Raw genomic sequence first — 72,089 nt, 5'->3', positions numbered from 1 at the left:
ACACAATGTCACACTCCCGAACTGCAACCCCCACTTCACCCCTCTTCCTCGCCCCTGGGCGGTGCGCAGCTGAAGGTAACAGTGGGTCACTGGTGTCGGTGGTGTGGAGCTGAGCCCTCACTGCCCATTAATCTGCTGCTAATTAGAATGCTCAATAGACTCCTAAAAGAGATGTTAGCTGCCTAATTATGCTATCAGCCAGCTAGCGCACTATTAAAGGGAATTGATAAGTGGATAGCGAGCCATGAAAACTTGGAGCTGAGAAAGAAGGGTTGTTGTTTTTAGTTGCTTCCTTTTCTCTGGCATTTGTACTCTGTACCTGCTGCTTTGAAACATGTGGCCAACTTACTTATATTTGTTTAAGTTAAATGCATGTCACCATGGTGTTTAGTGACACCAGAATTAATTTGTGATTTAAAATGGGTTAGCAGTCAAATTAGCAACTTAAATAGTAAGTTGAACTTAACTTATCACATTTAAATCATTTGGTTACAACCACAGTAATACAAACAAATAAACAAATCAGGGATCAAAATAAAAATGACAAAAAAGGGTTGCATGACCTCACTAGTTGCATAAATAATGAGTTCCATGAACACAGCAACCAAATGCATGCAAAAAAATGTGAATTGCACATTCATTTTGCCAGATGACACATGCAGACACAAAGTGTGTGTTAGCTAGTTACATCTTTTATTTATTCATTTATTTGTTATGGACTAGCCGGATGTTTTTGTCTGCAGAATGATTTTAGCACTTCAAGGTAAGCTATTTTTGTAAAAAAAATAAACTTAGATTTAAGGCCGTCATTTCCTGCCTCAAGTTGACCAACTTTTCAAGAAAAGGGAACATTTACTGCTGAATGAGAACACAGATCGGAGAATTATACTTATGAGATTTAGCAGGACTCTTGGTTAGCACCATCCCCACAAGAAAGGCTTTTACTTTTATTCCAAACAAAGGGAGAAAAAGGAGTTTAAAAAAAGACCAAAGCCAATCACAGTCAATTCACCATAAAAAGAAACGCTTGTTGATACTAAAGGTGTGGTCGGCGGGTTTAGGCCTGGCCACGGCCTTTAAACCAGTGTCGTCTGCCATGAAATGTTGTTTTGGTGTCAGTCACAGCCACTGTGACCCCCGCTGCCTCCACACAATACCTCCAGTCCCCCCCAGCCCAGCGTGCAGCTCTTTCACTGAGCCTCAACGTGCATTCCAACCATTCACTTCCCCTGGAGACTCTCTTTTCCCCTGTCTCTCCCTCTCAGCCCGTTACTCGCTCTCTGTCTCTGTTTCTCCTCCTCTGTTTCCATCTCTCGGAGCGATTCAGAATAGAGCAGCACAAAACTCAGCAGCAAAGATCAGTGCAAACCAGTATCATAGACCAAAGCACTTTAAATAGAACAGCGAAGGATGGACTGTAAGGAGGGCAAACACATGACACAGACCATGAAATTCTGGTGTGGTGAAACGCTGTCCTTTTATTCTCAATTCGCAATGTTGACTCATGAAAACTTGTCATGCAAAGGAATAATTTGAACTTTAAAACAAACATCCTCTGAGATTGACAAATAACACAATAAAACTAAAAGACTACAGGAACCACACAAGCACTGCAAAGTAAAATATTATCCAACGTCTTGAATAATGAGATAGATTAGATGGATGCAGAAGTTAAGCTATTGAATTTGTTTCCAGGGAGACATTTTAAAAATAATGATATCCAGATATAAAACCCAAAATAAATGTGAAAAAGAATAATGTACTAGGAGGAGTCCAGAAGTACAGATTCATTGGTACAAGTACATTAAAATAAAAACTGATTTGACATACATCTTGAAAAATCACTAGTCACGTTTTATTTTGAAAAATTATTATTCCAAATCCTTCACTATGTAATAACAGATATTTATTTTTGCTTGTGTGCAATTTAAAAACTAATGCAATCAATACAAACCCTGTTTGTAAAGACGACCATTAAAGCCATTTCCAATGTCCAACTGACAATCAATTTACATGTTTGAAGAATCAAGTGCTGACCTAAACTAAAGTACGTCCAGGGAAGAGCAGGTTACTATTGATTTACTCCCAGATGAGCATGATGTCTGGTATTTTTCCTCCATGGGGTTGTGGTATAATGTGGACTCAAATTGACTAAATGGCCATTTAGTCAGGAGGGACAGCGCTCTCTTTATTATGTTGATTGTGTATGAAGCTCAATACAACATAAATGAAGAAAAAGTAAACAAAGAGCTAACGACCTGCAGTGTAACAGAAACTAATTCTATGTTAATAGGTAACTGTTGTTTCCAACAAATTCATCGTCTAAATGTACAGGAAATAATTCTGCAGTTTAATGTTTGTAAGAATATTCCTATATGTAACCAAGTTTTGCTCCATACTCATGTCAGGAACAGAATTTTAAAGGCCGAAATCCGGTTTGCTGATGTAACATATCTACATCTGTATGATCAGAGTGGTGGAGTTTTTGGTTTGATTAAGTGTTTTATCACACGAATGCATTTGACGGTGGTGGTAAACAGGAAACAAAAACCTTAACCCACCACCTCTCGGTCCGTTCAGATACATACTTTTCTCACCCTCTTTCACAGCCTCTCTCTCTCTCTCTCTTACTCTCTCTTACTCTCCCTCTCTGTGTTTCTCTTTTTCTCGCTGTTGTTTTGGGATCGATAGAGTCACCTTGGTTAGCTATTTGTAGCCTCACGGTTGGTGGGGTTATATGTGTGTGGGAGAGAGTGCTCCTGTGCAAGGGATGGGGTGGATGTGTGTGTGTGTGTGTGTGTGAGTGTGTGTGTGTGTGTGTGTGTGTGTGTGTGTGTGTGTGTGTGTGTGTGTGTGTGTGTGTGTGTGTGTGTATGCATGTACAGGAGAAAAAGAGCACACAGGGTGTGAAGAAAGCCATGGGGATCAGCATTAGCTACAGAGCCCTTTTTGCTCCTCTTTAAACTTGATCAAAGGCAATAGTAGTTGAAGCCTATTAAGCACGTCCCTCTCAAATGTGCGGGATAAGAACGGCACATATTCAGAGGGGGCCCATATTTTATAAAACCACAGTCACTGAAACCTAAATGTAAACTTTTCTGAAAAACATTAATGCCTCATAGTGAAAAAAGTGAAGGGGAAAATAAAGAAGAAAGTTTTTTTTGACAGGGTAGAGGCCTGAATTCAAAGACACACCTTTGAAATCGTGAACGGCTTGATCCACACTAGCTAACTGGTTTATCAAAATTACCACAGCTATTTGCTGTGGTTGTCTGAGTTTATAAAATACTATTACAATTTCAGGGAAATGTTTTTGATGGCTTTTCAGTCACATTTTTTTTATATCGCCCACCAGATGCAGGCTGCTTTCTGCTTTGAGAGTTTATTTTTCCTGGTAACCAATTCATTTTGTTGAAACTTAATCACATTCCCCTGTATTTCTTTTTCTTCTTTTTCACCCTGCCTGAATTCATTGTGTCAAAAAATAAAAACTTACACAAGATAGGGTCTGAAAAACAGACAGTGAAAACAAACTTGGTTAATATTTTATGTATGAAATGTCAGAATGTCTCGTAGGATAGAGGATAAATTATTCTCAACAATAATCAATGTTTCACTGAAATATAAGTCAAAATTATTAGATTTTCAAACACATGCTGTATGATATTTTAGTACGTGAAATGTTTGGTGTTCACTTAATGCAATAAAAAGCATCTTGAACTTTAGTGTTCAGTTTGGTCAGGGGTCAAAGAGTGTGCAAAGATTGTTGAGTGGTTTGCGGATGAAATAGATACATGTATTATGATTTCAATGACAGATCATGAATGGGCGAGCGGATGTTATGTTGAGAGCTAAACACTGAGTGAAGAGGTGAGGGGAGTTCCTCCTCGTGCCACTTATAGCCGCTGTGTGTGTGTGTGTGTGTGTGTGTGTGTGTGTGTGTGTGGTGCCTGGTTTCTACCGTGCCCCGCTCAGTCCTCCAGAGGGATAAATTAGAATAAACATATATAATCAGATAATTGGGCATTCACCGCAGATCTCCGCACACCAGTACACACATGCACACACATTTGGTTTGCATGCCTCGGGCTGGGAAAGCCAATGAAAGCAGATTAGCAGATGTTTAAAGACAGTAGTAAGGGCTGGGGTTTGTGTGTTTATTTTTATGTACGAACTAATTTAAGGTTTGATTTTGATTTTGTTTTTTTTAAAGAGAGCATGATTTTTTTTTTTAGAAGAGACTGCTTGTAAAAAAATGAGTGTTTTATCTGGATGACATTTTTCTGGGGGGGGGGGGGGGGATGAGAAAAAGAACATACATTTGGCTGATGAAATTTCCCCGAAATTGTGAATGTCAGCTACTCATTCATTTTGATAGAAACTCAGAGGCCATCCTTTCATCAGCAGCAGCAAAGTAGTGCGTGATGGTGCCCTTCCTCATCCCACCCTGTCAAATTAATTAGTACCAATCATTAATTTGGCTCCAGAACTGGCTGTGACCTGCTTACCCAGCTCCACATTGGTATCAAATCAGCCGTGTATACCTGTCAGATACATTCTCATATCCTGTCCCATTCCTTATTCAGGAAATCTGTCAGCCTTCTTAGCCCCTTCTCCCCACAATGAAAACAATCAAGCAGGAAGGATTTGCCTCTGACAGTTATGACAAAGCAGAGGGGGGCTCGTTGGGTTTTCAAGGTGGAATGACTGCACCCCCTAAAGGTTTGTGGAGGAACTTCACAGCAGCTACCCTACACCCCCACCTCCACCTTTTAAGCTGCCAGACAGAGAGGAAGAGGGAGAAGACAGAGAAGGGTGTTCGTGCCACCAAACATCCCCCTCTCCTCTCTCTCCACCAGCCTGCTCTCGTCTGCCCGGGTGCTTATGATCCATTTTCCCCCAGATATGAGAAAGTTGCTCACTCAGAGGAAGAAAGCAGTCAATCAATGCTACTGAAATAGCCGCACTCCATTAGCAGGCGGTAACAGGAGCTGTGCCCTTGCTTAGGGGACTTTGGCTCGGGCGGCTCCAGTCCCCAAGTCTCCCTCTCTCTCTAATGTCTTTGACTTACTGACTCTCTATCTCCCTCTGTGTCTCCCAAACTCAAACAACATCCAGATAGTTTTACAGACATTACAGCATCTCTCTCATTTCCGCCTCTTTACTTCCTCTTACCTCAACACCCGCCGCGACACTGCACCCTGTGTCATTTTAAAAGCCTGTTTGCCCCCACATCCAAACATCCTTGTCTTTGTCTTGCTGAGCCAGCAAAGCAGTCGGTCAGTCAAGCCAGCACTCTGTCGGCCTTGCTGCCAGTCTCTCAAGACCTCTAATTGTATTAAAAGTACTCCCCTCCACAGGCCCTTACACCCCAATCTTTGTGTCTGCGAAAGCCGATACCTCAAAGCTCCTTTTGTTTTATAAGGGGAAAATCGTTTGGGAGTGGACCCCGGGATCTCCACCTGGCGTGCATGCCTCTCTCAACTGCAGATTATTACAAGGAACATCTGCTCGGGGGTCACCAGCAGTGTCAGTTGGCATGGAAAGATAGGCGGCATGGATCATCTTCACTTAAGCCCTGCATGCTACCCCGTTTGAAGTTTACTGGACGGATAGTTTCGGAAGCAAAGAAGAGAAAGTTTGAATAAAAAAATCATACAGGATGAAATGAATTATTAGGGCGTTAGGGTTGGATTAGGGTTAATCCTCTAATGTGGATTTGTAGCAAAAAGGGAAGAGCACACAACAACCAGTGGAATAAAAGAAAGAATTGGATATCATTGAAGCTGCATCACAGAGGAGAAGTCTTAAGGAGGCCTAAAAGTGTGAAAATCTATGTTACAAGGTGGGACATTTTTATTTGATTTGATTTTTATGCCACTGTTTTATCAAATCAACGCAATGAAACTGTATACATCTCAGGTAACACGTCTCATATTCAAGGCTGTCTTTCCTCAGGCACACACACCCAACCAAAACTGCTCGCCCATCTCCTTCCACCACCCAACCCCCACCTCGCCTCTCCTCTCCTCTCCTGTCCTCTCCTATCCTGTCCTAACCCAAACTCAGCTGGGCGGCACAGAGATCGTCGCTGTGTGTAACGCTGTGTCAGGTGCTATTAGAGGCTGTTAGGTGGCAGCCTCCATCACTCTCTGCCTCCCTCGCCGTGTCCACTCCAGGGGTGAGGCGGTGCAATTGCCTTACACACGCACGGCGCAGTGCAGTGACAGGAAGGCCTGATTGGCAGTGACACGATCATGTTGCAGAGGGATGGTGCAGGGAGAGAGAGAGAGGGGAGAGGGGACCCAGGTGGTGTCGGAACAGCTCCAGAGGGTGTTATTCTATCTATCCAGCAGGACCTCGAGAGCTGGTGGGAGATTTGGTGTATGTGTCTGTGGGTGTGTGTGTCCCAGGTGTTAGCATGGTCACTTCCCCAGGTGCTCTGTTGGGACGTATTACATATACTGTACAATGACAGAGATGGCCCTGGATGGACTGGTTGGGGAAAAGGTGATGTAAAACATGTGACAGAGAGAAGGATGCACTTGTCTGCTTGAGTGAAAATCCCCAGATGGTTGTAGATTATATAAGAATGTGTTAGAAAGAGAATTTCTGATTGAACATTTGAATAATATTGATCATTGTTGATCTTGAGAATTTGTTGTCAATAATTTTACATTAAGAGAAGTCATTAGCGGCGCTGGTGGCCTAGTGGTTGGTCCATGCACCCCATGTACGGGGGCTGTTGTACTCGAAGTGGGCGGCCCGGGTTCGAGTCCGACCTATGACTCTTTTCCCGCATATCATTCAAAGTGTTGTAAATAGTTTCACACCAAAACATGCCGTTGAAATACAAAGAAAGGGTTGTTTTAATTGGGGTTAAAAAAAAAGGGTCTTAACGTATTATACCCAATAAATACAATACAACTGTAGCTATTTAAGTATATTCTTTACATGTAGCTGCTCACTGCTGTTGAGAATGTTACAGTTGAATAAACAGCCATCTGCATGACAGAAACCAGCGCACCCTGCTTTGTGATGAAGAGAAATGAAAGGTCCCCCCCCCCCCCCCCCCTCTGTGGGGCTGCCCTTGTCTTGCCTGATCCAAAGTGTTGAAAAGTGACGGCAGCTCGCTAGCAACACGTCTCTGGTTTGTTTCAGCTGCTTTCTTATTACCTCCATCTGCTCGCCGTCTATACACCTTGAACTTCCTGCAGTACTGTTAAACAAAATGCAGCTATTGATTCGCTAGGTCATTTGATACCTCCATATCATGGTTCATAAATGACCTCCTGTGTGTTTGCATTCACCCTTTTGATTGTTTAATTGCCCAAAATGCTACTTTTTAATTAAAGGCTGTAAAAAAGTACAATAAAAGTGAATCACCTACGCCGTGAATATTTGTAGGCCGTGATTCAGTCTTCTGCAGTAAAGCGAGGGCCATATTCCACATTAACTACAGACAGGTTGAAATGCTCCCACTGGTGTCATTTCTTTGACGTTTATTCCTATTTGGGGAAAAATGTTCAGTGCGGGTAGTGTGGCACAGCTGACTCTATGCAGATACACACACCCAAATGTTATGTACACACTGGATATAAATGTCCTATTTAAAACTGTTCATGAACAAAACGTGTCTGTGTTTTCAAGGGGAAAGATTTATCTGGAGGTATTTGAAATTTGCAAAAAAGTGCAGGACATTCTGTACTTGAGCGAAAGTTTTCAGGCGACACATTTCATCCCACAATTAACCTGAAATACCAAGCAAATACTGCCCGTACTTGACCAGTATTTCTAACAGCTGCAGCACACATTGTGTATTGTACTCCATGTTTCTGGGGTCACCAACAAATAGGATCCATCACACAATAATACCTACACAAGTAATTGCCTTTCTTCAGGCTATAAGGCCCCGAGGTCCTCTTGTCCACTGAAAGCTTTGCTCATAAACTCCTGATTCTAAAATTTGATATTGTGGAGGCCCCGCTATTGTTGCTCTCACCAAAGCCGGGCTGATACAGTGTTAGCACTGGGGCTAAATCTCATGTTCTTCACATTGTATCTCATAACTCGGTTAGCCTTTCAAAAACACAAGATGTTTTCACAACGCTCAGAGGAAGATGACTCATGTATCAAGTCTGACATTGGGAGAGCTGAAATGATATCATAAATAGAAAAATGTGTGAACAATTTAAACACATGCACAGCACACACTAAACTGTACCTGCCACTATTAACCTCTGGTCCTTCATCTCAAATGATCAACAAAAATGAAGATGCTGCAGGCCATCAGCACCCACTTAAAAAAAAATGTCTCTACCACAAAGAAGGAACTCCAACAAACAATAAAGACAATTTAACAGTAATGTTGAGTGTAATTTTTAGAATCAGACAGTGTGGTTTGTCATTTCTTATTTGATTGAGTCTCAGTAAACAACATTACGACCTTTGCTTATGTTTCTTTGTTGCCTTTGGCTATGTGCCAATTGCAGCTGACAAATCAGGGCTTATTAAATAAATACATTTGCCCGGCCTATTGCATCGGACAGAGGAAGATCACATTTATTCTGGTATAAGTGCAACATGCACTTGCTGCAAACCGTCACACAATATCAGCTACTGACATACTACTTGTCACAGTGCATGCTTTTGTCCCATATTTGCACATACTGTATATCTTGCTTTCAGTTCAAACCATGTTTATACTAATTAAAGCGTGTTGACTGCAGAAATGAAACCTTATAATTAGGCTCATTTCTCCTTAATATATACAGCTCAATATCACCAAATGTCCTTACACCTAGCAGGCAGCAGTGGAGTGTGTTTACATGACTCGTCCTCTTTGAAAGGGACAGACCTTATTAGCGTTTGGTTAGTCCCTCGCCTTGAACATCCCAGCAAATGACAAGGGAGTTGATTTTTCTTACATCTTTAAGCCCAACATGAAAGAACCGTCTGTTAATTAGTATATAGTGATTAATGATTGTCAGTATCATTGCTGCTTCTGCTTTAATCAAATAAACACACACAGAAAAATATACTCTGTGTATATCCAGGGTGCAATTCCCACAAGAGGATGGTTTTGTAGAGTGCCATATTTCTACAGGACAGAATTGTGAAGCCCAACAAGGTTTTGCTAAATTACTGAGTACATGGTGCATATTTGCCCTTTATCTAAAACAGGGATGTGTTATAGTGAAGCCACTTGCTCTTCTGAGTTATATTTACATATGAAATGATGTCAAGGTATGCTTAGTTTGGTCAACTTTAAGTAATCTTACCCTACATTGCCAGGGAATTAAAATACACCAAATCAAATAAAAAGCTGATTAAAATTGGCGCTTATTACATTTCTGTGATTTTATTTGGTAGCACATTTCAAACTTGTATTTATATATACTTAAACATATTTCCAAATACTCTCAATAAAACACACAGAAGCAGATAAGAGGTAAACAGATATATGCCAGAAAGACAGATTGGCACAAACACACACGCAAACACACACAGTGCATGCGTGCAAAAATCATTGCTAATTATTTCAAGCGACACACTGATCAATCCTTCATAACATAACATCATTCCCCATGTAGGTTCTCAGCGGCAATCTGATTCTGGTAATGTTTTTAAGGCTCTCATGCCTAAAGCTTTCTATCGGCTTTATGGATTTTACCGCACTGGAAAAGAAGGGAACCAATTGTCTTTTAAAGGAGTGTATCATAGAGCCCATCTGATTACATTGACAAAATATACAATAAAACACTTGTTAAAATTAATCTAATAAGAAGCCATGCAATGTTACTCAATGATCTAAACTGGCCTCAGTGTTGTGTCTGCATAGTGTATATCATTTTCACTGTCAGGCTTCATTTCATTTGAGTCAGACTGAGTTTTGAATTCCAAAAAGAAAACTGAATCCATTCCTTCCTTTTACATTTTCATGAGATTTTCAAGACAAGAGAAGGTAGGGGTATTAACACCTCAGGAAAATGGGTACTTCCGCACATTTATGGACCCCAGGGCTTCCCACTGCCTGGATTTCTCGGAGGTGAAAGGTTCCAAATCCCTCTTTAGATGGGTTGATCTTCTCAGGCCCATTATGCCGCTCACTGTGACAAGACTGGAAGCCAAGAGGCAGTCCGGGCAGAACAAAGATAAAAAGAGGAATTAAAGAGGAAAAACCAAACTCTACTTCTAGCATTTGTATAACTTACCCTATCTTACACCTGAGTATTAGGACAATTCGGTTGGTATTCCCTTTTAATGCCTGGTTTCCCATCGTCCTTCAAAGAAAAAGAAAATGTCAGCAAATCATTCTGGGACTGCGGAAAATGTTGTAGAGCTGGAGAATTGACAATTCTTTATAAGCATAATCTATGTAGAGACTGATGTAGATATATTTTTATAAATCCTCCATAATGATATAGAAAAAAAATCACTGTATTTTGAATGAATTTATCCCACCCTTGAGATGATGCTATAATACATTGACACTGTTACATACATCCTTAATTTTGGGTTCCCATTTGGGGCTTGAAACTCAAATCTTAAAATTATAATGCCACTATTGTCGTTTTAATAAGAATCAGGATTATTGCTATATATGTTCAATTACTGCATCATAAAAGTAACTAGTTACTTGGGAAACTAACTTTCGCTTTACTTATTTGCATCAATCCTCACATCAATGTTCACATTATTTATTGTTGCTTTGTGAGAGGAAACATTTCCACATCCACCAAAGGAGATGCACCAGTGGAAAGACTGGTTGTTCCCTGGTTTCAAATCTTCCTCAACACCAGGGTAAGCTTTATGGTGTGGCTTTCTGTGATTGACAAGTAGCTACCTTAGCCACCTGTCAACCCGGATAGAGATGTAACAATGGAAATTAACCCTGCTGTCCAAATATGGTCACTTCTGGTCAAATGAAAATAAATAAATAAAGATGGTGACAGCCAAACGCTGAACTCAAGGCTAGTATATAATCTCTTGTTTACTGTTCTAACTGGATTAGGGCAGCGCTGTCCAGTTCACTTTTCTACTAGGACAAAGAGTGTATCTGATGACAGCAAGCCCACTGAGCTGAGGGCAACATGCAGGTCCCCACAGAGAAAGCAGAGATTGACTGCTGGGGAAACCTGGGACACAACTCATCCCCTCAAGCACTTGATCACAACACAAATGACAAATAATTGACTGGATGATGGATGATGAGATTAGATTTATGGGTTCAAACAAGGTCAAACATCTCACTCCCACCTGCTAAACCACAACACTGCTCCAAATGCTGGAATCAGAATTATGGTTATGTGCATGATAATTCTCCCATCATGGCCTTGGGAAGGTTGTTAAGGACTTGTGTGATATCCAATAGGTGTTGGGTTTAACAGCTGAGCCTAGTGGGTCAAAACACAAGGTCAGAGGAACACAGAGAGGGATCCATTTACTGCTTCTGAGGTTGGAGGAAAGGATGTGGTTAGATAGGTTGGTCTGTCATAGCTTTGTCCATTTTTTCTATTTTATGTTACAATAGAACAAAAAAAGGAAAGTGCTGATCTAATGACACAGAGATACTAACTAGATATGAATAGGAACTAAAATAAGCATCTCTGAAACTATCCTTACACTGAACCAATTCAGCTGTCTTTCATTTTTCTTTCTATTATAGTAAAATACGAAATATAAGAGATCAAGCCTTGACCTTAAAATTTACTTTTTATTCATAGTGTAGATGTTTATTTTCTCTTTGCAAAAAAAAAAAAAAAAACATTTCTTAAAGTGGACATTCAAGGTGAAGGGTTTTAGGACATATCCATTACCTTGCAAGTGCACTGATTTCTACTAAGCATGACTTAGAAAATACTTTGACAATTTAGAGTAGGAGATGTCTCAGGTTCATTTATTTATAAAGGAAAATTTCACTGCCGATATATAAAACCTTCACTCGTGTGCATTGTTTAGCATAAATGCCCCTTTACTGTTTGGATCAATCTGATGGTCATGAACTCTTCACTTGAGTCACAGAATGAAGGCCAACATATTTTATGGGCTATTTTTTTTTAAAGACAAAATTGAGCTCGCAGTGCTGTTTACTTTGCCGTTACCTCATGAAGAATAAATTACCCACTTTAGAGGTTCCCAAGTTCACTAGCGGTGTGAAAAAAAGCGGGAGAAGTTTACTATTTATAGAAGGAAAGTGGTTAACTTTTATATGCACTTTGGTAGTTTTTGCACACTTCGTCTCCTTCATCCTCCACAGCTCGAGGACAAGGGAGCTGTTAACTGCTGAGAGCCAATAAAAGTGTTATTGCTGCTATCTTTAACATGCTGTGAACGAGGCAAGCCTTAAACAAACTACAGACTGCAGCGGGAGAATGATTAGCTCTTGTATTTATAATGCTCACTGTGTAAAGCAGCCAACCGTATTTTTCCAAATGGTTGAATTTTATTTATAAGACATAACTTTCCTAAATCCTTGCCAATATATTCAACTGACTGTCAGACACAGGATGAGATATATATTGTTAATGTGTTTTCTTTTTCATAGAATAACTAAAGACTGGTTTTATCATCAACTGGAATGACATGATGAAACATTTTCCAGATCTCTTTCCAGAGTTTTACTATTTCTCGACACATATATAATAATGTTGTTGTTGCATTCTCCTGCAGTCCCAGGTGATTATAAGTCCTTCACCAAATAGTTCGAACTTTGGATCCTGATGAACTATTGGATGAATAATTTATATATCAACAAATTAGCCAATGATACATTTTTATATGATCCTGCACCAAAACAATCAGTTTTATAGCCTTATTTTCACTCCTAGAAATTGAGACCATGTTAATTTGTTTCATTAATAGTGACAAATAAATGTTTATTTACAAGGAAAGTATTCCAAAAAATGCCATATTCATTAAAAATGCTGCACTAGCAAAAGAAACGCAATGTTTTTTCTACATCAGTCAGTCCATATGGTAACCTCTATGTTATGTTTACGAGTAGCCAGAGAGTGAATACTTTACTGCAGACAGGTCATTACTTAAGTAGCCAACGCACAGACTTTGCTTTTTGAGAATAATTTATCTAAGACCAAAATAAATCAATGCATATTTAGAGAACATATGTTACTAGATTTGGACAAGCTGCAAAAGCCTGGCTCCATTAATAAATTGAGAATATGGGGCTTCATTACCGTATGGATTTTGAGAGCATATCCATGCAAATGACAAAGAAATGCAAATGCACAGCATCATCAAGCAGAGTGCTTAAAATAGATTGCCAAGAGGTAATCGCAGGGCACAGCACAAACATCTCCACTGGACTCTGCTGCTCTATCAATTCATAAAATCATAACGTCCAATATCTTCAACGTGGGCATACATTATGTCAGGGGATATCTATTTGATTTAGTTGTTGATCTCGAGCTGGAGAGGTAAAGAGTAGCCTCTTTCTCTGACAAATGGTATTTTAACTTCTAAGTGAAGATCTGAAATTGCTCTCCTTAATTGCCCTTTAAGACTGCAGCACCAATTATTAATCAATGGGTGTCAAGGGAGCGGAGCCCTCCCTGTATTTGAAGCAATAAATTGCTGAATTATATTCATATTTATTCTAAGTAGGTCTTCATTGTAATTGGCATGTTATTAGGCTGAGGGCTTTTAGTCTGTATCAAAGTAATTCAATTAAAAAAGTGAAATATAGATCTGTCTGGGATAAACAAACAAGCCAGCTGTAATATGGCAGAAATGCAGTGAACGCTCTGGTTAAGTAGATCATTATTTTTGCCCTTCCTTGAGGAAAATAGCTGCTTCAGGAGTACGAGGCCGGTCTCCATTGTAGCAGCCAGGGACTATGGAAGCACCTCATCAATCCACTTATCCCTGTTCCGTTGGTTGGATAATCTGAGTGTCTGACACTAATGGTGAGGTTGCCTCACGACTGGGAAAATATACAGAGGAGCCAGCTGAACCCCCTCCTCAGTTCTCTTCCTCTCTCGTCTTCAGACTCACTCTCTTTCCCTCCATCTCTCTCTCACACACACACACACACACACACACACACACACACACACACACACACACACACACACACACACACACACACACACACACACACACACAAACATGTATACTCCGTCTCTCCCTCTCTTTTCCAATGTTCAGTCAAGAGGGTAATCCTAAGCTCCTTTACTTATCTCAGGGAGGAATTTCTAGCATTAGTCATGATAAGACACAGGTCCTCACTGATAAAGTGGAGGAAAAGCTCTCCAAAGCTAACTAAGGAGGAGATACTTACGGAATGCACTTTCTGCAGGAAACCTGCTGGATTGAGTCTGACGGCTATTGTCTCTCTTGTTTAAAAGGACACCAGAACTCCTCCATTGCTTTTTTTTATGAAGCAAGTAATCAATCCAGTGGTGCAAATATATTTACTTGGGGATAAAGATGTAGAAAACATAGTATTTTGAAAAGTCATGACCTCAAAGAGAGGGTGCAGTCTGCAGCCATTTTTCTGCCCTGCTGTTAGACTGAGCTGTGTTAAGACAACGGACATATAAAACTCAGACAACCTCAAGCATTAGAGACAAGTTATGCTATGTTTTGCTATGTATAATTTGGAGGCTTTTGGGTCAAAGTGATTTACACCTTTGGAGAGAGTTGGCTCATGTGAGGGCGGAGCAGGGCTCTGGGAGCTTGTGTGGTGTAAAGATTTATCATTTCAGTGAACTTTTACAAGTGTCATGCCTTATCCAGAAACAACAGCACATGTATTTAACCTGTTCCTTGTCAAGCCCTGCCTGGAAAAAGTCCATTCTTCTTCAGGGAGTATGTGGACATTTGTTTATTTTCAACTTTAGCTAATTGACCAAATTATCTTTTGACTGTTTTCCAGTTGCAGCACTATAAGCACATGACTAAAATGAACACAGCACCTCACAGGACCAGCATCTGACGGATGGCGCGGGTTCATATGGAGGTGAGGGGCTATGGAGGAACTAAAACAGTGGCCCTACACGCTCCTCCTTCTGCACCCTGAATCCTGCCTTTAAGAAAGCAGCTCGGTCGCATTAATCTTTGGAAGCAAACTTACAAAGCAATTTGTTGAAGGTCAGCAGAGTATGTGATAAAAGTGTAGTCTTGTTAAGCATCCATCACAGGCTGATTCAGATTTTGAGCGAAGATGTAGTGACAAAAATACACAAAGGGTTCAGGGTAATGGGTTTAGGCAGGGATATTGGTTTGGGTAATACAGTTAATAGGTCCTTGGATCTGGGGGCTCTTTTAGGCAGATATGAGAAGCATCACCGGCTGTCATATTCTCCGATGAGAGAATGCATTAGAGCAAACTCTATTTAGTAAAAGACAATTCAATTAGGGACTATTCAGAGACCCCCGATTATTTCCCTACGGGCATCAGCTCAGTAGAGGCAATATTCAGATTTCATTGTGTTTTCAAAGTGGAGAAATGTCAGCGGCTGGCTCCTGCAGTGGTTGGGAGGGGAGGGGGCTGTATGGACATTTATATTTACCGGTCAAACAAATGAAGACAGAATTTTCTCAATACCGCCCTAATGTACAGGAGCGATATTTTATGGATCTAGCGGATGCATTTATCTTATGACACAGAGGTTTTTATGGCTTGGTTTTGTTTTTGTCTATGCAAAAGAAAGTCTAAAGTCCCCTTTAAAGCTCATGTGAGGAGTTTAGACCTGGTTCTGAAACAGGCTTAAATTAATACTGATGCTTCTATATATGACCAGCAAAAACAAGACCATCAGTGTAAAGACTGATTATATGATAGTCTTTGGAACACCTAAAACTGCTCTTGGGTAGGTGTCAGATGAAGTTATTTACAGCACACAGCAGAACCAGTATTTCTTTTTTAAAATAAAAAACTACTAAAACATGTCCTGGACAAATCAGATATAAGAGGTACTGTTTTATCCACGGGGAGCGCAAAAGTTGGCCCAAACTTAAAGTTCCTCACAGGAGCTTTAAGAATTACAAAAAATGGCAGCCAATGGACGCAATGTTTATCAGTTCAAATGAAACATAAGTCAGTTAAAGCTATTCTTGATGTAAATAAACTCAAACATATCAACCATGTGAGTATTTTCCAATCAATATCTCCAAAAAGTAGAAATGAACTGATGTATCTTGACGTATACAATTTACATTCAACACATTTACATCATATGACAGGTTCACTTTTCCCTCCAGATCCAGCACATATGCTCCACATATCATGTGGAACCTTATAGTAAGTGATATATCCTCCATCATCAGGCATGAAAGTATATTTCTATGTCATACACACACATGTTGCGCATATCGTGTACGTCAGGGAACTGGCTCTTGCACTTTAACATTCTACTATGTCAGTACATGAAGGCATATGTCTATTGTACACACATATGTTTGACATATCATCAGACGTCCAGACTACACCTGTCTCTACATGAAACCAGACACCCCTGCATGCATCCAGGGCCTGTGCGGAGCAGTGACAATACAACTGGGCCGCTGATAGTCATAAATTCAACCTCCTCAGGATATTACACAAGAAACTGAGATGCCAGCAAATCAATTCACAGTTTGGTAGCGGGCTCATAAAATGTCTTTACGAGCTCATCTAAATCCAATCAGCATGATTCCTATGTAAACAGAGACCTACAGTATTCCATGCAAAGGTACTTCCTGCAGATGACATTACAAAAGGATCTGTCAAATAAACAAGCAGGCAATTGTTTAGCACAAATGTTAACCTAATGGTTTCATTGTGTTTTTTTGTGCTGTTTTGACAGTTGCTAACTTTATTTTGACCAAATACTGACAGATCTTAGGGAGCACTGGAGAACTGATAACTTCTTGGGAAACGTCACAGTGTCTGTGCAATTAATGAACCGTTTGAAGAGTTCTTCCTTGAGCGAGGAAAGGGCAGACGGTTTTTACCAGTGGAAAGAAAGCAAGAGAGATGTCTCAGTAGATTAATTTGTCGTAGTCGCAACGGTGTTATTACCGGGAACAGCTCCAGGATTTCTATTCCACCATGAAGGTGCGTTGATAAAGTGCTCAGAGCCCAGGACATGAATCTAACCGTGCAACACAAGTTGGGCAGATTTTAAGTGTGTACATTAGATATCTCCTCTGCAGACATATTGAATGACGATAGACATGACATGATAATGGCAGGCTACTAAGATTTATTCTGAAATCCAGCCATATCACATGACTGCTTTGAGAACTGTAAACTTACTTCCTGACTCCAGCTGACATCCACGTTTAATCCAGCACTCAATCATGTCCTTCCTGCTGCTCTGTCTCATCTGCAAAAATGCATGAATGCAGTTTGACATCAGGTCAAATAACATGTATTATTATTTTTTTTATTATTACGCAAATGCAAGCTTAATCATTATCAGCAGACTTGTGACCGTCCATCTGCGAGGTGTATGATGTTAAAATATGCTTGCACTTCTATTCTTCAGCCCTCAATGACAGAAGGGACCTTGGTAGTGAAGAGCAAATGTCCGTACTCGCATGTAGAACAAAGGAGCTTGATATCAGCACATTGCCTAGGCCAGGATTTCCACCGCTGCGTGTCTCAGCGGGGTTAGCATTTCGCCTCCGACTGATTGGCTGGTCACTGCCCTTCTCACAGAAAGTGTGGACGTTAACTTGTCAGTGGAAAGAAAAAAAACAACTTTGACAATGTCCTTTCTTTTTTTTTCTTTTTTTTTTTTTTTTAACTGGCCACACATATCTTTGCTTGGCTGAGGCAAAGTTTGACTGAATCTTTTGTCTGGGGGAGTTGGGGAGAGAGAGTGAGAGAGAGAGAGAAAGGGAGAGAAGAAGGGGGGAAAGGGGACACAACAGCGACCATATGTTCAATGTGACCCTCATTATTCTCAATTAGGGCAGCCATCCATGGAATGGTCTTGCTGATAACAGCCCATAACACCTTCAGAGGAACGATGCACAATCTTCCAGTGGCACGATGGACGAGCGGGTCGGCTATCCCGCGCATGCACGTCTTCATATGTATGTGTGTTTGTAGGAGTGCATGGAAACCTGTCAAAGCATGCATAAATTCAGCCGTGCTTGTATATGAAATTGAGCATCCTTGTGCATGTTTTTGAGACTTTTGTTGTGTGTGTTGGTGCATGAGTAAGGGACCCGTGGCGAGGTGGGGCGGGGGGCTTGGCCAGCTTCTGGAAGGCTTACAGGGGGTGTTGCAGGGCCAAAGCCCAGGTCCCCAGGACGTCTGGATGAGATGAGTTGATGGAGAGTAATGGGGTCACATTGAGCATACGATGTAAAGGCTAACCTTATGCCTAACTGTTAATGACATTTTGAATCTGGCAGTGCAATCCCTCTTCCCCACTTAATGTATAACAAGAACAATATTTTGATTTGGGAGCGGGGAGGAGATAGAGATTCCATACTAGTGGAATCTCTTTGTTCTTCATCTGTAACACTCAGTCGTTCTCTGTGCTCATTATCAGTGCAATGCTGAGCTGAAGGTGACCCGCAGTAAGAAGTCATTGAGCGCTCCTTCTCTGGTTTCGGTTTGTAAATGAAAACAAGTTGATTAATTTGTCAAAGCAGCATAACTTATGTATTCATTCATAACCACAAGTGCATGTATTTGCAATAAATTGTCATAAAACTGCATCTTATAAATAATCTGAATGTCCTTTTCAGTTTACACTCAGGCTAAATGAACTTTTCTTGCTGAAGTAAATGAATGAGGCTTATACCAGTCATTTGTGACTATTTCCCTCCTGGCCTGCTTCCCAAGCTCTTACTGTAACCCTAGGAAGCAGTGACATCACCCTCATTCCTTCTCCCACTGAATTCAAAATGGCCCAGGTGATTAAGTTCCCTATAAAGAGACGGGAGTCGGAGCAAGGCCGCGGCATTGAGCTGGCTCATTGATTAAAACCAAAGAGAGCCCTGGGTAAACTGTGGAGGCGGTGGCAGCAGTACTCACACAAACTGGTTACCATCGTTTGTCTTTCATCATGTCCTCCTTTGACTGTTTTTGTCTCCATCAAATGCTTCTCTGAGGCAGATTTCTGACTGACAGAAGGTATCGTGACTCCCATTGTTTTGCAGTTTTTAGTAGAGGTGACATTAAATATATTCAGACCTCTTTATGAACTTAGAAAAGAACACTGAAATCATATCTTGACCACCTACATAGCCCCTGAAAATGATGAATGTCCTGTGATAAGTGGTGAGAGTCTGGATGGATGTAGTAAAATAAGCACAATGTCATGAAAAGAAAATACATGAATTCATTAATTTTCAGTTCACTCTCAGCTTTCCAACTTTGAAGTTAACTTTATTTGTCATGGTTTTGATTATTTAACTAATTTCCTTTACTTAGAACAAAAATCAACACAATGTTTCAGTTAATTAGTTAATGAGCTACACCAGTGTTACCCATGATTCCACCAAACCTGTTACCATAATCAAAAACCCAGTCATACTTTAGTAACCAACAAAACCTTGAATAAAGGTTTGTTAAATAAATATTTAAACCTTCTCATGCAATCAAGAGAAAAAAAACAGCATTCACTTGTATTGTGTTGTCATCTGAATCATAGTGTAAAAAGAAATTAAAAAGGGTATAAGCTTGTGTTGAAGCCTGTGTTGCACTTGGTTATATAGTTCAGAATGAAAACAAAAACACCACACACACACACACACACACACACACACACACACACACACACACACACACACACACACACACACACACACACACAACCATAATCAAGCCTCAACCTCCTTCTCCTGTGTACACCTAAAACAGAACAAGCCCATACAAGTTGGAAATTGATGAGTGCGCCACTACAAGTTCATGACTTTGACCTCCAGGGTATTTGATCCCTTGACACAGAGTTTATTTTTCTAAAGCTACAGCTTGATATTCCAGCACTTAATTTAAGAGTGCAGTTAAATCACAGAAGCCATAATATGTCAGGCGATCCCACGACTGGGGGTAAAAAGAGAGTGAAAATGGGGAGGGGGAGGGAAAACAGTAAGTAATGAAAAAGCTATGATTGCTTTTCTGTCCCTCCAAATGACAGTTAGCACCTCAATGACCTGCTCGGGGCAGGGCCATCTAGAAATGACACGCTAAGGCACAACGTCATCTAACAGGGTAGTTACAAAAATCAATACAAAACCCATTTCAAAGATGCTCGGCGTGCGTGTGTGTGAGCCGGTGTGTGTGACAGAGAGGCAGAGAGAAGGACCTGCTGTTATGTTCATTTATTGAGTAGGCCTGAGGGGCAGAAAACAAACTTTTCTGATATACACATTACCTCGCAAGCAAAGGAATTCTGAAGGCTAAGCAATAACTGCATTCCCAGTCTATTACTTAAGTCATGAAGAGTCCCTTCCACAGAAGGAGGTCCTTTCATTGCATGTCAAGTACGGCTTAATTCTAAACCCGTCGCCTGCAGCCCTCTTCATTGTCACACTTTTAACTAAACTAGGTATTGGCCTCTCGAAGAAGAATGACTCTTTGTCCGCTGGGGAATCGATAAGCAGTCTCTCTGACATTCACAGAGAACACATGTAAAACCAGGCGGCCCAGCCGTACGGCTATCTTGTCTTGTTGGGATACGGGCAAACATCATCATATATTATCCCCTTTGATTTGTTGTCAATACCCAATCACGGCAAAGAGGTGCAGATCTAGCGGAGCACAAAGACACTAAGGAGTGTAAAACAGACAAATGGGCAGGGGGGACATCAATCCGAAGGGCACGTCAGCCGGGCCCCTGATGAAATAGGGTGCCATGTCGACGGCTGAAATTTATAGACAGTAACATGTGAAAGTGCTCACTCCTCACAGCCCCGAGAGAGGTCAATAGCCCGATGCCTCTGTCCAAATGGGCTTCTCATTAAGCTGGATCATTCAACAAGGTTTCTCTATCCTTTTTTTGCACTACAGGAAAGGATACAAGGGTCCCTGAACATTTGTTATTTCACACAGAATTCCTTGACAAAAGTTTTACACGGGAAATAAGTCACTTTGTTATCATTTCTGCAATATATATACAGGACATAACAAAATGTACTTTAGACAATCAACAGACAATAGACTAAACACATGAAGGGAAATCTAGACAAAAATGTAAACATCAAACTCGGTCTGAGAGAATCGTCCGCATGTGTTTGCTGCCGTCTTGAATCTATGAGAAATTAACTCACATGGTAATTTTTGTATTTTCCATCTTTTTCTAAAATCAGGAGTAAGAAAAGTGTTGACAGGGAATTTATTTCCATGTGTTTGGTGTATGAAAATAACAGATGTAGAAAATAATCAAAACAAGACACTTAGTGCAAAGCAGTACTCCAACGACCGAGAAACTTAATTAAAAGATATTTAAAGATATGAATATCAAATACTGTTATATTTAATACGTAAAACTGCATTAGGTGTGCAATCATAGGTCGACAAAATATTACCCAGAGTGCATGCAAACGTTTGCTGACATGTAGAAACATACAGTATATGTTTGCAGGATGCTGTCAGATTACATCAGTGTTTTGACTAGGCTGTGTAAAAACCCAAACAAAAATCCATAGGACTCATTTGCTCTTCTTGAGAGACACTTGGTTCAGCTCTGAGTGGAAATCCTGCCCATCTACAGTTTGGAAGAGACTTACTCTGCAGTAGATGATTGAGAGTTGGGATTTTTTGGATCAGCGGGGTGCTGGTTTCAGCAAGTATATGTTTCCCCTGGAAACACAATCAAATAGAGCTTTTACTTAGTATCAGCTACATTTCCTGTGGAAAGTTGCGTTGCTTCAGGTACCAGTGTTTCAGCTGTACTGGCGCAATACTGTATTTGGTTCCACTAAATTACATCCAATATGAAAGGGCTCACCCCTCGCTGATGGAGCTCAAACAATCTGAGATAAAACACTGGTATAGTACATCGTCTACACACACACACACAAATATATATATATATATATGCACACAGAAAATAAATTTAATGTTGTCACTTCCTTCAAAGCCGTCAATGTCAGCAGGGACCACTGGCGATTCAAAGTAATCGGGAAGCAACATAACAAAAATAAATTTGGGCCTTGACACGCTGTTGGAAAAGAATAGCAATCAGCAAATTTAATGCATTTCTGATGTATATTTAAGGCTCTGACACCAGGCCACAGATGTACATGTGTTGGGTTTCTATTTTGCAAAAGATATGGTCGGTGATAACCTATTATGGGACATCGTCAGCTTCCGCACTGCCTTTGCCTCGGATAGGAAAAATTCCATCACTTGCTCTATCCCGGAGATGTAATATCGAAACAAATTATGGCTGGAATTGAAAAGTCACAAGCTTATTCCGTCTTGATCAAACCACTGCCAAGAGGCTAAGTGCAGAAGTGGAGATACCCCCAAAATGCCTTTTTATTGAATTATCATCATTGACATATACGGCACTCCAAGTTCACAGCTTGAGAAATAGACTCAAAAATATGTATATTCTGTATATAGATGTATGTTTTTTAGCTGTTATACAAGAAAAAGAAACCATACCGTATAAGTAAGAAGATTGTCTGAAAAATCATTTGAAATACATTTTTGGTATAGAACTGTTGTATTTGTGCACAACAAAGAGGATTCTAATTTGTACAAAATACCAAATTAGATTTATTTTCTTGCAGAGTCATTTCAGACCAAGTGCATGAAAGACAGAGTCTTAACAGACCAAATACATGGACTACAGAGAGAGATTCGGATCGATGCAACTGTACTTCCCATGTCTATCAGTCAGTGTTTAGGTGTCGGACCCAACAAGAAGACACGCCATTGATGTGACCCGGCTGCACGGGCTAATCTTATTCATTGAAACATCGTTTGTAAGATGTAATGGTCACATTTCACAAGTACACAACCTTTGATTGGATGGCAGGAGTTTGTTCCAGTGGCGGCGATAATAAAAGCAGTCTCATCTTGGTTTTATGGTGTAGCATATTGAACCATCTGCCTTGCTCTACGGTGGCCTGGAGGGCACTTATTCTTTTCAACAGTGATCAGGCCTGAAACACAAGAGAGGTCTGCTGAGACTTAGTTAAAGATTCCTATCATCATATCAAATCACACACCAGTGCTCTCATTATAATTGACACATCTCGAACAGAGAATAAAGGCTGCTCTACATAATGCATAATCAGAAAGTTTTTTGACATTTTTTTGCATATGGTAATGTATGATGAGAGCAGATGTTAGAGAGAATAGCCTTGGCGGGACATTAAAAGATCTCATAGAAGTTAGAAGATTATGGTCGGGTACAGTGATCTTTGACCTGGCTGGATCCCTCTAGATGGCTGAGCAGTAGCGAAAGGCTCGGTCCGGCAAAACGGAGAGGCTGATGCCCCTCCCATCCTCTCTGTCCTTGCCAAGACCTCGTTAACGACTTAGAAGACCCATCAATATTTAACAAGTCTATGATTGAAATTTCAAATTCATCTCCTCAATGGTAAATCACAAAGGAGAGGGAGACGGGAGCGGGGTGAGAGAGTCATTTTTATCAGAGCTATTTTAAATAAAGACTGTGATTTAGTGAGGCCACACCAAGTCAATTAGGGGCAGAATATGTGAGCTCTGTTTAAGTAGTTACTGAATCACCATATTGGATCTGACTGCCTAACAATCACTCTGATATGAAAACACATTTTTCCCCCCAGTGGGAAAAGAAGAGCGGCTGAGATACAGGAGTGATTTCCTCCTGTCATCTCTCTACAATTCTTGTCCTCATTCCCCTCCCTCCCTCCCTCTCCCCCTCCCTCCGTCTGTCTGCTCTCCTTCTCCTTCATTCCTGTCGTCTACTTTCCTTTTATGCATGTCTCAACCCCTGTGCCCTCTCCTGTTCATTCTACAGACTAGAGTCAGAGAGCAAGAGATAGCTTCACTATTTTATGAAGGTGTGAGGTTTCTCGGCCGTGCCGGCGTTTTCCATGTCGGACAAAGTCTGCTCACTTGTGAGGAGGTGCCGTGAGACTGAAGTCACGTGTTCAAAATAGAACATGCATAATACAAGTCTTAAATACAAATACCTGCTCTTAAAATGTAAACTATTTGTCTTCAGGTTTATGAGATGCTCTATAAATCTATATAAGGATTTAGATGATAAGAATCTTTACTTGTGAACTTACCATTTAAAAAAAAGGTAATTTCATGAAGTATCCACAATATAGTATTAGTTGCAAGAGGTAAAATAGAAGAAATGCTGTCTTAAATGCAAAATATCTGCTTTTGAAATTAGACAGTCGCTTAAAACTACGTGAGTTTAAGAGACTTTTTGTATTTTGATTTTTGGAAACCACATTTGGGAATAGGAACAAATTGGAAAACGACTAATGCCTTGCATTATGTAACCCAATTAAATTTAAATTTCCAAATGGCATTATAACTGAAGCACTCTTTTTTAAAAACACACACAAAGTAATTCCTGATGTAATTGAAAACCATCAAGTAGGATTGGACAGTGTCCCGGGCTAAAAGAAGAGGCATACTTAACAGTGTTGAAGTTAGGAATGCATCGATCCTTCGATCTGGATCAATGCTCCGATTGGTTGAACAACAATCTATCAAATCGTTGGAAAGTTCAAACATTGATGTACATTGTCAACTTTAAGATACCCTTATATATTTAAATTCCTATTGCCCTTATAAAAATCCCTATAAAAAATGGGATTGTCTAAAGTTTGTCGTACACCAAAAAAATAGGAATACAAAACAAGAAGTGTCATTCATTCTGTAAATATGATACCACAACCAACCCAGAATCCATCCATAAATCCATGAAGCCATGTATAACACTTAACATATATAGAGTTTGGGAATTTATATTTGAGAATTGGCACTAATCAAAAAAGGAAATATAAGGTAATTTTATCATTTCATGAGTAAAACATATAACATTCAAGTAATGTGCTGTTCTGTGGCTTAAGAAATTTTCTCTGCTTTTTTTTGTTATATACTGTATAATATACACGCCCACACGAACACACAGACTGTCTCTCTCTCACAGACACACACACACAATTTCATGATATATTACAAAACTATGGGTTCGGCCAAGAATGTCCTACACTAAAAGAAAAGGCGTACAATACAATGTGTGTCCTTAATTGTGTAATTGATGTCCTCTCTCTTTCTCATGTGGTTTCTTGAAGTTAAACAGAGCTGCAGTAAAACCAAAACCAAATCACTTCCTGATGCAGCGCACTCATCTCCCTCTGTGTATCAAAGACTAATTTTGTGGGAGTACCCCCCACCCCACCCCCCGACATCCCATCCCTCCCCAGCCATATGTGGCTTTTGGTTCACTGGAGGTCAGGACGATCATTCACCCCCAAGGCCTGAGGGTGCCCATATACTCTCCCCTTTATGACCACATAAAGAAAGCCAAGTGTTCAGGCGTGCCTGATTAGCTGCCCTAATATGCTATTTGTGACTAATTTCAGAGGCGCTCAGTCACAGGTGATGATCTTGGGCTGTAAATCTAACTAGGCCAATCTTTGACGGTGCATGCGTGTGTGTTTGTGTGTCCTCTCCCCCAGGATGCTCGAGCCGGTCCCGTGGTGAATATGCAAAGGCCATTTATGCGAAAAGGCAGAACATAAAAGTAATGGATGGTAGATGAAGCCAAGTCAACTGACAAGTCAACCAGTCTATATCAGAGAGGAGGGGTGTGTGTGTGTGTGTGGTGTGTGTGTGTGTGTGTGTGTGTGTGTGTGTGTGTGTGTGTGTGTGTGTGTGTGTGTGTGTGTGTGTGTGTGTGTGTGTGTGTGTGCGTGTGTGTGCGTGTGTGTGTGTAATTTGCAAACAAAAAATGCAATGGACTGGAGTTTTGTTTTTGCACAATCATTACTCTTTGCCTGGAGCACTGATACACTTTCACTGCTGACATTTTGAGGTGTTACATTTGCTCATTTTATGTGCTGTACTGATTGACTAGTCCACATGATGCAAATCAGAATAGTTAAAAATGGTTAATGAGTGTCTTCAGGCTGACTCCGAGCGGAACAAACTGTTTTACACATAGAGCAACAGATTTTTAACCTTGTGCTACACAAGTTATTGGATGTTCATTTTTCTTTAGAGTCATTTTGCAAGATATATTAGAAATACTTTTGACAGAATTGCACAATTTTGAACATACAATAATTCATACTTGTTAAAGCATACATGATTCATTCTTAATAAGTTAGGCAGTGAATTTTGGATTTTATTATGTAAGTTTTAATCCTAAGATTTTTCACAAAAAGGGGTACTTCAGGTTTCTGTAAACAGTTACAGACCTTCACTCTCTCTTTGTTCCTGGATCTACCTCTTACTTTCTCATAATGTGACATCAGTTCCTGTTTCTTATTAAGGCGATTTCTTTTCATCTCCCTGACAACTAAGTTTTTACAGGAAAGAGAAAGCAGACAGAAAGAAAGTGTGTGTTTTAGAAGGATAGACGGGGACAGTAGCAGACTGTATGCATGGATGCATGAGTGCATGTGTGTGTGTGTGTGTGTGTGTGTGTGTGTGTGTGTGTGTGTGTGTGTGTGTGTGTGTGCGTGTGTGTGCGTGTGTGTGCATGTGTGTGTGTGTGTGTGTGTGTGTGTGTGTGTGTGTGTGTCAGCGTGTGTGTGTCCCAGTGACCTCTGCGCTGGCTGAAATGTGTCCTCGTAGCTGACGGAGTCCTCCTCCAGCTCCTCAGTGTTTAACACTGTTCCCAAATGGGCAGCCTCAAACACCCTCATTGATTCACCCACACACACACTGCTACACACAAACAAACACACATGCACACACACACACACACACACACACACACACACAATGAAAACACTGCTCCAGCTCCAGAAAGCAGCCACGGGTGTGTGTGTGTGTGTGTGGGTGGGGGGGTACTGAGCTACACTCACCTCAAAGCCACACAAGTAAAAGGTTAACAGTTGTGCCAGATGTGGGGTCAGCAGCAGTAAGGAATCACATTATTTCTATATGAATGACAATGTACAGCCTGGAGACATTTGGACTCGTATTTATTCAGTAAAGCTGACAACAGAATGGCAGCCAAGACACTTGCTGGTGAATTGTTGATGTATGCAGCAACAGGGTTTTAACATTTGCATTTATGATAATATATTTAAAGATGGGTAAAATAATCACAAAACTGCATGGGATTGGTTTATTTTATTTGAGTATCACACATTTTCAGTTATTTTTCAACACCTTGAGAAATGATTGGGATATTTAAAGAGCCATTCAAACCCTAAGAGAATGTTCTTTTTTATGATTTTGTAATGAGCAGAATGGAACAACCACTTTTACAATTTGTGAAACTACAATAAAAAAAATGAATTTTATTCTCTTTCATAAATAATGAACAAACAAATTTCTACAGAAACATTTTTGTCAGATTCTTGCAAATATCTATCAACTGCCCACGCCCTCCCTTCCCTCACACCCCTGGGAAACGTTGCCCAAGCAGGTCATAAACAAACCAGTCTCACACAATTGAACAGCCGCGGTTAAAGAATAGTCCAAATAATAAGATGCAAGCCTCCAAGTCTGGTAAATCAGTGTAAAAAAACACTCTTCCCTGCAGCCAAAATACTTCACCCTCCTGTCGCTGTTTTTGAAATCATAAACAGCTCCTCGTTTCTCACCGATGATAATGAAATGCAAAACGGTGTGTACAAAAATATCAAAACCTGCCTCGGCTTTGCACTTTTAAAAAAAAGCAGACGCTCTCACGTTGCACAAATACAGATTCTGTCTGAGCCAAATTAGGGACATTAAAAATCACAGGCTGAGGACTCGCTAATTATTACAGCCGCTTACTAACAGAGACAGTTGAGCTAAGCGTCGAGCCGCTGGCTGACTCCCAATGACACTTTCTTTGGGTAACAAATATCTAAAGGTCAAAGAGTGTACTTCAGGGGAATAAGGAAAAGCTCAGCGGGGCTAAGTGGAGTGTGTCTGTGTGTGTGTGTGTGTGTATCTTTGAAGGAATCTAGCCTCTCATGTCCTCTAAGACTGTGCTGCCACCTGCAGATCTGGGTACGAACAAAGATGTGAAACTGCCTGAAAAGTAACAAGTCACAATCTGTAAAACTCCTAATCTGAAGCTAAAAAGTCATTAAGATGGCAATATGGCAGTTTCACAGACTGATGAAATAAATTCTGCAATCTCTGTCGGATATACAATTCATGTAAAATGATAAGTGCATGTAACATTGACAATGACAATGACACAAAGTAGAATTCAGATTATAAATGTCATAATAATTATACATTTTCTCAAAATCAGCCTGGTATTTAGATGCTTTATGATAAAAATGGAGAGAATGTTTTCTCATTTTCCTACCTGTTAGGATCATGCAGAGTGTCTTGGTGTCTTTTGTCCATTGTGGACCTGATCACTGCACTCTTATGCAGTGAATTATCCCGTCCCAAACACCTGCTTATTGTCTCCCAACCCATTTATTGCTACAAAGGACAGCAAGACGTATGACCCCTCAGCAATTAAAATATTAGATATCAAAGTGTGCATGCCAGGGACTGTTGGGGAAATGTGATAGTGAGCATGAGTAATGACGGTACACATCACTTGTCATAAATAGAAAGAAAATGAAGGGTGGGGGGTGACCTCAAATGCAAGGATTCTGTATAACAATATCCCGTTGCCTTACAATGAGCATAATATATTTATTTTCTCTATATATCTGTTAGGCACTGCCTTCCACAAAGAGCGGTGAACTTTGGACTGACCTTTGTACAGATGTGGTAAGGCTAGAAGGCACCCTGTAATTAAAGCACTCACCCTGGGAAAAAAGGTGTGATCTTCTGTCATATTTTGACAAGGCTCCGAGCGCTGGGCAAAGCAATATAGTTACATGCTTGGTAGCAGCTGGAAGAAGAATGACTGTATGTTTGATTGCCTGATAGCCTGACTGTATCTCCGAGCTATTGTTTCTGGTGATAGCGATCAAAGATGTGTGCATGTTGTGCCTGCTCTTTCACATTTTATTGAAATGTGTGAATACAACTGTAGCTTTGACACGGACATTTGAATACATTCTTTAAAGATGTGTTTTTCTTATGACAAAAGGGATTAAGAAAATGGTTTCATGACTAGATATATAATTACAAGATAATTTGATCCGCAGGATTGTAACCAAATCTGTCTTTACGCTGGTGAAATTTATTTTGACTTGACTTCTCTGCCTTGTAGAAACCTGAGACAGACACCATATATGCTCTGTCAGAATCATTAAGTCAACACGCCATCAGGTTCAACCCAGAGTCTCTCCTCACAATTTGAGAATGATACAGCCTGACGCGGCTTGAACTTTGCGTCTGCCAGGAGGGGCTATTCTCTGTCGGCTTCACCATTCTCCCATGGCTTTAAATATTGTAGGCATCTTGGGGATGTGCAGACGCATTTGTCATTCGTGTTTGACAGGCTTGATGAAGGGGTTGTCTGTCAGTGTTTCACAAATCCAAGCAGACCACAAGCCCACGGGTGGCACACAGACAGTCACGAGCAGTGGGGGGAGTTTCCCCCCCACCCCTCCTGGCTTACTGGGTAATTGTGATAATACTGGGATGGAAAATTATAGAGGGGTGAGTTAAGGAGATACTTGAGTTAAGTGCAAAGGCTTGACACAGTGAGGTGAGTGTGGGTGGTCTGAGGCTATATGGGGGTAAGTTCTTGCAGTTCATTCTTAAATACTGAGATAGTTGTAACACTTACATGTACGATGATTGAATCTAACAAGCCAAGTTTCTTTTTGCACAATAATCAAGATGGTACAATGTGTTTAAAGATTAGGATTGTTAGCATTATTGAGTAGCACTGTCACAATTATTTTTTTATAGTTCTTAAACATCAAGCCCTTTGGATTTTAGTTACTTTGCACTCACTCCTTAAAAAACCAAACATCCTCCAGCATCATACACTAAATCGTGAGCTGATCCATCAGCAGCATAACAGTCCTTAAAACTAACTTCAGCTGGAAAGACACAACAAACACTTTCTCACTCTCTCTTGCTTTCCCTCCCCCTCTCTGTCTCTGACATCAGGGTCAACCTAGCATATAATAGACAAACTTGGCAGTAATCTGGGGACTCTGAGAGAGGTCCGGGAGATTTATCAATCAACTGGCCACATTAAACGGATTTCCTAATGAAGTGAAGTCTTTACAGGGATTAATCCTCTACCACCTGCAAGGAGCCACCTGCTCGACCGCCATAATTGGCATGGATGGCACCGCCACCATCAGCAGAAAGAGGAGAGGCACAGAGAGAGAGAAGAGAGAGGGAGTGAGAGCGAGAGAAAAGGGGGGAGAGAGACGACAGAGATGAACAGAGGGGGGTAGAGGGAGAGAAAGAGACGGACAGAGAGGAAACAAGTTGGAGAGAGGACAAAGAAGCTAGACATCGGGGTGTCAAACTCATGCAAATGATGACACTCAGTGTGTTGCGACGACACAACGAGGGAGGGAAATAAATAAAATATTTTTTTTAAAAAGGAGACGAGACAGTGCCAGGTCTCTTATGACACGGCGATGAGCATCCAACCCTTAGTTTGTGCCAGTCTTGCAGCATTCCAAGACCTTGACAGCAGCTCCTCGCTACATCTTCCAGCTGTGTCAAATCTGCCTATGTGCTAATGAACGTGTCAGCACCCCAATCGTGTCATTGCTGTGTGTGTTTCAATTCACCTCTGAGCGCCGAAATTCTACCCCAGGTGTACCAGCTTACATATTACATTCAGCTGCGAGTATTTCTGCATGAATAATTACACAGTCCTGACCGTAAAGTTAGAATCCAGACCGGTGTCCTCATTATACTGCCAAAGCCATCTTTTTGATCGTGGTGCTGATTGCTTTGACTTGACCAGGCGGGCGCTGTTCATGCAATATGGAGATACATTTATCAAGTCTGTGCATAGACATAAGAATAACCAATCAGATTTTTTTTTGTCAGACACACTTGACTGATTGCAATAAGATCAGAAAGTTAGTTCATGAAAAACAAAATTGTTGAGTGTAGAGGTTCAGGTCCAATATTGAAAAATCAAAGACGAGACCTAACTACTGGTGTTAGGCTGATGGCAGGAGTATTTTTTTAGTGTAACCAAACAACCTGTGGGAACAGAGGCCTACAGTTATGAGAAAAAAAAGGCTGGAATTAAAAGGAATATTTGGATTGCACTGGTATTAATATTGGCCAATCAAGTAAACTCTCAAACATTTCACAAATCATCTCCAGGTAACTTGGGGTTGTGGATTTGCTAAAAATACACAATTCCAAATACGAACAAACAGAGCCTCCAATAAAGTACAGCGACATGTTTGAGATATCCCTTTGTGCTTCATTATAATTACATACTTTACAAACACTGAACTGCTTGAGTCATGCATTTTCAGTGAGGCGATAAAACCAACTCCAGTCCAGATATAACCAAATACCTCAAATTACCTCAACCCATGCAAATGCTTGCTTATCCTTATGGAATACACTGAAAGTGATGACTCCTAAAAAAGGTGTAACTCAGAAAGTTTTATGCTCTTGAAGTTGGAAGTACAGTGTTTCAGAGCAAGTGTTCAATAGTGGTTGAATACGTTCTTTTATTGAGGTGTGAACTATCTAGCAGAATCCCTTCTTACATCACAGCTTATTAAAGTTTATTTTATATCTGTATGTTTAGTGATATGTATAAAACAGACTATTGTTCACATACAACTCAATGAATAGATGGGTACAGTAGTATTTATGAAAAAAAGTTGTGGTTGGGTTTGGGCTGAAGACAAACAAATTTACAAAACTAAAAAAAATAATAAACTTGGGGGGAATTTAAAAGAAGTGACTTTACTTGACCTCTGCAACCAACATGACGCTGATGAGTCTCCATCCACAGCAAGCGACATAACACACCCAAAAGTGAGACCCTATTGGAGATGCATTGTGGGTCATATAAGTGCCATGTCTTGGCAAAAAAATTGTGATACTACTCCATTGATTTTAGTCCATTTTGTTCATCATGAGTCTGAGTGTTAACAGAGTGCAAAGCTTAACGTGTTGAGGGTTTCTGTAATGAAATCCTCCATGGATGAAGTCAAAGTTAAAACTGATGAAGAGCGTGTGTATTTCCTCCTACTTTAGATAGATGAAGGGCTATAAGTGTATACTGTATGTAGGTCTATTTAAAGAAATTATTTAAGGACTGAAGTGTATATAATGGTATTTACTCCATATTGTACTTTTTTTATTCCACTGCATAGACTAAGATTAATGGTATGAGCAAGTCCGTACTTTGTTTGGTGTTATTTCACAGAGCAGTAAATGAATAATGGATTATTTGTTCTTAAAAACGGTGTGTCTTTACTTCTTTAATCCAAAAAAACAAAGCCCCAACTCAGCACCTGTACAAATATGTTTGCCTTGTTTTGCTATCACAGTAAAAGTTCATGGCAAGACATGAAAGTCCCAAACAGACACAGAAAAATACTCTTGCACAAATGTGCAGGTTTCAGTGAATCTTTTTTTTTTTTTTAATGTTTAATGGACCTTACTGTCCTGAGGCTTACAAAGCTCAATCACAATACGCTAGTTTGACAAACCCATTCAAATGAGGAACATTTGAGTCATTGAGCTTACTTTGAATGCTTGAAGTCTGAAAGGTGATTTGGAGCTTTTTATGCATCTGCAGGGATTTGTCGACCTCAGTCACCACAGTCAGGTTAGTTACGACCTGTGTCATATTCGATGACTGTGTGGCTGTGTTACTGTGATTTCTGACTAATGATCAACTCTCCAGAGTCGTAACTCCTGGGAAGAAAAGATGATTTTTGTGAAGTCTGCCAAGGCACTGGGACTATTGGCACAGCTAGGGTGTCCCTCATTTGTTATGGAGCCATACTGCCACCTTGCCAAGAGAAGTGCCAGGCCAAGGACAAACTCTGTGTGTGTGTGTGTGTGTGTGTGTGTGTGTGTGTGTGTGTGTGTGTGTGTGTGTGTGTGTATGTGTGTGCGTGTGTGTGCGTGTGTGTGTGTGTTTGTGTGTTTGTGTGTGTGTGTGTGTAGTCTGACCCCCATATCAGGACTGAAAACCTTGGTGACAAGCCATATTGGCATCCAAAAATATTCGAATGGAGCTCTAAAGCAGAAATAGTCCGGGCACTTATGTTTGTTCTCAAAGACAAGCTGAACTCCTGCTACAATTATTTCACTAGTTGAAACATGGTGGTGAAATGAATCAAGTTGTATCTGTTTTTATCTGTTTCACTTGGCTCTACATAGCTAGTGGCCAAAATACATGTCCAACTTTTGTGTATTTGGATGAGAGACCTCCTACATGTCCAACAGTAAAAACTAAAGTGGGCCGCGTAACCTACTTAGAGGAAGATGAAGTGCTAAATCTGTATGCAAGGCCTGCTGGTTTTCCAAAGAATTGTGTCTTATTTGAAAACTAATTGATCATTTCCAGAGTGGACAGCTCCGATATCATGTAGTCATTCTGTTAAAAAAGAAAATCACAGAACGCCAAGTAAACATATACTTAAGAGTGGTGTACAGGCTACACTCTCAAACACAAACACACACACACACACACACACACACACACACACACACACACACACACACACACACAAACACACACAGAGCTTTATCCACCTCCTCGTCTAACTCCTCAAGCTGTGTTGTTTTGAGTGAAAGAAGAACCGTCCCTAATCCACTTCACGGATCAGTTTCACAGAGACGGTAAAGCCATTCTCCCTCCGAGCTAAAGCAATTCAGATCAGACACCTTGATGTCTCAAAGAGCACACAGTGAGCTCTTGTTTTCTGTTTTGACTGCTGGGAATCCATGCCAGACAGCACCCCTGATTCCAGCTCAAAGATAAAACTAATGAGGTTTTCATTCAAGTCCGTTTTATAACAATAACTGAGTCATCGTCAGACGTGGCTGTTTTCATGAGCAAGGAGATTCTATGATCCACTAATCTAGGCTTTGGCGGAGTTAGATTCCCAAAACTTAAGGTGTAAGGCTGTACAGCATCTCAAATGCAGGTGATACTTCCTTTTTTCTTTTATCATTACTTACAAATAGTCTATGTCAAATTGTAAGGAAGTTCTGCAGGAATGGGATAAACCAGATATCAGCCTCACATATCAACCATATACCTAGATTTATGAGCACTTTTCTGCCTTCTAATTCCATGAATCATGTAAAAGCCATTCCTAATTCACCACATTACCTCATTGTCTTAAGACACACTAGACATCTAATTTGTATCCGACACCTGAAAGAACTTCTGTCACAAGACAGCGTTGCTAACACTCCTCAGCGTTAGGTGTCAGGTGCATAAATGAGTTCATTTGCAGCTAATTGTGTGGTAATGGTAGGGTAATTATGGGGATAAGCTTGCTGACATATGCCTTGATACCTACCCGACACCTGAGATATATGTAGACATGCCAGCTGAAGCTACTGGTCCAAACTATTTCCCACAACCCTTTGCTCTCATGTTGAACCATGAGGTGACACATAGCATTGTCGGCTGACTTAAGCATCAGAAAAGAAGACTTAATCCTCTAACAATAACCCTGGATGTCCCTACAAAGACACTGTTTATATAGACGCCTCAGTTCGGACACCTCGGCTAACCTTACACTAGACGCCCTCAGGTGACTCTGTGTTGCCGGCAGCATTCCTGAGACCAGAGCTTTACACTTCTCAAAGAGTTTTCTCAGAGAAATATCACATTATCTTGCTGAGGGCATTCATCTGCAAGCAGCAGAGGCCATTAACAACACAACTTGTGCGGTCGATTACATATCTACCAATGATTTCAAATTCCGACTCAGAAACAGCAACTGAAAAAGACTACTTCATGCTCTTAGAACTCTGGAAGGAACAAAGTGACATGACAGAGTCTGGTTTAGTTCGTCTGAACTTTTGCACAATGATAGCTTTGCTATTGTACAGCTATTTTCTCGGACTTGCACACCCTCTGGCTGTCCCTATCTTCCCTCAGTGACATCATGATATAAGGTAAATGCTCCTGAAAGAAAAGGATCGGTCCTCGGATGTAACAAATGTGTGAAAAAGTTTTGGTCATAAAAATCTGACGACACCATTTAGAAAAGAAATGTGTTTTCTTCCAGCCTCGCTTTTATCCAGGGGCTTAATAACTTGTGTGAACTAAGAGCCCACCTTTTGGGCACAGGGTCACCCGTAAACATAAATAACAGATAGTGGAGGTTTTCCCAAGTCAAGGCAGGGGTGAATATTGGCTAGAGAGAGCAAAACTATGGCATATAAAACAAACCTGGCAAAACAGAAGCATAAACACCTTGTGGGATAATCAGCCATATACCTTTAACAGATATGGAGACAAAATCTATCATTTCCCACTAATGTGTTTCCCAGGAGCTTTGGAAGCCCTAGTAGATCTTCCTCCATACAGATTATTTAAACTGAAAGTGATAATGCAACATTATCGCCGTATTTTCCTCCTGCTCTTGCTTATAGGCGTGGTTGCATCAGAAAGTTGCCAGTATCAGTGTCTCACACACCTCTTGAAAGAAATAGAGTTGGTGATAAATGTTGAAGAAGATCTGAAAACTCAATCACGCCCAGTTGGCCTCAGACGCTGGTGTTTGAAAATCAGACCACCAGCGTGACGGCCCATTCCCCGCAATCATGTCGTCACATTCATCTCTGAGGAGACAATTCAGCCGTCTCTTCTCTTGTCACCGGCTGGATTGCTGGGATTTCTTTGATGGAGTACACTGATTTGGTATTTCACAAAAGTAAAGCCCCAAAAATGTATGCAGGTCATGCCTCCAAGTTAATCAAAAGTCACGACAATGTCACTTTGGAGGAGTGCGAGTAATTATCAAAGCAAATCTTTGTTCTTCACAGCCAGTTTGTGTGGTACGCACCAGCGGTGTCTTACCGCTAGGCCCTCGTACCGTTACTGTTTCAAAGTAAGAATTCACCCCGTGCCCCAAATCAGAGGCTCAGTTAGCACTGACTTAAATCTTATGTAACTCTGGGCTTTTGACAGGCAGACACCTCTGCTGACTACAGATAGGTAATTTGTTTTGATCTATGATTATACCCCTTGTGTTCAGAGGAAGATGTAAACCCTCTTGTGAAGCTGTTAGGCAAATCCTCACAATGTGGGGAGAAGTTGCCCCCAGGGGTCTCAAGTTTTCACCCTCCTTCTCCGTCTTCTTCTTTTCTCTCTGTCTTTCTTTCTTTTTTCTTTTTTTCCTCATCTCGTATGAGAGACAAAGCCTCCTGCCAAACACTCAAGCCCCCCAGGAGCTCATCATACAGAAAACTAGGGCTCCTCGGAGAACGAGCAGAACAAGCGAGAGAGAGAGAGGGGGGGGGGGGGGAGAGGAGGGGCGGACGGAGGCTTGTGTAAAAGAAAGGTGGGAACAGGGTTTTAGTTTTTGTGTGTGTATACGTCTGTGTGTGTGTGTGTGTGTGTGTGTGTGTGTCTGTCTGTGTGTGTGTGTGTGTGTGTGTGTGTGTGTGTGTGTGTGTGTGTTCTTTCTACATTGTTAATGACTGTTAAGAGTCTATCAGAGCCATGGGGCATTTTGCACATCCCACAAGCCTCCCTCCTTTGACTCCCTCCCTGCTATTTTCCTTAACACTGCCTTTTGTGGCCTGTGCCAGACATACCTGCAAAATTATCTACTAATTATCTACTAAATATGTTTGTTCATGTTGGTTGAACGGCTCACTTAATTAAAGGGGCGCTCTACCTTCCCTCTGCTCTTCCCCTCCTTCATGCCCTCTGAGTAAGGGAGGAGGTGTGGGGTTGGGGATGGGGGGGATGGGGGGGGGGGCTTTGGAGAGTGGCTTATCTCCAAGAGCTCATTATATTAATGCCAGTAATTATGTGTTTTGCTTACTTTTGATGTGCCTCTGTTCAAACGGGGAGAGTTAATAAGAGGATGACGGCAAATATGTCGGAGGGCCCTCTTGTGTTGTCTTTGGGATCTGGAAATTCCTGTGTGTACCAGTGTATGTGTGCTGGGAGTAGGGGTGGGGAGGGGGGGTACCAAGGGGTGGCACCCTACTCACAAGAATGTCAGTGTACAGGTAATGGCAGGAGCTTATGATCAAATCTTTACTTTATATTTAGACTTCTCATCCTCTCAGGCACACAAACATAAACGCATACACCAGCCAAAACCTCCCTTTGGATCCCAAATGGGGTGGGGGTGGCAGAGTGAAGGGGTTTCGTAGAGGGGATTGTTTCAACTCTATTTAAGAGGGTTAGAAAGGGAGCTGCTTATTGCCAAGACGGGCACAGGTCTCCGTGCTCTCCCCGAGGAGAGTGCTGGCATGAAGAGGCGCTCTCTAATGGAAAGAAACAATCACTAATGAGGGAAATAAATAACAGGCTCATAAAACCAAGCGAGGAGGAGGGGAGAGGATGAGGAGAAGAACAAACAGAGTAAAGTTAAATTTGAATGATGGTCATACCAACAGTCATTACACAGACACATACACACACCCGATGATGTTTAGCTGTCACTGCTAATGAGAGAGTGCGTCTGTGATGTAAGGACAGGAGCTTGCTGATGGAGATTCAGACAGACAATTGAATAACATTATCTTCTCTGTCATTGTTCATTCTTTGTTTCTTTTTTTCTTCCGCTTGTTTTTCTTCACTTCAGCGCGGTGATTAAAATGACAAACAACTAAACCTTTCTATCTTCAGTTTTCATTCTTGGGCAGATAGAATTTTTTTCATCATGCAAAATATCGTAAATATTGTTTTAAAAAACGGAAAAAAATAACCTATTAATAGTTGGAGAATATGTTACAAGACATTAACAAATAGATGGGATGAAACACTGTACTTTTATTAGAAGAAAGTAAGGTAGAAGCAGCTAAAGTTTTGGGGCTGCATTATTGCCTGTTATGTCCTTCGGGTCATGGAAGGAATTCTCACTTTCACAAGTATGAAATGGGCGAAAGGGATGCTTCAATGCAGTGACAACTATTTCCCCTTTGAAAATATTGAATTTTCTTGAAAGCACCATGTAGATCGAGCTTCCCGTGATTCTGCTTTAACACCTTGGTCAACAAAGTTTAGCTACACTTGAGGCTACAGTTTCTATTTTAAGCAAGGAAATCTGGTTTTCATGCCACATTCAAATCAGTGAGGCACGCATCTCAGTCTACTTTGGTTTGGTTAATGCCAAATTCTGATGCATTTCTTCTCATTTTGCTACCGTTGTCCATCTTTTCTCTTCTTCATCTCTTTTTATCTGTCGATGTCCCCCTTTGTGTATCCACTACCTGGGACTGGGGAGGCGGAGATGGAAACTGGTTGTAACACACTGCGGTTTCAACATTCGCATTCCACCAGTGTTTTGACAACATATTTCACAAGAGGGATCTGAAGTGCTATTCTGAGTCTCTCTCTTCAGGGTTTGATATCAAAGAATGATCCCTGCGATGGCAGAACACGCAGAACTCCGTGGGATGGATTAATGCAACATTAAAAGTAATCCCCCTGAGTAAGACGCTTCTTCTGAACCAAAAAGAAAGAAACAAAGAGGCAACTGCGCTGGATCCCTTTATTCAAAAGCTGAAAGTTCCCACGCCCGTCAGGAACAAGAATCCCTTCCTGTATGAAATGTTTACACAGGTACTATTAAATAGGTTGACACTAGTGATGACAGGAGTAATAATTATTATTACATGCTTGACTGCAAGCCACTTCAAAGCCGAACAAGAGATTAAGTAAAGATTACAGTCTGCTTCATGGTTATGTGGCCTTGGAGCTACAGCCCTTTTGTTTAACTCTTCAAATAAGCAGCCACTTCAAAACTGACATTGTTAATGGCTTATCTGCATCTTTTTCAGTCATGGGGTCAAACTTAGTTCAGTATTTTCAATTTGGGGAAAAAAGGAGTATATTTTATCAGGTAAAAGAGAGACTTTAACCTGGGAATATTTGAAACTGCATAATCTAATGATTACTGTGATGAAAGAAATGGAAAATAATTCATGAGGCTCAAAAACTTGTCCTTCATACAGTGAAAATGATGTCAATGTTTCTCTCACAATACTGAGCTACAAGGACAATGATAACTAGTACTCATGAAGATGGAAATACATTACAAATATCTCGACCATATGGGGCAGCAAAGCCATGTACAGCAAGAAAAGAACTGCAAGTAAGTTAACAAAGGCCTACACCAAGTACCAGCATGCTCTGATCAAGGAAAGTGCTTAAACACAAGTTCCTTGTCTGAGATATGGCACTCAAATTCTGATGATTAGCATATAATTCAGGATTATTTCACTCTATGCTGATGATGGACTGCTCTCTTCAAAACCCGGTGCCCCCTTCTCTGTTAACCTCTCTCTGATACCACTCTGACTTTTAACACTGCCCCATTCTACACCAGCTAATGATGTAACGGCCTCCTTAAATATGTAAAGTATAAGACTTAATAAAACCCAGCAGTGTGATTATGTCTTAAGTCTAAAACCCCACTCCTGGATATGCAGTTCTACATGGTGATCCATTTTAAATCAGCCTCTTATCCACTGGAACAAGGGGAGAAAGTTCATGTGTAAATCACTGAAGTCTGTGCGGTGGAAGTTTTCTAATAAAAAGAGTGCACTCAAAAGCACTTTTTCAAATTTTATGTGGAGATATGAAACACTCATTAAAATAAAAGTGGGAAAGGGAAATGTCACAGGTGTTAAAAGGCAATTAGTCTTCCTGTGCTATCACAGTGTTAATCAGAGTGATGAAAATGTTGATATGAAGCTCATTATCATGTATTCAATAGAAGGTATTGCTTTCATGGAAGATGAGACACAAGATGAATAATGAGGAAACCTGTGACTATCTTGCTGCAAAGCAATTTTGTCAAACATTTGATGATTTTTGATAAGATGAAACCAATGATATGTTCCTACAGGCATGCTTAAAAGAGAGGAGTTTTAATTGCAGGATAAACATATTTTTCACAACTTTTTCAAGTCAGCCAGTTCAACACATGAAAATAAACAAGCAAGCATTCCAAAAATAATAATCTCACTTTTTGGCACTGATTTGGTCACAACAAGGGAAGACAGATCTCATTATCTCTGTCTGGAAAAAAATAACTGAAGTGTTATCATGAAACAACAGACAAAGTGAGATGAGCAACTCTTTTTTAAAATTTGAGTGTCTTTATACCAAAACACAAACAGGAGGGGAGAGACAACGGAGGCAGAGGAAGACAGACAGTCAGCAAGACGGAACAAAACAGACCAAGAATAAGAGAAGTGAGAGGGGGAAAGCATAGCTAATGGCATTGGTATCAGATTTATTCCAAAGAGGCAGCACCAGAAGGAGGCAGGAAGGAAGGCTGGATGATTTCTTCGCCCCGTCTTCCCCTTTCCCTGATTATGAAAGGAGACATGGCACGAGGTCGAGGGTCAAGCCAAAGGAGACAGCATTGTGTAGAAACTGTCACGCACCGCCACCTATTTTGACATGCACAGGCCCGTTTGTTGTCTGTCGTACATGCAAATTGGCGAGCCCAGGCTGTCATATAAAGGCAGGCAGATATGCGCCAGTTGGGGAAAATGAGAGACCACCTGTAACCAAGAGAATGGGGAGTGATGGACAAGCATTCAGTCAGCCCGCTCGTCATTTCCAGGCCCGCCATTCACCCATCAGCAGAGTATCCCCCCCCTTCTGCGCCCTCCTCCTTCCGCCACCACCACCATCAATCCCATCCCTAGTGCGCACATATACATGTAAAAATCTATTCTTAATATTCAGATGCAGGAAGTGAAGGGAAATAAATATATACAATGTGAGGGGATTGGAAGGGGGGTGGGTAGTGGTGATTTCAACCTGCTAGCCGCCTAATAGGATCCTGCATTCAGACAGCTGAGGGTCAGACCCAGATAATTAGTTGTCCACAGAGGAAACATCACTCTTCTACAGGGAGTGGACAGGAGGGAGATCCTGTAAGGTGTCCTTAATGCTCTGAATCCCCAAGAAAGTCCAGAATGTGTCAAGTGATCCACATCACATTCTTTTGTCCCAACTGGGCTAAATGCTACAGTATGCTAATGCTACATGTTTTGGGTTGACAGGAACTGGACGTTAAGGATGGACACCCCATATATACTCTCTTAATTATACAGAAAGACAGTGAAAGTGTAATCAGAATGTAATCTTGCTGAATTCATGTACAGTTCATGCACACTTGACCAGATAATAGGCTGTGCAGTCCAGAAGCAATATCACCCGTGCAGAGAGGACAGACAGAGTGCAAAGGAAGAAGTGGTCAGACATGTGTGGGTTGGTTTGTGGAAAAACTCCGGTTGAATTTTTTATTTTGTGTGCAAATAGAAATCTTACATTTAAAATCATATTTTTGTTACACATCACTCAGTGACTTCATATGACCCATCGTTGGGTTATCGTTTTCTTTATACCCTTTTTTTCCGCTTTAGGATTGTTACATTCAGATAACACAATATGTGATCCTGCTGCAAGCAGCAATGAACTCCAAGTGCACATTAATTAAACATACAAATAATTTAATTACTAAGCAAGAATGTTACAATATCTAAACTGACAATGATTGAAAAGTGTGGATTTTTTAAAGGTGGCACATCAAAGATATCTGACACAGTAAATAAGACTCTTCTAATGACTTTGTCCCCTTTTTTTAATTTCCCCAGGTTGCTTATTCATACATGTTTGCAACCAAGTCTGCATGCACATAACATGTAAATACAAATACTTTCATCTGTACTGAAACATGCACACACTACCTCTAATGCTCATGGTGTGGTCATATCCAATTTATTATGAGATGTTTTGAAGAATGAAGTTGAAAGATTTTTTTTTTTTATTCCCCTAAGACAGCCATTTCTGAACTTGGCGAAAGGATCACACGGACTGTACTTCTTTAAGGCAATAAATCATTACCCATATAAATGTCAGCTAATCACTGCTCTCAGCTGTTGTTGGTTCATCAGGTGAAATGTAATTCTTTAGCCAAATGAGACATTAATATTGAGGGATAAGGCTTTTTTCTGCTCTGATATGGGGCAGAAAGTGTCCTCATTATATGTTTTAGTCCAGTCAAATGTATTCAAATGCCACCTTTATTACCCTGGAGGTGCTTTGCATAAATTGAATAAATCCAACGGATACTCTTAGAGAATCAAACATATCAAAGGTTTCCTGTCTTTGAAGTGGGGGTAGTCTCTAATTCCAAAACAGATTTTCATGATAAATAAATACATTATTTATGAATTGTGGGATAGTAGTGGTAAGAGAAGACCAAGAAGAAGACGAAGAAGAACGTGTGTGTGTGGGGGGTGAAAACAACGATAAAAATGCATAAAACATTTTACGCTGCAGAAATGTCAAGAGAGGCGAAATGACACCCTGAGTGGCGCTTGCCGACCAACTGCCTGACTGATAAACAAACTGATTAGCATAAGCACATTGGAGCATATGTTTTGCTCATTTGCTTACACAAAGTCTCAATCAAAATAATACCCCACACTCGACGCGTGTCATAAAAGTCTTGAAATATGTTGATGGGAATGATGAAGATGGAGACATTTCAATTATTTCATTTCTGACAATTACACTGACAATGTGACAACCTCAACAACCGGCGTGCAGCGTGGTGACTAATTACCTTCAGGAAATTTATGGAAATGGGGGGAATGAATAAAACCAACATGTTGACCAACTGCAGCTCGCATTATCACATTACTGTATAATGACATGTTGTCATAATAATACCTACACATCATTTCAATATATATTAACATGAAACGGAATTTGTAAATGGGAAAAAAATAAGATGCTAGTTGCACAGCAGGCTTTGAATAAAGGTAGTTACATTTGTAACTTAATGCATATATATCAGTGGGGTTTTTTTTTCCCTAGAACAATTCTTTTAGTTGGTTTATCTTTTAGTTGTTGCAACAAAAACACATGTTTAATATAATGGACCTTTTAGGAGGTGTAATGTACAGCCAGATCAAGGTTTGAAACCTGCCTGAAAAAAATAAATGTGTTATTTTGAACATAGCATACAGAAGGCATTGCCTGCTTTTGCCTTTGAAGGACTGCAAGATCCAAAATCTGGACTCTTTGAATAATTACACATTTGGCTTCTCTAAATCAGAATGCCAGAGGTGCCTTCCAAAAAGATGGGCTATTACACTCCTTTCCAAATACACCTGAGCACATGTTCTGTCCTGATCAATGTCCAATATATAGATTCCATTGGTGCTATACTTTATATAAGGTATTCAGGTTTTTTTTTTTTAGCTTTTTATCATTGGCCAAATGTTGAAAGACAAGTTTTTCATCTGCCTGTAAAAGTTTATTGTCAATTTAGATTAAATTTTATGCAACACATCCTTGTATGTCTTTTATTATTTAGATGTGTGCACCTTCAAAACCAATTAAAAGCAGAATAAATGGGATTTTTTTTCCCCCCCCTATAGTATATGTACATAGACATCTGGTTGTGCAGAAGCAGTCCTTATTCATATTACTGTGTCAGAACCATACTATCCTAAGTTGCTTCGAGCTATGTGATCTTCATTTAAATAGCCTGATTTTTTTTTTCTATCCCAAAGGAACACAGGAAAACTACATTAGAAATATTACAAAACAAGATACTGAATGGAGTGAAGTGGATTAATCAATTAAAGCTTTGAGTAAATAACCACAAAGGGGGAGCCCATCGGGGGTAAATAATGGAGGTTCTGCACCTACCCAAACGTTCATTTAACCTGTGAACCACAAGGTTATTTCTGTTAGAAATGACGTTAACACACACTCACACACGCACGCACGCACACACACACACACACACACACACACACACACACACACACACACACACACACACACACACACACACACACACACACACACACACACACACACACACACACACTTAGACAAACACTCCAGCCTGGAGGAAGGATGATTTATGTGGGAAGATCAATCTTCATCATCTTGCCTCTCACCTTGGTCTCCATCAGTGTTAATTAAAGGAAGGTCAGTGTCACCCTCCCCGCTCTCCCCGCCCCCCAAACCAGTCCTCTTTTACATAATAAATCACTCCAGACACACAAAGGGGGCTGTTGACACAAACAGAATGCTCCTAGCTAACTAGCTAACTGCAGTTGGTTGGGCTGAGGAGTCAATTCAAAGGCTTCCATAAATAACATTGAATGTCACAGTGTTGTGTCTTTGTCTGGGAACAAAGGGTGGAAGACAAAAGACTGGTTGTTCTGGGCCCAAAATAATCCATAATATATACAATATTCACAAGCATATAAAACATACACTCTCCAGAAATTATATGCAAAAAATATACTGAGAAGATGTGGCCCTCTGATTTATCTGCCTATAATATAATGTAATACTTTGTAAAATTGTAACATCATTTTGGCCATATTGGCAAACAGCAGTTTAAAGCCTGTTGAAAACTCACTAGTTGGTTGTGACAGTATGTCAACAAGTTTATCTAAAATCATCCATGACTGAAAACAATAAAACCCCAAAGTAGTCATTATGCGGGTGACTTGCTGCAAACGCTTCCAGTCGTTATCCGCCCAGGACAGAATGTGAATGTGAATGTGCAGCCGACTTAAAAAGAAATATCCATTTGCAAGAAAACACCTCCCACCCCAAAACCAGTACAGTAGTGTGTGTCAGAGCGCTTTGGTCAGCCCCACATTGTCTACATCATTACTTTCTTGGAATCAATTTTCCTACCCCAAAAAGAAACAAGAAACATATGCTTTGTATTGTGTATAATTTCCTAGGTTTTCTAGGTTACTGTCAGGCTTGCATAATGAGGGCCACGGCGCAGCAGAGTTTCCCTCTTATCACAAACTAGCATGCATGGCCCCGCTGCTCTCTCCTCAGTCATCAAGCAATTGATGTAATTGAACCAGCCCTTTGCTGTCAAGCAAGCAGCGCAGCTCAATAGCATATGCTCTGAACACTCTGGACAATGAGAGCCATGCAGCCGGGCAGGAAGGCAGGCTGGCTCGTCGCTGTTCTGTCAATAAATTTCAATCCCACTAATTGTCTGGAATTCATTAACCGAGCCTTTGAGACAACTCAGTACCGTGGAAAAACAACACAACAATATGAGAGAAAAAGGCAAAGGAGTTTTTTTTGATGATGTTGTGGGCTGTGTTGTGCGTATTGTCAACTGTTGTTTTGCATCCTGTTGGTGGTATTTGAGTTGATCTGGCTAATGATGAGGGTACGCTGGGACTACACCGTCCTCTTGAATAAAAATCTGTGAGTGGAAGAATATCTCTGCGGGGGATGCTTATCTTGTTCAGTAATTAAAAGACAAAATAAACTTTCAAGCAGATCTTCTTATTGTGGTGCATTGCATTTTTGAAGAATGAATTGCTGCTCCAGTAAAAAAATAATAATAATAATTCATGCTGTATTTTTATGATTTTTTTATGGCATATTTTTAAAAGTTGTGACATGAAGTAAATAAACCAAAACCATATATACCTATCTTTACAGATTTCATGAATTTCAATGTGCAGGTCTCATAAACATTGCTCCAAAAGAGAGTGCAATATGCTTTTCTGGCCTACACTTGAAATAATCTGTTACTATTTGGTTCCTATATTTTACTGATCTAACTGTGATATTGTAAGAACACTAAAATATTGTAACTTTGAAACAGATGCTACCTTTGAGAGAAATACTTGGAATTGACTTCCAGATTTCATGATCTTATTATTTGTTTGTTATTATTCAACTGCAGCCAGCATTTGACTTGCTTGTTGTATAAATTATCATCCTGATTGTGTAAAAGAGGCTGCAATTATCGAAGTCATTTCCCTCCCTCTGTCTGAAGTCAGAACAACGAACAATAACTTCTTCCTCCTCTGTTTTTCTCCTTCCTGATTAGGACAGGCTTTCTCAGAGTCCTCGCTGCCCTCCAACAAAGTCCTCAACGTCCCCCTGTATCTGCCTAAGTGACCAGTCGGGGGTCAAGGGTCCCCAAGAGCTGCCACTTCCCCTGTCACAGGAAACAAGCAGCGGGGAGGCAAGAGGGAGAAAGAGTGGAGAGGAGAGGAGAGGAGGGAGGGAGGGAGGATATATTCAAAACACAACAATGACAATAGCTGCCTGGAATTAGCACCTTCTTTCTGTCTTTGACACATACATACAACACACTTACACACACAAGCACACACACTAGGTCAGAGGTTTACCATGGATAATTAACAGTTACAGAAAAATAGTTAAAAAGGCATTCATTGTGCAGCTTTAAAAAAAAACAAGGGTCTTGGAAAATTACAGTTATTTCAACTTTCTGCCTTTTTAAGGTGTAGTCACATTTCCACAAAATGCAATAATATAAACATTCATCTCCCTTGAAAACACACACACACACACACACACACACACACACACACACACACACACACACACACACACACACACAGACAAGTCGCGGCACACATATAGGAGGGCCCCAGTGAGAGCAGGGTGTGTTATGGTTGAGTAAGCATGGAGCCACTGCTGCTGTCGAGCCCTAAGCTGCTACTCAGGAGGATCACTAGATCACATTATCAATCATACAGCGCTGTGCGATCACACATATACACCCTGTTCGTGTGTGTGAGGGTGTGTGTTGCACTTTTTCATGTGTTTAAGTGTGCGTGCGTACTTCTGTGGTGCAGCGCATCTTCAGGATCGTGGAAATGCAATTCCTAGTTTCCCTTAGCGTATGAATATTGTTACATTTCAAACACAATTATGATCATACAACTGCATACGAGTATATCGAAATATTCACATGGTGGTACAGAGCAGCAGCAGCAGGGCAGTTACCCTGTTAAAAAACTTCAACTTGGTGCATGGGCCATATCCACAGAACCACTGATTGTCTTCATGGGTACCAAAAACACTACTTACAGTGGCGACACTGTCATCTCTTTATTGGTAAAAGAGCCTAAGCGCGGTTTGGTGAAATGAAAATGACTGTTATCAAGAAGCTTCCTCATGTGCAGGCTGCCACAGCAGAAAATGCTCCTTTGTGAGACTATAAGCTGACACATACAATATGTGAGTGCAGTTATAAAAGTTCTTTAAAATGCCATGCACCTAGCTATTTTGAAGGCCTTTCATTATGTTTGATGTCGGTGCACAGCCATGCTCCTCTCCTGTTTATCCCCCCCGACAGGCTTATTTGTCTTTATTTTATCGACAGCAAAGTTAGAGCAGAATGGGTATGGAAAGATAGAAAAGGTGTCTGTGCATGTGTGTTAGAAAAATAATCTTACACGTGTGGTGGTGTGGTTTTTGAAATGTTAAGTTTGCTCATATTTTTGTACGGGATGTAAATTAAAAAGAAAGAACATCTTGTCTGAAGGAAATGTTTCCCCAACCATCTGCATGTGGACACAGCATCTCAACAAACTACATCCTTTGAAATCTCAATGAGAAAAACCCAGAAACCGTGTGTTAAATATAGCAGACAGTAAAGCCAAGAATAATATTTGTTGTGTTTGATAGCCTCAAGTTGTTGGACTTTCAGCATGCGTGTAAGACACAGCTTTGATGTGCTGACACCCTCTCAAAATCTGGGAATTTTCTATTAAGATAATTGTTTTTTTAAGTTAGTGAGAGTAGACGATACTTTAATAATTCAGTAAATGATTACTTCTTGCACCATTATGAGGTTTGAAAGCACAGTCTTTTTTTATTCGTGTTACTCCTGCATCAGAAGATATGAAGAACATGTAGAAAAAGTGTTGGATTGGTAAAACACTCAATGTTTTATTTCTGCTAACAAGCTTCAAACTAAGTTGTGCATACCTTATTCTGATACTGAGAAGATCTACAAAAGGATAATGCATTCAGAACCTGACATTTTTGTATGCAGAAAGTATAACTATGTGAAGTTAAACAACTTAACAGGATTATAGATATCAGAAAGCTGAATTCTTCCAAAACTCTTGCCTCTGTCCTAATTTTTAATCAAATATGATCATTAATTTACAAAGAATTGTCAAATCAACACATCTATACCTATTAGAAAACATACAACTCATGATATATGTATTCATTGCAAAAGAACACACTAATATTTACACTTTCGTTCAAAGAAAGTGCAGCAGGCTCTAGGTTAATAAAGTTTTCCTGTCCTCTTTAATTGAAACGTGTAAAATGTCCCCTTAAAAACAGTGGCTTCTCAAAAGTGAAAGGTGAGACAAAACTTTACACCGACCTCTTTGTTAATCCACAGCAAAACGTGCACAGGACCTGCATGTTTACCTAAAACCCTGAGACTGCACTGCCCTCAAATGGCACAACCAGGTCAATGCATATACGACTCTTTCATCCTGTCCCTGCTTCTCTCCTTACAGCTCCTCGAGGACAAAGAAGCATTAATTAAGAAGCAACCGTGAGCAGACGAGGAGCATAATGCACACAGACGAAATAACACACAGACACAGACTCTCACACACACACACACACTCATACACACACACAGAGACACACACTGTAGTGACTCACAGTCATTCTCCACAGCTTCTGATAACTGTGAAATTCACTCCCTGTGCACAAAGACATGGCCGGGGAGGAAAATAATTTCAGTAATAGAGCTAATGGGTTTAAGTGAGACTGGAGAGCAGCCAAAAGCAACTAAAGAGGAGAAGAGGGAGGAGAATAAGAATAAGAAAAGGCAAGTAGTAGAAGACATAGACATAGACATAGCACAGTGCCCAGACTGGAAGAGAAAAAAGACATTGTCTTCTTGCATTGTTTCACGATTAGTTTGTTGAGGAGCAGAAGGGAACACTCATTTTCTCCTGACTGCCATGATACAGTTGCTGATAAGAGTCGCGCTCTGCATGCACAATGGGAGGATTTGGAATGGTGGTTAATTTAATTGATAAAGGCAAACAATGGCACAATGCTCGCAGACCGATTACATTTCTTTTTGTGTAATCACCATAGAGGGAGTTAAACAAAAGCAAAGAGAGGCTTCCAGGCATTCTGCAATGATTCTGAATGTGTTGTATCACTCTCCTGTGCAAAAGAAACACGCACAAACAATGATCAGCACTTAAAACAACATGCCCACTTAGTACATGAGTAGAAACAGTCGAAGTATCTCCTGTCATCCTCTATGTCTAAAAGATTCTGCCCCAGCTACGACCACAACAACGAGACCCTGGACATGTAAAATGTTTGATTGTCTTCTGAGTCTTTTGTCATGTTCAAATTAATTTAAGTAGGGCACTTAAAATGATAAATATGCATTTATTCTCAAAAATCACATCACTGTTAAATAAAGAAAAAATAGAATTAAGCCACATTTAGCTGAATAAGTCTTTTTCAATGCAATTTCACTGAATTCTGCATGTGTTTGCAGGTAGTGGAGGTACTATCTGCCATCTCCACGTGCAAATAAAGATCAAGTTTTCTGACTCATATATAATGCATGTTGAATTTCTTAGCTAATATAAATAGGACAGTTTATGTAAGCTGTTGTTTTTGGTCAGAAAATAATCCAGCAAAATAAAATCTACTGACAAAATAGGTTTTATACAAAATAACAAATAATAGGAATAATCTGTTGAAAAACTCAAAGCTTGCTATTGCACCAAAAAAATAACTGTGAAATGCAGGTAAATGGTGAGCAGGATGTATATGTATGTTTGCAGGACACAAGGCAGAACAGAAATAAAGGCAGGAGAATGGTGTTAAAACTATCTCCACCGCAGTTAAATAATTGCTGAGTCACAGTTATCGACCAACAGTATCGACCAACAATCCCATCCAACTCTAACAAACATTGTAGTCCTTACTTGTGACTGTAACAGTGTAAAGGAAGTATTTCAGTTAGAAGTTAAAGAGTGCAGCACAGCTTTCTCTCAGCGAGTAGGTTCTTCTTCTTTCTGTTGTACTCCAGATTGAAGCCTTATTACCATCGGGAATATTTTTCTCAGCAAACAATCCCAGCAAAACAGCAAAAATAAAGTAACGCATACAAAATGTGTGGGACTGATAATGGATGGGGAAATTACAAATTACTGTTTATAAAAAACAAAAAAATAAAAAGCTTCATGGTCTCAGTCACTGACATAAACTGGTGCTAATGTAATTGCATTTGGTGTACTGCTTTCATTATATAAAGAGCCTGTGAGGACAGGAGTTAGCCAACAACTGCTGACTGCTACATGAAGAATTAACTGTCACATCCTCAGCACAGGCTGAAATGAAGAGAGGGCCAAGTGAAACCTCTTTCCACCCTCTTCCTTTCCTCCTCTTTTTTTTTTTTTTTTTAACATCCAGCCAGCCAACCATCCCGGCATTAAGTGAGGCGAGCGACAGAGATATGAATGTGATATTCCCTCTGGTATTTTTAACCGCCGTATTGAATTCGTATGAAACACTTAAGGCTCCTCGGCTTCTGCCTGATGGGAGCCTCTCGCAGGGTGATCTCGGAGAGTCTCTGGAGAGAGCTTCTCTCCTGCCACGAGAAATTTCTGTTTTCTCTTTTACACCATCCATCCCTCCTTATCTATCTCCATCTTAACCCCGCTCCCTCTGCTCTTTGATGCATATATTTCATGAGGAGCCCCCCTGCCGCCCTTCATTCATAAAAACCTAATGAAGTTCGAAGGAAAAGTCTATAAAAATCTCATAAGGGGTTCAACTCGTGATATTGGATACAAATCAAACTTAGAAGCCCTCCTGAGGATTGCTTTAATGAGTGATGATGAGTAGTATATCTTTGGAAAAACTGTTATTTCAAGGCATTAGTAAGCAGGAGGATTGGTCCATGTCATGTTAACAGCACAGTCAATGTAAAACATGAATGTAAAACAGTAAGAAAGATGGACCACACAGAGGGAATAAATATAGGGTAGATTTGTTTTTATAAGTTTTGGCCAATAATAAGTATAATTCCCCAACTTAAACAGATGACAAGGTTTATTCTTTGACCAAATTGATCAAAATGTTACAGAGGAAACAGAGTAAATCAAATGTATGGACGCATGTCTGCAAAAAAGTAGAACTCACTGTCTCTTTTTTTCAAATCAAGTTGTCACTCATTGTCTTTAAATCCAAACATAAGACAGGAGATCTCTGATGAGTGAAGTCAGAGAGAGGAAGTACAGAGCATATTAGGCATATACAATGAATAATGTAGAACCCTGAGAGACGCCTACACTGATCGAACACAACCTTATGAATTATACCGTGATGGGTTTTCATATTTATTTCTGGGCACCGGCTAAATTTCTCATGCTTGAGCGAGGCTTATCACTTAACAATCAATTATTAACATGTGTCAGAATAAGGAGTGCTATTACAGGGATTGAGATGCATGTTGTACACTGGCTAGAACTGACAACACTTCTTGTACTCTCACTCCGCTGTCTGGTTGAAAGAGCTGGATTTTTAAGGTGGAACCTGAAATTTATGGCTCTAAATTTGTGAATAATGCATCAGCTGGAATATGCATTATACTAAAAATGTACAAGGAAGAGTGATGGTACACTAGAAAGGTTTCTCACTCAACATGCATGCTTTTTGCTATCATTTGCAGGGATAGAACTAGACCTGATGGTTATGTGCGGCAATAATTGTGTTCGACAAAGTTTGTCTTTCTCTGTCTCTCGTGATGATTAAACACTAAATTTAATGTTAATACTATTCTAAAGAGTAAACAAGACAAGCTGCTAGAGGTTAAAGGTCCAGTCATCCTGATATTACAGCTTTAAATTCTTTAATTACATCAAATCAGCACTCAAACATAATGCATAATACTGGACCCCCTGATTAAGGTTGAAACTGCATGGCCTCACAGGAATATTAATAAGGCAGGCAAGTCAGTCAAGAATATCATCACCACATAGTCATGTCCATCAACAATGGTACAGATGTAAGCAGTGGTAAACCTGATGACCGTTAAACAAAGAGCGCATTCATTATGCACACAGATCATCGTCTCATTTTGTGTTCATTTGCATACACCACAATCTGCTCTATTTGTATGGTAATCTGATGGTTGATGAAGAGTGTATATGTTTTGATTGGGGCTGCACAAGGAACAAGGAATGGGAGGGGAAAAAGATGGTGGGTGTCTTAATGCAAGGTTTTGAATATGCAATGTGTGTCTGACCTCAGCGGGTACGGAAGAGGAGGCATGTAAGATTTATAAGTCGTCTGCAGCCGCCCTGATTGACTAAAACACAGGGGATCGTTTAGATAATGCACCCCCACTCCGAGCAACTGCTTAGGGTCAGAAAGTAAGAGAAAAATCCACAGACAGCTGAAAGCTAAGATACTGCAGATACTGTAATCCAAAAAAGTGTAATAAATAAAGAATTTGTCTCTTCTTCTTTGCTTGATATAATTGTTTACTGTTGGCAGGTGTGTGCTTGATCTGATGTCATATTTTCTTGCGTGTGTGACCTGAAATCCAAAAGCAAGAGGTGGAGGGAAAAGGGACCCTTACCTTTTTTTTTTTCTCTCTTCAATGGCAATCTGGGTACGAGAGATAACAGAGTGAAAAATGTTGGAAGCAATCCACTCTGCCTTGGAGTAAGACCTTTACGATTTCACCACTTCATTAGGAAGTGGCTAATCTCTCCGCTCGAGAGGCCCGATAAGGACTCGGCGCTAATGCAGGGGGAGTCAAAGTTCAAACAGCCTTCGATGTTTTGATGCTTAACTTACTAAAGTTCCTGTATGTTCATTAGACAGCTTTATCAGGGAACTCTTCTCTTACATTCCCCCAATACCCATCAAGATCGGGAGAGGTAGCGGTGGTGGGTGAGTGGAGGAGGGGACAAGGTGGAGAGCGGCGCGAGGAGATAACAGATAGCGGGGATAGTGGGCTGTTGTAGAAGGAGGGATGGAGGGATGGAGTGGAGGGAGAATGGGAGACGACTGGTCAGACCATCTTCTCCTCCAGAGCGCTCTCGCTATATCTCGATTAAGCCTTCAGCCCTGACTGGAGTGTAAGTGTAAATCCAATAGAGAGTGTGTGTTTGCCTCTGTGCATGTATGCTTGTGTGTGAGCCCACATTTGCATGCATCTGCACAGTCCTGTGTGTGTGTGTGTGTGTTTATGGTTTTGGTCGTGCATGTGTGTGAGTCAGGCCTTGATGTCCTTATGCAGTCACATCTCCATCCACGCGACAACAGCCCAGGCCCCTCCACTCATCAATTTTGCATTGCCATTTAAAAAAGCCTATCACAAGTTCCCCATCAGATTCACATCGGCCCCTGGCGCACATAAAAAGGCCTATTTATACTGATCCCCTCTCCCTGAAATTGTTTTTCAAAGGAAAGATATTAGTTTGTGCCCTTCTAGTATCAAAGGCTCGTCAGCACTCCAGAGAGTCAACCACATATATCAAAGTAACACAGGAGCAAGAAGACACATTGAACACAGTGTGAGCGGGGAGTTAAAAAAAAATTAAAAAAAAAAAGATAACACATTTTGCATGAACTACTTTGGGATGTTTGGATGCTCTTATTTTTGTTTACTGAATCTGAGTTCTGTCACTTTGTGTCAGGCGACACCAGGGCTGCCTTTTAATTGGGTCTGACATGCTTCTCATCTTAGACTAACTTTACCGATGTACAAACATGCTGTTCAGCCTTCACAGAGGAAGTTCTAAAAAGACATAGTACAAACTCCAGAGAGTGACTGAATCAAAGGTTACAAAATGTTCAGACATAGTGAAGTGGTACATAGTGCGTCTGGGTGTGCTTGATAATGCGTAGTTGTACTGGGAGAGCAGGTGCATTTAAAAAGCTGTCAGAGACATGAAACAATGGAGAATCCATAATTACATGTTGTACCTTTCTAATTTATTCTAGGTATTAAAGAATTTACATTTTATCATTAGTATTTCTTTTTTTAGGGAGAATTTCCCTGATACAAGTTCAGCTGAGTTTGTAGTCGATTTATTGAAAGTTAAATGACAGAAAATATTTGACCACCAATTGGATACATTTTTTATTTCAAATGCCCTCTGACAGTTATCTGAACATCTCTTTGTCTTTTGAAGGTGTTGGTCAGACAAAGGTGAGATGTCACCTCATACTCTTAGATAAGTATTGTCACCATTTACTGGCATATTATATACCATTCCATTAATGGATTCATCCAAAAATAATTTACAAATGTCTCACAATGAACAATACTTTTTCAAAGGAGCTTATCATGTCATGTTTGTTAAACAGTGAATGGACTTCAGCTTGTATAACGATTTTCTAGTCTTTTGACAGGTCACACCTACCCAGCCATCTATCCATCCACCCACACACTGATGGCGGATGTTGCTATGTAAAGTGTCTGTCAGTATTAACTTATCCATTCATACACATTCACATGACTATGACAAAGCAGCTGGAGCAACCTAAGTGTATTTAGTGTCTTGCCCAAGGACACAAAACACAAAAAGCAAATGTATTATAGAGAAAAAACACAAGCAGGCCATACTGTAGTAACCATTGGGAATACATGGCTTCTTCCAATTCTCGGTTTGTCTATAGTTTATCTATATCTTCCCAAGTCCAAATGTAAGATGTAATGTAATGAAATGATTTAATTCAAACAGAGTAAACCAAAACTGTGTTCAATGAGACATCAAACACACCTTAAACAGAAAGTATACTGCATTGCAGAAAACATAATCCACATTCACTCCATAGAGTAAGATTTGTTTGTTTGCTTACCAATAGCACTGTATGTGTAAAGTATTGTCACATATTTCATTAGTTGCCTGTATCAAACAATCCAACAAGCCAACATAACAGTGGACCTACTGCTACTTGTATTTCAATGCAGACTCCACAGAAGTGCAGATGGTAGTTTTGTTGGACTTTATTACCTCACAGACGTCCACACAATACATCTTATTGCAAAGAGAAGAAGTGAATGTGTCTAAGATGTTTTATTCTGACATTTCTCTCTACCTACACAGACTGTACCTCAGTGTATCTGTGAGCAGATAACAAATGAGGGTGCCAACTGGGCCACAAAATGCCGCAGAGATAATCTGCTATCAGTGAGCCTCACTGATCCCGGGGAAAAGAAATAGGGCTTAGAGGGCGAAGTGTCAACACCTTAGATATCTGTACATACTTAGCCCTGGAATCAAAGCTAAGGTGGCAGGGCCTGCTCACTGCTTAGCCTCATATCTCCACAATGGTGACATCCCTGCGCAACAAACCAAAGTGTCTCTTGACTTTCAACCCTGGGAAGACAGTGAGTACTGTTTATACAACCGAGGTGTCACTGAGATGCAATATCTTCATATTAATTTACAAATTAAGATCAAGAAAATGTTTTTTTTCCACACACTATGTCATTACTGTGTTGCTTTTAAATTGAGTTTACACTCAAATGATGACCAGACTGGTTTGGCTTTTGACCCAATCCTCCATCTCTGTGACCTTGTTACTCTTGTTATTTCTTTGATGAGGCCAAAATCTGGTGACAAAAAAAAACACAATGTTTTATACCTTCACTTCATTGTGAAAGAAACACAAACACTTTGCATAATTAGTGTCTAATTATGCATAGTTTGCTTACTGAAGTGCCTCACATGAGAAGAGATCAGGAAAAACCTTGAACTTTATATCCACCCCACAATAAATGGAACATTTTACAAAGACAGTAAGGATTGTCGCTTGGGAGAAATCCAATCCAATACATTCCTCCCATAATCCCTCTCTTTGAAAGCCTGTTGCAGTGCCCATTTTCTACAAATCATTTCCTCTTTACATTTTTTGTAAAAAATGTTTCTAATCCATGTTGTGTATAACTGAATTCTGTTATGAAGGTGTTTGATGCAAAATAAATGTTAACATATGATGTTCAGCACGGCACATTTCTGTCACTTTACAATACAGTACAGTTTTAAATTGTAATATTGCTGTCAGCTGCAATCCTAATGCATCAACAACAACTACAACAACTACAAAAACTAGCACAACTAGAATTTAATTGTGTGGAAGAAAGATATATAAATACATCTAGTTAGTTTAATTCATGTATAAAGCAGTCTCTTAAGGTAAACTCTAGTTCATGGATACAGTAAAAAGATTTATTCTAAAGCCTCTAGAAATTGGTTTGATAAGAGTAGAAAATAAATGCATGAGTCATATCAAAGTTTGATGTATCATTGAGCGTATACAAAAATGTCAGTAAACATAGCCATAGCAATGGTATTTCTCAAGACATTGGATGGATGGCACGGGTTTTGGCATCATGTTTTAATAGACATCTCGCTCACATCAGACACACCATTGGCACAACATACAAACAACGTAGTAAAGGTTATAAGGTTTGATCAATGGGATTAACATTCAAAGATGGCACCCCATGATCTGCCATCCGAATTTGGCAAAATTTGGCTCTGTTGCGTTAGCTATAGTATTGTTGGAGTAAACGCCCCATCAACATTCACCACCTGATGCTATGATCACTCACCAGGAGGTGGCGCTCACACTGATTGTAAAGTGGAGTACTGTATTCCAGTCTTATGATTGTTGCACAAACGTAGCTGCATATCTATTGGAATGCATTTGCAGGCATAACCATGTACAATTCAAACCAAATAGCAGAGGGTTTAGATGTGTTTTAAAGACAATATTTCAAATTAAGATTGAAAAAAAAATCTGCATGGCTTTTAAACTGTTTCTAGGATGATCAAAATGCATTACATTTCCAATTCCCATTTAAAGGGAAATGTAATTGTTCCAATGTTTTCAAGCAGCTTTTAATGTTTTGTTTTGTGTGTTTCTTGCTCTACTCCTGGATGCTGGATGTTTGGTAGGAATGGTTTCTCTATATATAACATGTGATTCCCTGTATAGGCTTATTTTTGCTTTATTCTAAAATGCATCCATTTGAAAAAGTTAACGATACAAATGTGTGTTTTTGAACATCAAAACACATTAATTAGTTATTGTGTTGGACATTGTTCTCACCAAAGACAAACATGTGTTGATAAAAACATTTAAAGAGTCAGGGTTTGTAATCAGTTGATAAAATCCCCAATACATGTAAGGAAGAGTGTAGGTATACTATACATCATAAACAACAAGTTCCTTTTTTGTATGAATACTTATTTCCAGCATGAATCAGTCATATCCTTAGTAATATCATTGATGTGCTTGATATCTGCAGAATTATGTTGGACAGCACAGATTGAATATGTATCCATATACACCTGTAAAATGACTATGGCCAAATGTTTAATTTAATTATTTTATGCCTCTAAGGTTTGAAGGCTGTAGAAGTGTATGCTTCTTCACCCATGAGCTTTGACTGTATTTAACTCTGCCAAAGCCTTCATTATGACTCATTAAGCTTCATAAGGTTTTCATGAGATCTTATGTCCTTCTCTCCTATATTGAGATCCATGCAAATTTAAATTCCACTTGCTGCAGACATCCCAAGCTAGTGGAGGTCCCTGTGGTCTTTCTTTACCTATGACTGGGTTTCCTATTGGCCATTAACATAATTTTTTGCTCTTCTCCCTTAAGGAAATGGAAGTATACCCTTATTCATAACTTCCCATTATGCTACTGCCTTAACATGAAGATACACTAGAGCACGTCTTTAAGGATGTGCATAACTGTGTAGTTTTATTTTTTTAAGATTTAGACAAAAATATGTCAGTATATCAAGCATGAGTTTTCCTTTAACCAGCTCTACATTTTCTATTGATATGAGTTCAGTCAGTTTAAAAGGCCCAGAGAAACCCAGGTGAACAAAGCAGGACTCAACCCCTCCTTTATATCTGAGGGACAGCATTGGCCCCAGATGGAATATCTCTCTCAACTTGACTCTGACAGACCGGCCTGGCTTTATTACCTGCTGGTTTGAACTTGTACAGCACAGAAGGACACAAAATATCAAATTGCCATGGGCATGAAACTTTTTGGCCATACCTCACGGTGTCAGTGTCTGTCTTTTCCACTTTGTCATTCTCTTTCTAATTCTACCAGTGTGTGTCATGTAAAGCCTTAAAAAAAGTGATTGCAGAAGCAGCCATATTGAAAGCTATTGAGTCTCAACCATGATGAAACCGCTTGGAACAACTGCCAATTATTTAGGGCTACACATGTAACAAGCATTATTCAGTTCATTGTTCACTTCAGTTCAGTTCCAGGCCAACACCTCCTGTTCCAAGCACTCATCAATGTTCAAAAGTTCAACTATAGCAACCAGTTGGAAGACGATGTCCACAATGTTTTTAGAGATTAATGAAAGGCTAAATTGGTGTCAGACACTAGCTGATGGGCTGGTAGTGTTTTTTACTCTAAATTGACTGTTTTTTCTGCATGCAGCCAAAATTGTCTGAAACAGTATTAACCAATACTAAAATCCATAAATTAATTAAAATCTACCCTGCACATTCTGTTTGTTTGTTTTTGTAGAATCTGCAATTGCAGTTTACAGTTAAAATGAATATAGAGTCTCTTTATTCCAAGTCATTTCCCTTGTTACCTCAACCTTAAGTTGGGCTTTTTGACCAATGCCACTGCTACACAGTAATAAAGGATTCATATCGCTCTGTTCCCCGTGCAGCTTTGGGACTCTCTGACCACTGTCTGATTCACCCCATCCCGACCTACAAGCAGAAGTTAAAAACTGCTGAGCCTGTAATAAGGACTGTTAAGAAATGGACAGAGGATTCAAAGCAGGAGTTACAGGCATGCTTTGGTTGCACTGATTGGAGTGTTTTTGAAGCTGCATCAGCAAATCTCAACGAACTCACTGACACTGTGACATCTTACATCTGCTTCTGTGAGGACATGTGTGTGCAGACCAGGACCTTCTGCACATACAACAACAACAAGCCCTGGTTTACACCTCAACTTAGGAAGCTGTGTCAGGCCAAGGTGGAGGCCTACAGGAGAGGGGACCGGGATCTGTTCAAGCAGGCCAGGAACAAGCTGATGAGGGGGGCCCGGACAATCAGCACTGGCACCCACCAGGTGTGTGTTCTCTCCCCATTGCTCTTCTCCCTCTACACCAATGACTGCACCTCAGGAGACCCTTCTGTGAAACTCCTGAAATTTGCAGACGACACCACCGTCATCGGTCAGATCGAGGACGGAGACGAGTCTGCTTACAGACGGGAGGTGGAACAGCTGGCTCTCTGGTGCAGTCAGAACCATCTGGAGCTGAACCCGCTCAAGACTGTGGAGATGACAGTGGACTTCAGGAGAAGCCTCCCTAGGATAGCTGAAGAGAGAGGAAATGTTGAGGATAGAATGGGGGATGACGTGTAGCGAGGGGCCGAGGTAGGGTTCGAACACACAGTGACAAGGATTAAAGCCTCCATGGGGTGCGCAACATAACCTAGGCTATCCAGGGCCCCTAGATTACATAAATATTCACGAAGACTTTGAGACAAAATTAATCCAGATATATACATTTATGAAAGGAACTCATTCATGCCCTCACCAAGCATTTGCTCATAGATAATACTGTATGTACCTTCATGGAACTGCTCACTATCAGCCATTTTCACTCACAGACACCACAAATAAACTCACTGCTACCTCCACACACGTCCTCCACCACCTTCAAATTGCAGCCCAGCAGCTCGATCTTCAGAAATTCTCTTAATCAAAGTGCAGCTGTGAGGCTAATCAAAGGGCCCTAAATAACTCCATCTCCCAACACAGGCCATAGGAGGATTAAAAATCCACTAGCCAGAACTGGGTTTCTTCGATCTTGGGGCTGCTAACGCCTAATGAGAACTCCCCAAAGCCCGAGATCACAGCTGAGCTGCTGGGCGCAGCATGCTGAGGCCCCTCTTTAAATCCTAAAGAGATCCTATCAGGACCAGATGAAAATAGATATTGCCCTCTCTGGGTGTCAGATGATTAAAAGAATGGCAGAGGATTATAGAGTCCAGTTTGGACGTCAGTTCTGGGAGGGGGAAAAAAGAAACTCAGAGTGCTCCTGTATTAGTGTGTTTTCTTTAACATGGCATTACGGCCCTCACAGATAAGACTTGTCTAAGACCAAGGGTGAATGTAAAGGCAGCACTTTATTATGCGGACTTAGAAGCCCTACATTTGTTTACTTAGATCTCATAGGGATTACAGAAGTGTTTGCTGTGACTCCATTAAACAGACAGCTTCTTTGTTCTGATGTGAGGCTTGCTGACAGTTGAAGTATGTTTGTCTTCAGAGAACTGTTATCGCTACATAACTATTTTCCTTGTCCCTTAGATGAGTGGACTTTCTCATTGGTATGCTTTCGACATAGGATAGATTCAAATCATACGCTGTGATAAATCATTTGAAAAGTTCACAAATAAAGAGAGTAACCCCTTTATATATATTAATATTGATGTGGATTCTCTTTGATTTGAACCTCACCAAAAGGTTGCCATGGATTTGAGAGTAAAGTTTACATGCACTTATTCGTTTAGCGGGTAGCTAAACTTACGATAAACAGCGGGCAATTTTTTTCCTTAGACATACTAACAAAGTAATACAACTGATTCAAAAAACCACTTGTTTTTTTCTTCCATTCACTTTGTAATAAAATCAAACATGTTTCTTGAGCCAGCGGAATAATTTTTTTGAGATATGTTTTATTTTCATGATACACAATGTGCAGGAAGTACATAGTACATTTCTTTGTTTCTTCCACCAAAACACTGTCAGCTGTATGAAAAACCTATCCTTTACTACCAAGCAACACCCCCTTAAAAACTGCATGCAGGAGTTCAGATGGCCAAGCGGTTATAGGTTGCACCCCATGTACAGAGACTATAATCCTCCAAGCGGACGGCCTGGGTTCAACTCTGGCCTGTGGCCCCTTTCCCGCATGTCATTCCTCAATCCCACCCTGGTTTCCTCCTCCATTCAGTGTCCTATCCAAAAAAGACAAAAAATGAAAAAAATAAATCTTACAAAAACTGCATGTAAAACCTTTCCCCTTCTGAGTTAATTGGGCCCTTCATATCCCTAGTAAAGACAGCTTCTAGAGAACAAGCAATCTTAAATATTAGCATGTTGAAAAACTAGAACCCCTTTGATTGCAAATATGCATACACATTCATATTTACATATTTAGTTAATTAGTCAGCCATTCCCTTCTCTTTTTCTGTTACGCACATGCTGCAACCTATCTTCCTGTCGCTCTCTTCAGCATGGAGGACCTGTATGCTCTAACTAGACCAACACAGATCTGACAAGGTTGTGTGCACCTGTCATGTCCCGCTCTCCTATAACTTTAACATGTTCATGTCTGGGCCTGGCAGGTCATTAGAATAAATGAGGTGGGCTTAGTGGACAGCCATGCCTCGTTCCTCTCCCCTAATGGGAGCGGAGAAATCTGCAAACCAGTACTTTACATTGACTGATGCTGAAGGCTCAAGAAACTAGTTAAAGTGGACAATTAGAAGCGCCGGGGGGTTGGGGGTATATCTCTCCCTGCCCAGTCACATGAAATGTCCCTTGTTATTTTAATAATTCAGACAGCGGCTAATTTTCTACAGCTCGACTGTGTCAAGGTAATGTGCAGCTCACATGTCCTAGATGTGTCACTTTGAACTTAGTCACTACAGCTTTGAAAGTAATGCAGACAGGTTCCAAGCAGGGGAGACGGTGTGGACTTTCAATTAAATCAAGAATAGAGGATGATAGGGAAGGGGGACAAATGCAAGAGGAAGAGCTAAAAAAAACCAAAAAAAACGCCTTGTCTTTTTTTCCTGATGTGAACGCAACCGTATGCTCAGCACCACCCTCCACCAATAATACGTAGCATTGAACACATATAAGGCATAACTTGTATGAAATGTTCTCCCCTCCTGGGCCATATCCTGCCCTCAGTGCTTACACAGTTCAACAACAGACCTACACACATACCTTGATGCTCCAGTCTAAGGCTGTTAGACCCTCCACTCACATCTGAAGTGGCTTAGCACAAGTGCAAATCTCTCCAAACCAGACCCTGAGGACTCTATTTCATACTCGCAGCCCTGCTCTGCCTCTTCCTCTCCAATATGCCTGACCCAGACATCTGCGCTTCTTTCATCCACATTCCCATGGAAACTCATTTAGCCTAGCTAGAGGGAGAAGGCAGCCCTGGGTTCAATTGGCTGGATTTACACTTGAGATATTATTCATTACATTAGCTGCCATGCTGATCTCTTGCTCAGTTGTTCTCGCTCTCTCTCTTCCCTCTCTCTCTTTCTTTCTCTCTCATTGTCTGCTGCCAGGCTTCTCAATATATTCCCTGTCTTAAAATTCATGGACTTCTACTCAATACATACCTACATTTGTTTTTTTTCTGCTATTGTTACCCAGGCCGTCTCATCGCCACATGGAAATTGCATTCTTGAATGTCAAGAGCAATATTCTCAAGGACAAATTAAAGCGACGGCACAAAGCTGCCGCATAACAAAGTAAACTTGTCTTGGATTTATTTGAACGTGTGCCGACGATTTTTAACAACATGCAAATACAGAGATTTCTCTTTTGTCTTTAAAAAAACAAATAAAGAAAGAAAATAAGAATAATTGAATTGTCGACGCTTGTTAAGACAATTCAACATGGTGTACAGACAATGTAACAGTGAGAGGATTTTTTTATCTTCAAACGCCAATGTGTGGCTATCAGTACCGTGGAATGTAATGGCTAATTGTCCTTGCTACTGCAGATTTTATGGTCTTTAAGCTTATTATACAACTGCTTGCCAAACCCTTCTTCCTGCAGTGAGCTGATCCATAATGAGTGCGTGTGTGTGTATGTGTGTGTGAGCATATCAAAAGAATTGCAGGATAGCTCTTACTCAAATTTGCACTCAATTCTCATCCACATTTCTTTTGCTCATTCTCCACTCGTTCCATATTTAATTATGTGACCGGTGTGTTGTACAGCAACTGTCAGGAAACAGCATGTGGCAAATGAGTGGACATTAAGCAACTGAAAACGAAGCTTTTGTTTAAAAGTTAGCATTAATAGCTTTAACTGCAGACAGCCATAGGACAAGTAACATTACAATACATTAAACCTAAGTCTTGGTATCACAGGAACACGTGTGGCCCTACACATAAAATATCCTGTAATTTTTAAAAAAAATAGACTCATCCTCACTCGTACCTGACAATATTTTTTGACTTTTTATTTTTGGGTCAGATTTGTGTGCTTGGATCTAACATGTGCATGTTTGTATTTCTGTGTATGTCTTTGCTGCTTTAAGATACTGTGTACAGTATACATATACCTTTTTTATCTGTGCTTGATGTCATAGGCATACAGTATCTCACATGCACACAGGTCTATCTCTGCCTATGTGTGCTCCTACATGTCTCACTGTGCACATCCACATATACTGTGTGTGTGCACACATGCCTCTTTGTCAAAGAGAGAAGGGGGTGTATCCATCTTTCTCGGTCCATTTTTTTGGAGATAATGACGGCCATTTCTTCTTCTCAGTGACTGATGACAGGCAGAACTAACCGCTAATGGCATGCCAGTGCTGGAGCGTGCCACTTATGTTATTTTTCCTGACAAGGCTCAGGGGAAGGCTTCATTTTTTTGACATTTGACCATGCAAATTCACTCCTGCTACATTATTCCACATTTACATCCATCTCTCTCACCCCTCCCACCCCCCTCCTCTGTCTCCATCCACCTTAACCAACCCCAACTCTCACCCGCTCTCCCTTTTTTTCCCCTTCAGAATCTGCCAGTGGTTGCAGACAGCAAAAGCTGGTGCTAATAAAGTGCCGTGAAAAAAAGTCACTTAAATAGCAACACAAAAGGAATTCTGAATAAAGAGCCCAACCTTTTCTATTCCATTTCCTTCCATCTCAAGACCTTTTTTCAAAGCAAATGAGGCACTCAAACAGAAAGCTGGTAAATGCAAAGTGATGTGGTAAATATGAGCTGTGCAGAGAGTAGTCAAGGTGAATATGAGCGCCACCAAATTATTCATCGACACAGGAAATTTCAATTTGTGTCTCCGTGTATTGTTCATTTTTTAAGAAAAATCTCAGGTTTTAACAAAGCCTTGCGCTGCTGTACATCACAGATGGAACTCATGACGTTGGAAACCACTCAGATGATTTGCAAGATTTATTATCAAACTTTTAAAAGGAGGTGAATTATGAGGACAGCTTGGTAGAAAAGAGCCACGTTAGGTTAGATTGGAAACAACATGTGAGGGCGAAAACAAAGAGGCACAAAGTTGGGACTAATGTGCAGGCTGAAAGAGTGCAAAAGTTTACAGAATGTTTTGATCCCTGGACAGATTGAACCTCTAGATCCAGCCATCAGATTTGTATTTTGAAGCCCCAGATTTGTTTTTAATGACACAGTTTAGCTCTTACAGATTTTTCTTCAAGTATTTTTTAGATTTAATCTCTTAACTTTTTGTCCTTGTAAATCACTGCTGTAAATCTACCCTGGTTATGTTTTGGAGCTGATTGTTCTCCTAACATGTTCAATCTTCAGAATGTACATTCAAGCACCAAACATCAATATTCAAAACTCCTTAATTACAAAAAATATAAGGTGTGACCGCATCCACTGATAAGTTAGTCCTGTATTCCATCATTTTCCAATGAGTTAGATTCAAGACTGCACTCTTATTAATGCAACAACTTTATCTTCCCATGATTTAAGCAGCCATCTTCTCCATGGGTGGTATAGTTTTTGTGTGAGTGTGTGCATGTTTTATTGTTTATACGTGCATATATGTTTGCATATATGCATGCAGTCAGAAATTGCGTGTGTTTGTGCTGTCCCAGCGGAGACATAAATCTCTATGTGTGGGTGCGTGCAGGCGTGTGTGTGTGTGTGTGTGAGACAGTAAAAGAAGCAGGGGGTTGATGGGTCTTGGTGGGTCAGCACACCTGCTGCGGCTACAAGCACTCTGGGACAGCTAATGTTCTCTGAGCTGACAGGAATCTCCCCCTCCACCACTCCGACGCCTGGCCCCCTTCCTTCTCCTTCCCCCTCTAGTTTGAGCTCGGATAGATTGCCCTTGTAACGGGGGGCTAATAATGTGCCACAGAAGGCTTTTTAATGGGGGGAACTTTGATAGGTTTTCAGGACGCCCAAAGAGCCACACAAGAAGAAGACATATGCATGGCATGCACATGAAGACAAGAGAGCGGACACACACACATTGATGCACACATGCATGCTTGTGAACTCACAAACTTGACTGTCCATGCACACATCCACAGACACACACACACTACCTGTCGGCTTGTTTTACCACATTATTATGGCTGGCAGGGGGTCTCTGGCCCTCTGCTGTTCTCCAAATGCAGCCTGTAATGTGTCAAGAGAGGGAAAATGAGGAAGGAGAGAACAGAGGTAGGAAAAGAAAGAGGAAGAGGAGGAGGAGGTAGAATGCCAGCTGACAATGAAATAAAGCCCATTAGAGAGAAGTGAAAGAACGCAGAGAAGGAAGTGACAGCAGGCCTGTTACACTCACAGCTTTACTGTCTTTAACTACTGTCAGCCCCACTGTGTGACAGCAGCTGCCATCCCTCACACAGACACACACACACAAACTGTAAAGGCAGGCATATACACATGCACAACATAAGCATTCACACAACAGAAGGCTTGCAATCATACATTTTCTACTTGCAATCATCCATATGCAGGCATGTGCAAATAAAGGGACACACAAACACAAACATTAAGTATAGAAACAGAATGCTTGAAACAGAGCTGTCCTGACATGCACAATGTGACTCACAATCACATAAAAGATAGTTTTTGAATTATATTTCTCTATTGTATAAAAAGACAACATTATATCCTGTTTGCGTTAACCAGTCTTGGACCTTTAACCTGAATGTTTGTTTTTTTTACTTTTAAAAGACCTCTGAAAACATGCATTAACTTGGAAAGGAAATATATGAACAGCCTGTTGTTAACCTGTTGACATACAGGAGCTTCAAAATAGCTTCACCTGACTGCTTGATGACATGTTTTGCTTGTCCTGACATATTCATCCTATGATAAATTAGAAGTTATTGAAAAAGCCTTCATGTACATTTCCATGGGAACACATGTTTCCATCACTGCTCTTTCATATACAGAAAAGAAAACGAATATCTGCGTGCAAGAGCTACATGTATCCTTTCCTCCTTTCCATTTGCTCCTACGAGAGACGCCTGAAGTGGCACATTCCTGTTACAGACATTCTTTGAAGAACATTGCATGCCATAGAAAATCATGACATCAACTTTGATGAATGGATAAATGATGTCAGTTCTAAACATGTATTTTGGGTAATTCAAGTCTGCATCCACCCACATGGACCCAATTTTTCAGCTGGACTACTCTTCTCATACAGGAAGTGACATCATTCATGAATGGCCCCGGCAGCAGTTGGTAGCTGAGCAGCTCCAGCTGCTTGAGGATGATGAGATTGGATTTGCCAATGGTGTATTTGACATGGCACGGATTGTTCTCCATTGCCACGCATTCACCTCAACATAGTCGCCCAATGCCCTGAGGGCCTGGAGGCCCTGAGAGCCTCCATCACACAGAGGAAAGATGTGGTAAGAGAGGAAGGGAATAAAAAACGTGTACCAGGGATCTAATAGGTGTGTGGTGGTGCATACCAAAGTGAAATCAAAAACTAAAAAGCGTGTTTACACTTGTTTCTGATGTTTGTTAAACTAAATAAAATATGAATATAATATGACCCATTGTTTCATGATCGAATCAGTTACCTAAGAGATTAACCCCTCACCCTGCACTAAACACAGATGTCATGGTTCCAGAAGAATTGGGCATAACCAGACAACAAAATTAGCACAAGTTTAACGTGGGTTGTTTGTTTTGCAAAGGAGAATATTATTTTCTTAATTCATGTTATTTCAGTTAAAGAAATGTACTGATCTTTATTTGTTTAAGAATCTGTCTTTAGGAAACAGCCACTGCGATCAGTGGGTATCTCCGTTTTTACCTGTTTGTCAGAGGCCATTGAAATAGGTGATCATAGTGATATGATGCCAATCCTTTGGAAATGAAATGGATGTCATGTAAAAGCAGATTTCACTAATGTTCCAGGCGCTGTGGTCATCATTCAAATGCATGTTTTAAATTGACATGAGGCTGACCTGTCAGGAAAAATGGACTTCTAAATGATATGGGCCGAAGACTTGTAAAGCCAGGTCTCACTAATATTCTAAAATATTTATGTGTATTCCATCAATGCATGAGTGAGGCATATTCTAATAGATACTCAATTATTCATATACATAAATAAAACCTGCTTACCTAGATTAGGACTAAAAACCCAACTCTGGTGGTTTATGAGGACAGGCTAATAATGTATGTATGCAAAGGTTTCTGATGTTCTGCTGTATCTGCTGCATTCACTTCAGCCCACAGTTTGAGAGAAAACGCTGCGTCGAAAGTATAGCCATTAGATATATGCTTATTGCATATTCAGGGAACACCACTTTCAAGACCTTTACAGCACTATTTGCAAAAGGCAAGACACCTCATGTACATACAGTATGCACAGTAAATGTATGGTGAAGGCCAGTTTGTTCAACTGTCACACCAATACATCAGAAGTTTGATGAGAGAACCATGTTGCCTTCAGGTACACTCGCTGCAGCAGATCCATGCAGCCAAGTTTAGCCTTCAGAAAGCCATGCATGATGATACTATGATATTCAAAGGCATGCATCATAAGATTTCAACCAAGCAATCAAGGTGCAGTAGGACAAGACTAAGAAAGCTTCAGATTCAATGTTTGCGATGTAAAATGAGTTATAGCATTTCACTTAAATTTACTTATAATTACAGCAAAATGTACTCAAGTAATAAAATGAAAACAATGAGAGCTTTAAAATGTAGATATATTTAATAACATGTAATAATATCTGCAGAAAAATGTAGTCATGCCACCATTAAAATGTTCTCCTACAGTAAAATGGATCCATACTTCAGTCAAATGGATCCATACTACAGTAACATGTATCCATACCTCAGTAAAATGTATCCATACTACAGTAACATGTATCCATACTACAGTAACATGTATCCATACCTCAGTAAAATGTATCCATACTACAGTACATGTATCCATACTACAGTAACATGTACTCCTATATTAAAATGTATCCATACTTCAGTAAAATGTATCCATAATACAGTAACATGTATCCATACCTCAGTAAAATGTATCCATACTACAGTAACATGTATCCATACTACATTCAAATGTACTCCTATAATAAAATGTATCCATACTAAAGTAAAATGTATCCATACTACAGTAACATGTATCCATAATAAAGTAAAATGTATCCATAGTTCAGTAAAATGTATCTATACTACAGTAACATGTATCCATAATAAAGTAAAATGTATCCATAGTTCAGTAAAATGTATCCATACTACAGTAACATGTATCCATAGTTCAGTAAAATGTATCCATACTACAGTAACATGTATCCATACTACAGTAACATGTATCCATACTACAGTAAAATGTATCCATACTTCAGTAAAATGTATCCATACTACAGTAAAATGTACCCATACTACAGTAACATGTATCCATACTACAGTAACATGTATCCATACTTCAGTAAAATGTATCCATACTTCAGTAAAATGTATCCATACTACAGTAACATGTATCCATACTTAAGTAAAATGTACTTGTGTAGATAGTAGTATATGCCCATAAAGACCGCTATATGTGCTAACAGTACTCATGCATACAGTTAAATGTATTCATTTACTCAGTGAACTGAACTTTACCTGCTGTAAAATGCTTCCAAATGAGCAGAGAAATTTACTTACTTACTTACTTAATACCATAAACAGTTATAATAGGTAATCATATCATATGTACATATATTCAGTCAAATGTACTCTTAAACCTCAAACAAAGTATTTATACAATGAATAAGAAAATGAAGGATTATATATTATAAGGAAACGAGTGCACTCTCTCCATTCAATCACACCAAAGTAGTAACTTTCCTTTTTTCAACATGAGGTTGTTTTTTTCTCTCTCGACTGACACGTCGTCTTTGTTTTATCCTCCAGATCTGTTGGACCACTTGTGAGAAAGAATTAACTGCTAATCACTTTTTAGTCGCAGGCTGTTAATATTTAATTGAATAAACAAACAGACACAAACAACTTAATGGGGAGTGTTATAATAATGTTTTGCATCTTGGCTTACTTAAAATTCTGTCATGAAAAATGTAATTATTGTTGACTAAATTAATCACATTATAATTAAGCTGAGGCAGAACACAAGAGTAGCAAAGTAGGTTAAACATGAAACACTTTTCTTGAAGTTATAACTCGAACTTGTTTTCTTTTCCTGTGTGAACAGTTGACGACCAAAGCCCAGGATCCGTGATGAATTTGTGTATACTATTTGAAAGTTACGCGTGCCATTGTTAAAGCTCGATACATCTGCTGCAATTGAAGCATCTTCATGATACTTAACATCATACTACAGTAAAAGATTCCCCCACACTCTCTCTCTCTTTCTTGCTGGGGCTTTGGCTGAAAGAAAACTCCTAAAAAACCTTTGAACCCCGTTTTTTTTATTTTCCTACCGACTTTTTTCGGCAATATCATGATCATGACATTAAAGAAACAACATAACATTTAAAAGGTCATTTAAAAGTGAATATATTCAAAGATGTTGTTTTTTTAAAGCAGCACTGCCTGCTTGAGATGGCTTGAGATGATGATGTGAGTTCTTTAAAACCACAGTTACAAGTGTATGAATCAATCAGTTTTAGCTGCTGTTCATTTGTGTCTGATCAGTTTTGACACATAACCAACATCAATAAATCATCAATAAAATGATGATTTAGAATATACTACTCAGCATAACTAAAAAGCATTGTATTCACTTTGTTCAATATAATGGAGGTGAATACTTTCCTTGGCTGTGTAACCTTTTGTTTTGGGCACGGAGCATTTTTAGAACAATTTAAAGGTTGAATAAAATAAAAATGTTTCCATGGGTTGTCATAGCAATTTTACCACAATGAGATGTAAATACAATACATGCAGAAAGGCTTTAGTAAAACATGGTTGTAGGTCTCAAAGTACATGACCAAACTCATGTACGATGGAGGACATATTGTTATCAGAACTATTCTTTCCTTTCATTTACTAAAGCAGCTTTGCCATGATGCTGTTGATTCAAAGTGGATGCTCTAATAATCAGTGATTACTTGCAGAAAAAAAGAAAGCAGGTTGGTTTGATAGAATAGACTGTGACTGTTTAAAGACTTCCAATGAGGCGTGCACAGTACGCCTGTGGAGAATCTGAGAGGAAGAATCCACAGATAATGACGTCCTTAGCTGCTGTTATGGAACACAACAGCGTGTGTATGTCTGTGTATAATGACCCCAAATTGTGTAATTAATTATGAACATGTCTGAGTAGAGGAGAGACTTCAATAAAGGCTTGGGATTCATTCAGAATGAAGGGGAAAGAGATAAGATTGTTCATTCTTTTGAGTCGTTTCTATCTTAATAAAGAAGCAGCAGGGTGAGAGATGAGCCTGCTGTGCCCTCCTGTGGCCACAGCTGTGAAATATCTCTGTCCCACTTCTCTGTCAACGCCTAATTGGAGTCACTCTGGATTCTATTATCTAATAATAGGGCTGAATCATGATGTTATAGAAATTAATGGGTAATTCTTTTTTATCTATATCGGACAAAAACTTTTCAATCAGTGTATAGTCTCACAAATCAGTAAAATAGGGTGGATAGGAAAACTTCCAAAGTGATGCACGTTCAAAATATACCATCAATTTGTGTTTAAAAATGTGATGACAAGAAAACAAGGAATCTATTGTGTATTAAATCGTGGTCACTTCCATGTTAAAGAAGATTGTTTGCTTGATGAAAAATAATTTGCTATCTACAAAATCTATCACATAAATATTAATAATAATTATCAGTAGTGGTGCTGCATCCCACATGAGGGAAAACTCCTGGGGTATTGCTGGATAAACAAAAACAGAATAAAGAAAGGCTGTTAAATCACTGGTTCTTAAGAGTTACCCAGGCTAATATCAAATCTTCTTTAAAAAAGAAAACAAGTAATGCTTGCTGCATGACCTGCACATTGAGGAAATCTGATTCAGTTTAGGTTAATCTTATCCATTAAGAACAATAACCAGTTGGTTTCCTCTTCAGTGTTTTGCCACTGAATTGGGTTCTGCAAGCCGGCGAAACAATGAGTAAACAAGCCAGCCACAAACAAGGTTTTTGTATTTGGGAGACAAACAACCATCAATCCAGTTTGTCAGACGGTCGACCAACAAGCCACCCAGACAGACGTCTGAGCAGTCAGTCAGAGTGACAGTCAGTCCACCAACAAGTCCATCAGACACTAAGCTTATCCTTCAGGCAGTCAACAAACCAGTCAGCCCTCCATCAGTTACCAAGTCAACATGCCAACACGTCTACCAGCCGTTTAATTTACCCGCTCACAAAACAGTCCAAACTTCACATAACCAGTCCGTCAGCCAGACAGGAAAACAGTTAACCTCTGCCGATGAGTCAAGCGCTCCATCAGTTTAAACCAGCACCCTACCTGTCAGCGTAGCACAGTGTATATTTAGTAAGGCTGCACAGCACACATGACCTTTCTCACTTCTACTGGGGAAGGAGACGAATCATTAATATCACGATGGCAAACCCCAGAGGGCAGAGACACAAACTGGGGATAAATAAATAAGGCTGAACCATTTAAGGATGGCCTGGTTGCACAAACATATGTGCAGTCGCATATGCACAAGGACATGCAAAAACACACATACACACAGTATGGGAGCTGACATGTGCCCGTCTCTTCTGTTCTGCCCTTGGAGAATCTAAATGCTAAATGTATGTGCATATTTTTTCATAGCTAGAGACATATTAGAATTTTTTCCAGCGACCCCCACTTTCTCCATCCCCATC

This window comes from Labrus bergylta, chromosome 8 (genome assembly GCF_963930695.1).
Source record: "Labrus bergylta chromosome 8, fLabBer1.1, whole genome shotgun sequence".
Lineage (NCBI taxonomy): Eukaryota > Metazoa > Chordata > Actinopteri > Labriformes > Labridae > Labrus > Labrus bergylta.
The sequence above is the reverse complement of the archived record's forward strand: the minus strand, read 5'-3'. Positions refer to the sequence as shown.